Source organism: Ranitomeya imitator, chromosome 1 (assembly GCF_032444005.1).
Source record: "Ranitomeya imitator isolate aRanImi1 chromosome 1, aRanImi1.pri, whole genome shotgun sequence".
NCBI lineage: Eukaryota > Metazoa > Chordata > Amphibia > Anura > Dendrobatidae > Ranitomeya > Ranitomeya imitator.
Window position 1 is genome coordinate 211,103,121 of NC_091282.1, and position 72,089 is coordinate 211,175,209.

Sequence of the window (72,089 nt, forward strand, 5' to 3'; positions counted from 1 at the left end):
GCAGGTGAAAGCTTGCTCTTTTTATTACAGACAGGTAGTGTACTCAGTGTTCTTTAAAAAAAGACAGTGTCAGCACATAATGACTGTTCAAACCAAGTACACCTTCCAACCTTGCTGTTTTCCTTCAATCTCCATCCTGCTCGTATTTAATTGATAGCTCTGACTTAATAGAGCCAGAGAAGGGTGAAGTAGAGGGAAACCAAGCAAGCGGGAAGCTGTATTTAAATGTTTAGCTTTGCCGAGATGCACCAAGCGGCGGCACTTAGTTTGAACAGTCATTCTGTGCTAGCAGAGTCCCTTTAACCTTCAACTTGCAAACTCATTTTTTTGTGTCTGCGCAAGGCAGTGATATCATCAATTTTCTTCTTTGACTAGTCACTTACTTTGACCATATTTCTAAATGCAATCAAACGTAACAGTCATCAAACCCCTAGCCAGTCCAAATATTTGATATGTTTTTACTCAAGGTGTAAAACTTGATTTAGAAATGTATGCTTTTTATTTTATTCAGAGGGTTGAATAATTCTGAGACTGCAGTGTCCAGCAGAAGTGGCCTTTTGTGTTTAATTTAGAGAAACCACTTGTTATTAACTTTGCCGAGATACCGTATATAGTCGAGTATAAGCCGACCCGAGTATAAGCCAAGACCCCTAATTTTGCCACAAAAACTGGGAAAACTTATTGACTCGAGTATAAGCCTAGGGTGGGAAATGCAGCAGCTACTCCTAAATTTCGAAAATTAAAATAGATACCAATAAAAGTAAAATGAATTGAGACATCAGTAGGTTAAGTGTTTTTGAATTATATTGAATCAGGAGCCCCATATAATGCTCCATACAGTTCATGATGGGCCCCATAAGATGCTCCATAGACTATTATGCCCCATATAATATTGCACAAAGGTTGATGGCCCCATAAGATGCTCCATAGAATATCATGCCCCATATAATGCTGCACAAAGGTTGATGGCCCCATAAGATGCTCCATAGTATAGTATGCCTATAGTATGCTGCTCCATAAAGGTTAATGGCCCCATAAGATGCTCCATAGAATAATATTCCCCATATAATGCTCCATAAATGTTAATGGCCCCATAAGATGCTCCATATAAAAATATGTGCTGTAATATGTGCTGTATGCTGCTGCTGCTGCTGCTGCGATAAAAAAAACAGAAAAACAAAAATGACATTCTCACCTCTCATCACTGGGGGTCTGGTGCTGGGGTCCTGAGCAGGCGGGGACACCAATACGCTTTGGGGGCCAGGTGCCGGAGTTACTGCTGGCTCAGGACACCGGCACTTGCGATATTCATCTGTCCCCATTCCACTGCCTCGTGCCGCTATGTCTTCCCGGTCTCTGCAGTGACTGTTCAGGCAGAGGGCACACACTAAGCACATCATCGCGTCCTCTGACCTGAAAGTCACAGCCAGAGGATGCAGAAGACAGAGCCTGGCTATGGAACGGGGACAGGTGAATATCGCATGGCTAACCAGCCCCCTTCTTACTCACCCCCTCCTAGCGCAGTGTTTCTGTATGTCCCTGCTTCTCCGATGTCTCCAGTGCACTGGCAGCATGTTCCTGTGTTCAGTGGTCACATGGTACCACTCATTAAAGTAATGAATATGCGCTCCGCCTATGCAAGTGGAGTCGAGTCCATATTCATTACTTTAATGAGAGGTACCACTTGACCGCTGAACACAGGAAGAGCTGCAGGTGCCAAAGACCATCTGAGAAGCAGGGAAGTGCAGAGACCACACCGGGAGCAGGTGAGTATGATGTGACAGCTGCCACTCCTGCCGCTTCCCCTCCCCCGCTGACCCCCTGGGACAATGACTGGAGTATAAGCCAGGAGGGGCACTTTTAGCCTAAAAAAAGGGCTGAAAGTCTCCAGTATATACGGTATTTAAATTGTATTAAGTGGTTTACTGCAAACAGAACAGGGTTTGAAAGTTTTGTTAATCCTAAATTGGTATGAGAGTTGAATAATTTTGATGCAACAGTACATTACAACAAGTGTAAGTAAATATTTTTATTTGTGATATGCTGTTTAGAAATGTCAAAGCACCCTCACAATAGAAACGGATGGTAGGCAGCAGTAACAAAAACCCTATTTAGCAACACACCCTGATGTCAAACTTTTCATGTCTTTTTTAATGAAAAACTGTCCAAAAATTATCCCTCTTAGTCACTTATTTTCAAGCAGAACATTCTTTTACAAACACTAACTCAAGTTAATGGTGTCCCTGTAAGACGCAACATCATCCTACTGTGACGGAGACAAGTTATGTGCCATATATTCCACAATGTGCTCCACTATGCCCCCACTAGTATACTTGATGGAGTCAAAGGATTCCAATTGTGACCTGTGTTTGTTAGTACTATTGCCTGGACAGCCAGTACCAGTGATGGTGTATGTATTTCTGCTGCTGCTAGACGCTCTCACATTGTTAGCCATTCTATAAGTTATTTTTTCACTACCATATTTCCTTTTGTCATGTGTTTTGAACAAAATTATAATTAACTGTTGACAATATTTTCAACCCAAATTATTCATCTTTTGCCAAAAAGGACATGTCAAGAATAGAAGTAATAGTAAGTAGTTACACGTACATATGCAAATTGTGACAGCATGCAGCTTTGTTGGAGTAGTATGGACATTTTTGCCATCTTGGAAAGATAAAATAGGTGTTCAAAAACAGACCTACACAGTTAAATGTTTACTTTTGTAAACAATAGTAATATACTATGCTGGGGGGCTGCTTCCAGGTAATATGAGGCTTGTACATGTTCCTGACATGGGTTTCAGGCCTGACAGACTGACCACAATACAGACCCTCACTGGCATACACTGAATTAAGAATTTAATTCTACTGCTTTTGGTTTCTGGTAGAATCCAATTTACTGACATTGATCATACAGCTCCCGTAACTCCTGAATTATATTCACCTTACAGTGGTTCACCCGTTATGACTATGACAGTTATTCCATTGGGATCCGGTGGACAGAATGAACTGTGGAGCTCACAAAACTCAGGTTTCACGGCACCTGCTGGCCCTCTGAAAATGCAAAGCAAGGGCTGCGTAATGACATGACAAAAAAATTGCAGTATGCTGCGATTTCACTATGAAATAGGTAGGACAGTGCAAGAAAAAGAATCACATGCCATGTGGACCATCAGACATTTTTGCCCAATATAATGCTGCGCAAATGCTGATTATGGCCCCATAAGATGCTCCATAAAGATATTTGCCCCATATAGTGCTGCACAAACATTGATTATGGCCCCATACAGACACTTGCCCCATATAGTGCTGCACAAACGTTATGACCCCTTATAGTGCTGCACATACGTTATGGCCCCTTATAGTGCTGCACAAACATTATGGCCCCATATAATGCAGCACAAACGTTATGGCCCCATATAATGCTGCACAAACATTATGGCCCCTTATAGTGCTGCACAAACATTATGGCCTCATATAATGCAGCACAAACGTTATGGCCCCATATAATGCTGCACAAACATTATGGCCCCATATAGTGCTGCGCAAACATTATGGCCCCATATAGTGCTGCACAAACGTTATGGCCCCTTATAGTGCTGCACAAAAGTTATGGCCCCTTATAGTGCTGCACAAACGTTATGGCCCCATATAGTGCTGCGCAAACATTATGGCCCCATATAATGCTGCACAAACATTATGGCCCCATATAGTGCTGCGCAAACATTATGGCCCCATATAGTGCTGCGCAAACATTATGGCCCCATATAGTGCTGCACAAACGTTATGGCCCCTTATAGTGCTGCACAAAAGTTATGGCCCTTTATAGTGCTGCACAAACGTTATGGCCCCATATAGTGCTGCGCAAACATTATGGCCCCATATAATGCTGCACAAACACTATGGCCCCATATAGTGCTGCGCAAACATTATGGCCCCATATAGTGCTGCGCAAACATTATGGCCCCATATAGTGCTGCACAAACGTTATGGCCCCTTATAGTGCTGCACAAAAGTTATGGCCCCATAGATGCTCCATACAGACACTTGCCCCATTTGCTGTGATAAAAAAATCACATACTCACCTCTCCGTCGCTCAGGCCCCTGGCGCTTTCAATATTCACGTGCTGATCGTTCCGGCGCCACTCCATCTTCAGCACTGATGTTCAGCAGAGGGCGTGCACTAACTACGTCACCGCACCCTCTGACCTGAGCGCCACTGCTGAAGATGGAGCGGCACCGAAACGAGGAGCAAGTGAATATCGAGCAGCGCAGCACTCCCCCTCCTGTTATACTCACCTGCTCCTGGCGCTGTGCAGTCCCTGCTTCCCCGACGCTGCAGCTTCTTCCTGTAGTGAGCGGTCAGCGTTATGCTCATTACAGTAATGAATATGCGGCTTCACCCCTATGGGAGGTGGAGCCGCATATTCATTACTGTAATGAGCGGTACCATATGACTGCTCAGTACAGGAGCTGCCGGCGCCGGGAAGCCAGGGACCTGCAGGGACCGCGCCAGGAGTAGGTGAGTATAATTAGACAGCCCCCGCTCCCCCTCACCTGCCGACCCCTGGGTATGACTCGAGTATAAGCCGAGAGGGGGACTTTCAGCCCAAAAAAGTGAGCTGAAAATCTCGGCTTATACACGAGTATATACGGTACATTCATTATAGGCTCAAGTCTAGAGGGACTACTGGAGAAGAGTATAGACAATTGTCTGACTTCTATGACAACTACTTTATCACAATTATGTATATATTTAGGCCTTATTAGTTCAGCTCATTCCACAAGATTTACAGTATGTTTTCAAGAAATTAACTTTAGGTCTTAAAATCCTTAACGTATCCTTCTGATTAAAAGCCACAGTGCCCAGAATCTAGTATCCACTTTGCTTTTGATAAGTAGCAGGAATAATGTTTTTTCACATAAATGACCTGAGCGATAATACCTGTGAGCTATATTTATAAGAACCAGGAAAACTGGAATGCCATATATTGATTTCTACTGATCTCTTTGTCTTTCTCAATATTGGAAGACATGTTCCCAGTTCTGTTCATTTACATTTCAGATACTCATCTGGAAGAAGTTCTTTGATATTTTTTAATGCATTTGCTCAGTGTGTAAAGATTTGTTGTTATTATTCACAGCATTATTATGTAAATGCCTGTATTAAAACAATACATTTACTTTGTTATCGAATACATTTGTAAACAGAGTCTCTATTTCGTTAGAGAAAATTTAAAAAGGTTACTAAATAAATACATCAATAGAACATGAATGCATGACATATTTTTTCATTTGCCTAGATCAAAAGCATATTGAAATTCACTATATTACAGAGACCAGTTTCCACTGGCAACCAAAATGTTTCACTAAAACAGCATACTAATTAGGCATGCTATTCAAATTCATTACAGGAGACAGGATTTTTCTAAAGTTAATAAAGCAGAAACAAGGGCTCTTTTTATTTTTCCACCTAACACATAGCAAATTCAGAAATATTAAAATTTACACATATTTACACATTCAATGATATTAGCTTTCCTCTGTTGAAGGGGCACAGATCAGTAAATTGAAAGCGGTATGTTGGAATGTTTGGCCTTTGGGCCATGTGCACACTGTGGCACAACAGTGACCAATAGCATTCAGAGCAAAGCCGTGAATGAAAAACCTCAATAAAAAAATTGAATCTAAATAAAACACAGCGATTAATGTCAATAGGAGAATCATGAATGTGTTCAGTGCAGATGTAGGTGCAATATTTGACATTACAGAGGCCATTGACTATGTTATCTAAGTCAAGGTAAGGCTATGTGCATATGATGCTTCAAATGACTGCCATATCAGCCGATACTCCAATATACAGCAGTGCTTGATCGGATAAGTGCTCTTGTGTTGTCTATGAAAAGGCAGCTGACTGACCGCAGTTTATCCCAGGGAGAACAATCAAATCAGGTGTCCTAAATCGGACATATGCATTCAACATCTTTCCCAATTATCAGTTTACTGGTGCCTCCCATAAACACTGTGTTAGGGCTGGCGGAATGCACTGAGTAAATATAGATGCTCTTATTGGTGCGTTCGCAGCCCGGGGTCCACCATGCAGGAGGAGAACCTACTGCTAGCAAATGGCACTATATGGCGGTATAAGCTAGCTTTGTTACTTCACAGAGTTGCTGTGAAAGAAAAGCACTGTGTCATGTTAAGCTCACAGGAGTACACAGCTAACTGCTGAGCTGATAGCAGTCAGTGGTCATGCAGTCAGAGAAGCACACAAACAATTCCTCACCGGAGGTGTCGGTATTCTAGTGGCTTATTTCAGCCGGGCCCTGAATACAAGCAAACTCCTCAGCGGAGGTGCCGGTATTCTAGTGGCTTATTTCAGCCGACCACAAGCAGACATGACCACACTGGCGCAAAGCTCATAACAAAGATTGATACTTGCGCATGGCCGTGCGGCCATGTGAACCTTTTATAGTTGCAGCACCTTCAGGACCTTCCTAGAGGACCAATGGGAGTTGCTTCAGGACCTGAGCGTGTGACCCCTGACCTCCAATGAGAGGTCTTCCTTTGGGCATGCTCAGAAGGGAGAAAGCAGGAATTAGTTCCAGAAACGAGTCCTTGCCGCTGACCAGTACTAGCTATAATGGCAGAGCCTGGAAGTACAGGAGTAGCCAGATGCAGAGTATCTGCCTGAGCGAGACACTGGGACTGACGTCTCCGCTGAGCAGGCTCCATTCCAGCTGGAGAAGAATGGGAGAACACAGCAGAGATGGCTCGAGACTCCCCCTGTTCAGAGGCAGAACCTCGAGTCCTAACACACTGCTAGACCATTATTATTATTATTTATTATTATAGCGCCATTTATTCCATGGCGCTTTACATGTGAGGAAGAGTATGCATAATAAAAACAAGTACAATAATCTTGAATACGAATCACGACTGGTACAGGAGGAGAGAGGACCCTGCCCGCGAGGGATCACTGTCTACAAAAACCAATAATTATATGCAGTAAATGTGATTCTTCATGTGGAGAGAATCCATAAATGCTTGAGCATATCATGATCATCTTAAGGTGCTGAATGACAACTAAGTAATGCAACAGGCAACAAGAAGTAACATCACAAAATAGAAATATGTACCCACTATTACCCCTGAGGGTGTAAGACCCATAGATCATATAAATCAGAATCATGTGCAAAGAAATAACTAGAAATTTTAGGATATGCAGCACTCGACACATTTCCACTGAAAATAGAGGAGAACATACTTAGAAAGTTCTCAAAAAAATCAAAAAGAGTTTGAGATCACTTAGCTCGTATAAAAGTTGATGGCCTCAGTAATAAAGTGCTTTGTGCATGCTTCTAAGTATAATATTCTATTGTAAATGACAGTTGTGCCCAGTGGCAATGGAGCGCCCACTAGGGCCATGGGGTATTCGGGCCGAGTCAGGCAGTTCTTCAGGGATTGTCACGGCAGCAGTGACCCTGTCCGTGGCCCTGGGCATCCAATAAAATTGAGATAAAGAGGAAGGGAATACAGTTTATAGGGGATTAGTTCTTGACACCACCTGTGGTGTTCGGCAATGGATGGCTGACGCTGCTTAAGGGGACTGATGGGACTGATGGTGATGCAGCTGGGATGGTTCTGCTCACCACAGGTGGAGCGGGACCCCAGGGCTACCAGTACTGTTAGTAAAGGATCGTAGACATTGGGGTGCAGGACTAAGGGTGTGGGAAATGACTGGAGGACACAAGAACTGCATTTTACTTTACCTTTACTTGTTAGTTGCAGGTGCAGTCTGGGGCATGGGTAACAAGTGATGATGGGGTCTGGGCAGCCTGGAAGCAACTTAGGATCCATCAACCCAGGTGGGTTCGGAGGCCTTCCTTCTGCCCTGTTCTCTTTGCTGCTTTAAGCTCTGCTCAAGTTCCTCTCCTGCATGTTGCTTCTAACCTGTATGGCAGACAGCATCCGTCTATCAAGAGCACTGCCTTTTCAATGGCAGCCCCAGGCTCTTGGTTTTCTGTGATGACCTCCAGGTGTTTGGTGTGGTGAAGGAGCTTGCAGCTCCCTGCCCCCCGGGACACCTGTCGGGGCGTACAGCACCCACACTGTTAGGTGTCAAGTTCCCGCCTCTGCACAGGGGGAATCTCAAACCATCTCCGCGGCAGTCTCCCATTCCTCTTCAGCCGCAGTGGAGCCTGCTCAGCGGAGACGTCAGTCCCAGCATCTGACTGAGGCTGATACTGGGCGACTGGTTACTACTGTTCTTCCACGCTTTGCCTTTGTAGCCAGCGCTGATCAGCAGCGAGCAGATCTTTCTGGGACAAAGTCCTGCTTTTCCCATACTGGGCATGCCCATGGGACGACCTCCCATTGAAGGTCAGGGGTCATATGCGCAGGTCCTGAAGCTTTTCCTGTTGGACCACTATTAAGGTTCTTGAGTGCTAAAACTACAAAAGGTTCGCATGGCCGCACGGCCATGCGCTAGTATCAAACCTATGTTATGGGCTCAGCGCCAGTGTGGTCATGGTGGTATGTGGTCAGGGTTTGGCTGAAATAAGCCCCTAGAATACCGGCACCTCCGGTGAGGAGTTTTTGTGTATGTGGATTCAGGGCTGGCGTATAGCCATTAGAATTCCGGCTCTACCGGAGAGGAGTTGCTTGTGTGCTATTCTGATTGCATGACCACTGTTGACTCTATTAGGTAGCTGTGATCTCCTGTGAGGTTAAAAGGGCACGGCGTTCTCTTTTCATAGTGAATCTGTGAAGTAACAGAGATCGCTTATACCGCCATATAATACCGCCTGTTACTAGCAGGTTTTTCTCATGCACGGTGGACCCCGGGTTGCGAACGCACTTACTGTCTCATATATTCAGTGCATTCCGCCAACCCTAACAGAATACTAGTGCCAGGGTCTGGCTAGTAAATGGCGGACAAACAGCAATCCTTGCAGTACATCCAGCAGCTGGAGGTTAGGGTGGCGGCTCTCGAGCGCACAACCTCAGCTGTGGATGTTACCGCAGTTGCTGTTCAGGCTGCTAGTGTGGCTGCAGCAACCTTGTCCACTGCCAACCCTGTTCCGACTCTATCTCGCCTCCCACTGCCAGAAAAATTTTCTGGTGATAGTAAATCTTGTAGGGGTTTCGTGAGCCAGTGCTCTATACACCTCGAGCTCCTGGCCGCGCGTTTCCCCACAGAATGGGCAAAGGTGGGATTTATTGTGTCTCTCCTGTCGGATAGGGCATTGGAATGGGCTACGCCACTGTGGGAGCGTGGCGATCATGTGGTGCAGAGTGCTCCGCTCTTCCTGAGCACTCTGAAACAGGTCTTTTTAGGGCCTCAAGTCACCCATGATACGGCACTCCAACTGTTGGCATTGACTCAGGGCTCATCCTTGGTCAGCCATTTTGCCGTCCACTTCTGCACCCTAGCATCTGAGCTGGAGTGGTCGGATAAAGAGCTTATCCCTATATTTTGGAGGGGGCTGGCTGACGACGTGAAGGACGCTCTGGCCTCTAGGGAGATTCCCGCCACATTGGAGGAGTTAATAGCTGTGTGTTCTCGTATTGACCTCCGTTTTCACGAATGGAAGTTAGAGCGGGTCCAGTGTAGGCAGAGGTTTCGGCTGGCTTCCACCTTTGCCAAACTTTTGGAATCTCCAGTCCTTGTCCCTGAGTCATATGAGGCCATGGAAGTGTCACGAGCGGAATCTAAGTCCCGGACCGCTCGTGCCCTCAAGGTCTGCCATGTTTGCCAGCAGTCAGGACATCTTGCCACCAGATGTTCCCAGCGGTCAAAGAAACATCAGCATCTAGTGGTTGTAGGTGGAGGTACACTAGAAATGGCGTCGTTTGCCTCCAAATTGTCCTTTAAGTTGACAATTCCAATAGGCTTATTCACTCACTTGGTAGAGCTGTGTGTGGATTCTGGGGCGGAGAGAAATTTTATGTCCTCTGCCTTCGCCCAACATCACGCAATACCCCTGGTAATGCTAGCTTAACCAGTAACCGTACGAGTTGTGAAAGGGTCGACACTGCCCTCACACATAACACACCAGACCATCCCTTTCACTCTATCCATGTTGCCATCTCATCAGGATATTATATCTCTGCTCGTCATTCCTGAGGGAATTGATGAGCTCCAGTTAGGGATACCTTGGCTATGATACCACTCTCATCATATCGAGTGGTCCACAGGCAGAATTTTGGGATGGGGCGAATCTTGTGGGGTAGATGTCAGAGGGAAAGCATTCAGGTTGCTACTACTGAGGTACCTGCAGATCTATCCTCTCTCCCCAAGCAATATTGGCCCTATGCAGACATGTCCTCCAAAAGGGCTGCGGAGACCCTTCCGCCTCACCATCCCTATGACTGTACTATTGACCTCTTGCCTGGTGTTGAGCCTCCCCGTGGTCAAGTCTATCCGTTATCTCTCCCAGAGACAGAGGCAATGTCACAGTACATCCAGGAAAATCTGGCAAGAGGATTCATTAGAAAGTCAGTGTCACCTGCAGGGGTTGGGTTCTTCTTCATGCAGAAGAAGAACGGGGAACTACATCCATGCATAGACTATAGGGGTCTTAACACCATCACTGTTAAGAATAAGTATCCCCTGCCCCTGATATCTGAGCTTTTTGATAGGCTTCAGGGAGCCAGGGTATTTACTAAACTAGATCAGCGGGGTGCTTACAACCTGATTCGCATCTGTGAGGGGGACGAATGGAAGACAGCTTGTACCACCAGGGATGGGCACTATGAATATCTAGTGATGCCCTTTGGGCTCTGTAATGCCCCAGCCTTTTTCCAAGACTTTGAAAATGATATCTTACGGGATATGCTCTCCACCTCGGTCTTAGTATATCTGCATGATATCTACTCTCCAGATATTGACGTCCACCGGAGTGATGTTTGCAAAGTCTTTGACCTCTTACGAGCTAATTCCTTCTACGCCAAGTTAGAGAAATGTGTGTTTGAGCAGGAGTCCTTACCTTTCTTTGGCTATATCATCTCCGCCAAGGGATTGGCTATGGATCCTGCCAAACTACAGGCTGTGATGGACTGGCAAGAACCCCATTCTCTTAAAGCGGTGCAGCGCTTTATGGGGTTCATTAACTATTATCGGCAGATCATCCCTCATTTCTCAACTTTGGTAGCTCCCTTGATAGCCCTCACCAAGAAGGGAGCAAATCCCAAATTGTGGTCTAAGGAGGTCTCCAAGGCCTTCACTTCTATTAAGTCCCATTTTGCTAGCACTCCTATTCTACATCGCCCCAATGTAGATAAGCCATTTATAATGGAGGAGGATGCCTCATCCGTTGGTGCTGGAGCAGTCCTCTTCCAAAAGGATGCTCAAAGTCAGAAGCATCCTTGCTTCTTCTTTTCCAAGACCTTCACACCAGTGGAGAGGAATTATCCCATTGGGGACAGGGAGTTGCTAGCAATGAACTTGGCCTTCTCAGAGTGTGGAGACATCTTTTGGAGGGGCCTCGCTTTCCCTTCCAAGTATTCACAGACCACAAGAATTAGGTCTATTTACAGACAGCCCAGCGGTTAAATTCTCGCCAGGCCAGATAGTCCTTGTTCTTTTCCCAGTTCCATTTCACCCTCCATTTTTTTCTGGAGAGAAGAACAATTGAGCCGACGCTCTCTCTCACTCCGTTGTGTCATCTGAAGAGGAGGAGGGGAGCCTCGGCTTATTTTCCCTTCCGAGAGCCTGAAAACTGTGTCCCCGGTTTCGCTAGAGTCTGTGCATCAGGGCAAGACTTTTGTACCATCAAGATTGCGTCTGGAGGTTCTCTCTTGGGCTCACTCATCCAGGGTGGGTGGACATTTTGGGACCAAAAGGACATCTAAGCTACTGGTGAGGACATACTGGTGGCCTCCCGTGATGTCGCAGAATATGTTCGGGAGTGTGTCTCCCGCACCAAGAACAAGTCTCCTCATCAACGGCTAGCTGGGTTGCTTCACCCCTGCCGGTGGCGGACATGCCCTGGTAGATGGTCGGGATAGATTTTGTGGTGGGCTTACCTAAGTCTCGTAGTTGCACCCTTATTTGGGTGATCACCAACCATTTTTCCAAAATGGTGTACTTGGTGCCTCTTTCATGGCTACCTTCTGCATGGGCTCTGGCGTTGTTTATCAAACATATATTTCGCCTACACAGTATGCCGGACAAAATTGTCAGTGATTGGGGTCCCCAGTTTGCGTCTCGATTCTGGAGAAAGCTTTGTCATCTACTCAGCATTGAGTTGAATCTCTCCTCAGCATATCATTCCTAGACGAATGGGTTGGTAGAGAGGCCAACCAGACCCTGGTCACATATCTACGACATTTTGCTTCTGTTAGGCAGGATGACTGGGCATCCTTGCTACCGTGGGCAGGGTTTGTGCTTAACAACGCCGTAGCTGACTCCACCTGTCAGACTCCTTTCCTCCTTAACTATGGCCAGGATCCACCTATGCTCGTGTCTTCTGCCGACTCCAGGGTGGCAGACTGGGCTGGGGAGGCACAGGACATTTGGGACCTCACTCAGGATGCCATCCGGGCCTCCAAGGAGAGAGAATGCAGTCCTCCGCCAATGCACATCAGTGCCCTGCTCCGACCTTTGCTCCTAGCAGCTACTTAGTGTGGCTCTCCGCCCGTAACATTAGGCTGCGAGTTGAGTCCACTAAGTTTGCACCTCGCTACTTGGGTCCCTTCAAGGTCCTTGAATAGGTTAACCATGTGGTCTACCGTCTGGCTCTTCCTCCATGCCTAGGTATCACCGACACCTTTCATGTGTCCCTCATTAAGCCCGTACACATGTCCTGGTTTTCTGAGTAATCTGCCGGGACATTGGGTTTGTCTACGGACGATTACTAGGTGAACGCTATTTTGGGGTGCAAAAAATTTTATTTGGTGGACTGGAAGGGTTATGGCTCAGAGGACAGGTTCTGTGAGCCTGTTGAGCACATTCGAGCTCCGCAGCTCATTGCTGCCTTCGAGCGTAGCGAGGGGGGCCCTAGGAGGGGGAGTAATGTTAGGCATCGAGTTCCCATCTCTGCACAGGGGGAATCTCGCACCATCTCCACTGCAGTATTCCATTCCTTTCCAGCTGCAATGGAGCCTGCTCAGTGGAGACATCGTTCCCAGCGTCTGACCCAGGCTGATACTGGGTGACTGGTTACTACTCTTCTTCCAGGCTCTGCTTTTGTAGCCAGCGCTGATCTGCAGCGAGCAGATCTTTCTGGGACTAAGTCCTGCTTTTCCCTTACTGGGCATGTCCACGGGACGACCTCCCATTGGAGGTTGGGGGTCACATGCTCAGGTCCTGAAGGGGTTCCTGTTGGACCACTTGGAAGGTCCTTGAGTGCTAAAACTATAAAAGGTTCGCATGGCCGCACAGCCAATCGCTAGTATGAAACCTATGTTATGGGCTCAGCGCCAGTGTGGTCATGGTTGTATGTGGTCAGGGTTCGGCTGAAATAAGCCCCTAGAATACAGGCACCTATGATGAGGAGTTTTTGTGTATGTGAATTCAGGGCTGGCGTATAGCCATTAGAATTCCGGCTCCACTGGAGAGGAGTTGCTTGTGTGCTATTCTGACTGCATTACCACTGTGGGCTCTATTAGGTAACTGTGATCTCCTGTGAGGTTAACAGGGCATGATGTTCTCTTTTCGTAGTGAATCTGTGAAGTAACAGAGTTCGCTTATACTGCCATATTGTACCGCCTGTTACTAGCAGCAGGTTTCTCTCCTGCACGGTGGACCCCGGGTTGCAAACGCACTTACTGTCTCATATATGTATATTCGGTTCATTCCACCAACCCTAACACACACAGCCAAGGATTCTGGTGTCCTATTTTGTCAGCACTCCATTCTGGAGTGAGCTTGGTTACAGCTCCATTCCCCACGTTCTCCTCGACTTCTCTCTTCTCCTCTCAGACTCCTCTCTGACTAACTTTTGCTCCAGGCCAGAATTTATATGGAAGATCAACTGAAACCTGGTGTCAGAGCTCCCCCTTCTGGTCTGGAGTCAGGAAAGTGTTGAATGCTGGTGTTACCTGGTAAGGGGACCCCTCCTTGCTTCCAGGCATGACATCTCCCTGTAAGGGAGGCAATGCCACTGTGAAACCGGACTCCTGGGGTGCCATAGCAACAAAGAATGTGACCTCCATCCTGCAGCATAAATGTGCCCCTGCTATGTACTGTGTAATGGCTGTGCCTGACTTTGCAGGAACATGGTGTGAAAATACCACAGCTTCTTGCCAGGGGAGAAAACAAAAGAGACTGTGCAAACAGGACAGCATGGGGTCAAAGCTGATTGTTTCTGTGAGGTAACGTATGTTTTTAAACAATCAGAGAAATGTTTTACCTCACAGAAAGTAGCAGCTGTGATCCCATGCTGTTCTGCCTGTATTCTCTACCCCTCCCTTGCTCAGGAGCTGTGGTATCAGACCATGTCCCTGTACGGTCAGACACTGCCATTACACAGTACACAGCAGGGGCACATTTATAAGATTATTTCAGAACAGGAACGTATTGATTAAATATATCCTATTGTGGAACTTATTATGTTTCCAAAATATCTTGATTAAAAGGAATTTTGCTCATGGGAAAATCCCTTTAACTTTGCACACAATACTCCTCCATAAGTCTAACCCTAAAAGCTAACCCAAAATGTTCTCATATTATGACAATCTGAAACATCTTATACTGATATACTGTATATGTGTTTAGTGATGCGTCGACATCTACTGATTTTGGCAGATAAGTCAGCATGTTATACAAATCCATATGATGTAATTTACAATGTGGTGTAACAGAGATTATAAGGGATTATCAAATCGATCCACAGGGGAATTACTTTGTGTCTAATTTCCTGAAATTTTCCGGTTCTCTCTAATTTGAACAGTTTACAATTTGAATCCCATGAAAAAAACATTCATGCACAACTAAGGAGTCATCTAATAAGGATTATGATGTCAGACATGGCCATTTGGGCTTTCCCATAATGCCCTGCAGCTTTAATATTGCATTCACTATTGCAGTCAATCGTTGGACTAACAAAGCCAATATAATAGATGGGATCTGGCCATTCAGCACCACTTTGTGTTTTTTAAAGGTTGGGATAGGAGGTCACTCACAACACACTCCACATATGGACAGAAAAAGGCCTAAATTAGTGGTGCGGTATCTAAAATGTCCTTAATAAATATCTATTTCATACCCTAACCAGTTATGTAATTGTCCTTATTATACAATAACTTACACTTCTCCCTATCCTAAGCTCTAAATGTGATTTTTTTGTACTTAACTTCCTGTGAAGTTTCATTATAGAGGAGTCTCAAACAAATTGTCATCAATGGGCAACACTTATGTCACTTAGGCCGGCGTCACACTAGCGTATTGCATCGGATGCGATATGCTAATGACACTCGGCTCCTGCTCGCAACAGAGCAGGAGCCGAGTGTCATGCGTCTGTGCTCCGATTCTCTCGCACAGGGAGGACCGGAGCACAGCTGCGGAGGAGGCGGAGAAATGAATTTCTCCATCTCCTCCATTGCTGGGGTCCGCTTATAACGCACATCACTTGGATGATATCCGAGTGGTGTGCGCTGTCTCACTCGCACTCATAGGCTTATATGGGTGCGAGTGAGCCAAGAGTTTTCCTTGGTCCGAGACAATCACAGCATGCTGCGATTGTCTCTGACCGAGGAAAACGGCCGACAAAAAGTCGGCTGATGGGAGCGGCCCCATATGTTAACATTGGTCCGAGTGCAATGCGATTTTTTATCGCATTGCACTCAGCCGTTTTAAACGCCAGTGTGACGCCGGCCTTACACAGCTTCTATCACCACCCCCTGATAACAATTCAATTGAAGACAGTGATACAATCCCGAACAACACATTGTTTCCCAGTTAGAAGCTGCTACTGGCAGGGACAGAAGCAGAGTGCTGGCTGACCTCACCTCTTACACAGCTTCTAACCCCATGGAATCAGGACATCTTCAGAGGTCGGCAAAGCAAGAAACCCTAGTAAGTAACTGCATCACTGACCATGATGATGTCCTGTTCCAGGACAGGTATTGGTCCCTGGGGGAGTTAGTGCAGACCAAGTGACTCCTCTCAAACAAAACATCACAGGAAGTGAAGTAAAAGAAAAAAACATTTAGGGATTAGCAGCATAGGGAGAAGTGTAGGGTATTGTTGTATTATAAAGTTAATTACAAAAGTGCTTAGAATGTAAAGCTAGAAATTCATAAAGGGAATTTTAGGTATCGGTCCACCACTTTAAATTAGGTTGTGCTGTACTACTGCAATAATGTTAAAAATAATAATGCAAGCATATTGAAACCTAGGCTTGTGAGTTATAGCAGGGAAGCCATTTAATAATAATAATAATGTTTATATTTATATAGCGCTAACATATTCTCCAGCGCTTTACAGATATTATCATCGCTGTCCCTATTGGGGCTCACAATCTAAATTCCCTATTAGTATGTCTTTGGAATGTGTGAGGAAACTGGAGTACCCGGAGGAAACCCATGCAAACACGGAGAGAACATACAAACTCTTTGCAGATTTTGTCCTTGGTGGGATTTGAACCCAGGACTCCAGAGCTGCAAGGCTGCTGTGCTATCCACTGAGCCACCGTGCTGCCATTTTTTAATATAAATAAAAAATCTCCAATTTACAGAAATTTGAAATCAGCTGTCTGCCTCGCACAATTTGAATGTGGTTAAAAATGCTTCTTTGTTGTAGCAGTCCAGTATTAGACTTGTACATGCCACCCAAATACAACTCATCTTTGGGACATGGGTTATTTGTTCTGTTTTCTGTTTTGGAAAAGTATCAGGTTTACAATTTTATCAAGTAGACAGTGAAAGAACTGCACACCTAAAAGCTCTTGGAGATGCTTCAGATAGGATTTATTGTGAGTATTTCATATCCATATCGGTGTCACTTTATATGCAACTCCGATCACTTGGTTTAGTTGATCAAATGCCCTTGTGGTCTTGGTTATGTGGGTGCCACTTCAATGAGATTCATAGACAGGATCTCAAAACACAAATCCACAGTAATGGTCAATTAGAACATGCCATTCCTGCCCACTTCAGTACCATGAAACATGAATGTCATAAACTCAAATTTCATATAATCGGCTGATTACCATCTTCAAGACAGGGTGGGAATACAGTCACCATCCTTAAACAATGAGAGATGCAGTGGATTCACAGATTAGATACAATCCACCCTAGGGAACTAAATAGAGAATACTTTCCCATCATATTACTGGTTGTACTATAGAGTGCTACTAAAGGATCAGTAACATATTAACTATTGTTAACAAATTCGCCCACATCCCTAAAAGAACCCCTAGGTTATATGCAGTGACTTAGGCCATACCTTGCATGACCTGTCAAATACATTCTTACTCTCTGTCCTTTCAGGTGCAAATTATATAAAATTAGTGCATATATCCAGCCATTATGACTAATTTGGATGCATATCCTTCTCCATGTAGTCAAAGTCTTGCTGTACTACAATCTGACACAGCATGTATACTTTAGATGTCAAATAAAAAAAATGTACTGTATATAGATAGAAAGATAGATAGATAGATAGATAGATAGATAGATATGCCAAAATTCTTGTTTCCCATTAGCGCAATATTGTCCTTTATTCCATCTAATCTTTGTCTACATCCTCTGTTATCAAGCCTTTCTAATGACTTACCCTAGGTATAACTCACTTATTTCCCACCAACATTACCAAATTTCCTCTATTTCTCTCCTTCATTTCATTACTACTCACTCATACTCTCCACTCTCATTCATAAGTTTTCTTGTATCTTAAGTTTCACCCAATTTATCATGTGGTGTTCTCTCCTTTTAATTTTGGTCTTCTTGACCATGTCTCTGCCATGACTCCTTTACCCATTGGCTAACAAGCATGAGGGGGATTGCTGCACCACATCTCCTCCTCTCATTGATTAATCATCCTGGTGACACAAGCCCCCTTATCAACTGCCATCTTCCCTGGATAAACATACCTGTGGCCTTGGGGGACTCTGCCCTCCCCCCCCCCCCCCGTTACATCATCAACTGGCCCATTTTCTTGAGAGTATATAAGTATCTCTCTATCTAGACATCCACACAAACACCACACACCTTGACAGAGCTGGATCCTGGTAAGTTTGTCTTTCTTCTTCTTAAATAAATAAAGCGTAGAGCGTAGGACCTCGTATAAGAGAGATGCCTTAACGTGGCTACGAGGTACACATAAAATTGGCCATTTTTGTGCGCTAAAAGCTCTCATTTTTCATATTTCTAGTGCAGTAATGCAGTTCAAATTTCGTTTTTTCAAGTTTGCATGTTTTGGCGCTGCAGTGTGCTGCCCTATTTATTTAACTATATACGAGTTGGCGACTCTGGGTTCAGCACCTGTTCACACTCAGTCTATGTTTGGATGTGCAGGTCAGGTTTTTGAAATGTATTCTCTAGCCTTCTGATCGTGCACTCCCCGCCTCCTAGCTTCAGGTGTTTTAATTATAGTAGGTCCAATACCCCTCCACATAGAGAGAGAATTTGAGTCCAAGAAGAGGTTCCACATGTACCCATTCAGATGGAGACGTTTATTCTCAGTGAGGTAGGTCAAGCGTAGGACCTCGTATAAGAGAGATGCCTTAACGTGGCTACGAGGTACACATAAAATTGGCCATTTTTGTGCGCTAAAAGCTCTCATTTTTCATATTTCTAGTGCAGTAATGCAGTTCAAATTTAGTTTTTTCAAGTTTGCATGTTTTGGCCCTGCAGTGTGCTGCCCTATTTATTTAACTATATACGAGTTGGCGACTCTGGGTTCAGCACCTGTTCACACTCAGTCTATGTTTGGATGTGCAGGTCAGGTTTTTGAAATGTCTTTCTTCTTCTGTCCTACTCATTAGGCTATGAATAGTGTTTTTTTCTCATTAGTTGTTTGCCTGACCATATATTACCTGCATATTATGTAGTACAAACTTAGACCATGGTAAATGTATCTCCATCTTTCTCCCAGACTATACTTTTTCACCCCTTCCCTCTTCTCACCCCACTTTTCATTCTCCTCCCACCTCCTCTTTCCTTGCCCACTTCCCCTTCCCTTCCTATTTTTCTATTCATCCTATTTCTTTCTTCCCTCTTGGACTGCTTTCTGCATTTGCATAAGCACACTTGAACATTCACACATCTTATATACCAGTCTACTGAATAAGTTTCTCCTAAACTATCTAAAGTTCTCTTATGTTTCTTCCACTTTGCTTCTATAATCTATGAGTTTACATCCCAAATATTCCTCCCTCCTTTCCTTCCCTCTATCTCATCCTAACTTCATAGTCAATCTAGAGAGTTTCTTCTCACAAATAGTATTGAACCCTCCTAACTTTGTTTTAGCATGGATCTTGTATTCTAGAGGCTGGACCTCACCTATCTTGCCTATACACATTTACCTTTATATCACCTCATCTGCAATTTATTCTTGAAGGACTATTTCCCGTGACTATATATTCAGTTTCCCTAAATAGACATAATTAGATTACCTTATTCCCATTTAAGTCTTTATCTTCAGATTTGTGATAATTCATGGAGGAAAATATTGTTTCACAACCACAATATTAACCTCTTCACAAAGTGGCCAATTTCCATTTATTTGTTTTTTCCTCTCCACATAGATCTATGAGGCCTTGTTTTTTGTAGACTTTGTAGATAAGTTGTACTTTTGATTGACACCATTTATTTTACCTCATAGTGTACTGGAAAATGAGAAAAAAACGTTCCAAGTGGGGAAAAATTGTGAAAAAAAAAAAATTCAGATTTTTTTAAAATTATTTTCGTGGTGTACATTTTGTGGCAAAAATGATCTTACAATATGATTCTGCTCATCCGTATGATTATGGCAATACCACGTTTTTATTATTTTTGTGATGAAAAGATGAGAAGTTTGCAAAAATAAATATTTTGGGTTGTATTGCTATTTTCTGAGATCCATAGCATTTTCATTTTTTGGTCAATGGAGTCGGCTTATTTTTTGCAGGGAAAAGCAGCGTTTCTAGTGATATCATTTTGGGATGGATAAGACGATAACGATAGCGATCCGTGACGTTGCAGCGTCCTGGATAGCGATATCGTTGTGTTTGACACGCAGCAGCGATCAGGATCCTGCTGTGACATCGCTGGTCGGAGCTAGAAGGCCAGAACTTTATTTCGTTGCTGGATCACCCGCTGACATTGCTGAATCGGCGTGTGTGACGCCGATCCAGCGATGTGTTCACTTGTAACCAACGATGCCGAGGTCCCCGGGTAACCAGGGTAAACATCGGGTTACTAAGCGCAGGGCCGCGCTTATTAACCCGATATTTACCCTGGCTACCATTGTAAATGTAAAAAAAAAAACACTACATACTTACATTCCGGTGTCTGTCGCGTCCCCCAGCATCAGCTTCCCAGCACTGTGTTTGCTTTACGGCCGGCCCTTACACAGTGCAGGGAAGCTGACGCCGGGGGACGCGACAGACACCGGAATGTAAGTATGTAGTGTTTTTTTTTTTACATTTACAATGGTAACCAGGGTAAACATCGGGTTACTAAGCACGGCCCTGCGTTTAGTAACCCGATGTTTACCCTGGTTACCCGGGGACCTCGGCATCGTTGGTCGCTGGAGAGCTGTCTGTGTGACAGCTCTCCAGCGACCACACAATGACTTAACAGCGATGCTGCAGCAATCGGCATCGTTGTCTATATCGCTGCAGCGTCGCTTAATGTGACGGTACCTTAACTGACTGTCCTCTGTCTTCTAAACATCATTTTGCTGCCCCCAATTCTGATGGACTAGACTCAGCAAGACATCTCCCCCTGTTCAGCTTGTAGTATTATTTTTGCTCCACCCCATGTGAAAAAAACATTGTTTCTTATGTTTGCACCACCTGCGTTTAAAAACCAGCCAGGCATGCCTGTACCAAAAAGAGAAAAATGTTGAAGTGTTAATACAATTTAAGTAGCCTAACAATTCTGACACTGCAGTGTGTTATTAAATAGTCTGTTATCTACGTCCAGTTGCCATCCATTGTCACCTAGCCAGATAGGTTAAGGTAACTTGGACCTTAATGAGACAATGATTGCATGGAAGAGCTAAAAAAAGAATATAGGTACCTTCACACTGAACAACTTAACAATGATATCGCTAGTGATCCGTGACGTTGCAGCGTCCTGGATAGCGATATCGTTGTGTTTGACACGCGGCAGTGATCTGGATCCTGCTGTGACATCGTTGGTCGGAGCAGAAAGGCCAGAATTTTATTTCGTCGCTGGATCTCCCGCAGACATTGCTGAATCGGCGTGTGCGACGCCGATTCAGCGATGTCTTCACTGGTAACCAGGGTAAACATCGGGTTACTAAGCGCAGGGCCGCGCTTAGTAACCCGGTATTTGCCCTGGTTACCAGTGTAAATGTAAAAAAAACAAACACTACATACTTACATTCCAGTGTCTGTCGTGTCCTTCGGCGTTCTGCTTCCCTGCACTGTGTCAGCGCCGGCTGGCCGTAAAGCAGAGCACAGCGGTGACGGCCGGTGCTTAACAGTGCAGGGAAGCAGAATGCCGGGGGACGCGACAGACACCGGAATGTAAGTATGTAGTGTTTTTTTTTTTTTGCATTTACACTGGTAACCAGGGTAAACATCGGGTTACTAAGCGTGGCCCTGCGCTTAGTAACCCGATGTTTACCCTGGTTACCCGGGGACTTCAGCATCGTTGGTCGCTGGAGAGCTGTCTATGTGACAGCTCTCCAGTGACCACACAGTGACGCTGCAGCGATCGGCATCGTTGTCTAGATCGCTGCAGCGTTGCTAAATGTGACGGTACCTTTAATGTAGCCCTAACATACCTTCAGGTGAAATACATATATTTTAAGGAAAATTAAAGGCTTTGAATTATTAAGATTATTCAAGACTAGATGGTGGCCCGATTTAAACGCATCGGGTATTCTAGAATATGTATGTACATAGCAGCCACATAGTATATAGCACAGGCCAAGTAGTATATAGGAGCCATGTAGTATATAGCATACAAATAGTATGTGGCCTGTGCTATATAGTATGTGGCTGCTATATACATACATATTCCAGAATACCTGATGCGTTGTATATAACGCATCCCACGCAGTATCTAACACAGGCCACGTAGTATACAGCAGCCATGTAGTATATAACACTGCCCACGTAGTATATAGCAGCCATGTAGTATATAGTACTGCCCACATAGTATATAGCAGCCATGTAGTATATAGTACAGTCCACGTAGTATATAGCAGCCATGTAGTATATACTATTGCCCACGTAGAATATAGCAGCCATGTAGTATATAGTACTGTCAAGGTAAAAATATATTTTCTTTATACTCTTTTGTACTTTATGTATTCTTATGCTGTGAAACAATAAGTTTTTCCCCTTTGCTTGCTAATGCATATGTAATTGTATTTAAGATGGCTGCCAGTATTCACCTTTGCCCCACTTTCACTCGGCTGAAGAAACAAGTTACACATTCCAGAAGCCAAGTATCATTTCTCTGGAATTCGAAACTTAACAAGATGTGGACAAAGAAAGATTCATCAGATGATGTCAGAGCCAACCAGAAGGACTGAATACTAGATACATTGCTTAACCCCTGCCTATCCCCGCCCTCTGCACACCTTCCCCCAATAGATCATATAGTGTTGTGTATTAGGAAATAAAATCAGTTGCTGAGACGTTACTACACTTTGCAGACAAACGGGCAGGCACTGAGTTTGAACCAGCATTTTGTCTGACTCATTCTTCACTCCGGTACCACTGCTTTAATCTGATTTGGAATGACTGGTAGATGAAGGGTATTGTCGTGATGACCCCGACAATTTGGCGCAACCAACGTGGGGCGTGGCCCGCGATCCGAGACTCCCTGGACCCTGGGACGACACCCGTAGTGGCTGACCTCGAGGACTGATCACCCTCCAAACACGGTAAGTGGAGATCATACATTCTGTATGTGTCACACTTGCTAGTGTTTCAGCCGTTATTGGTTAGTCTGTGGTCTCCTTGGGTCTGGGGAGTGACCGGTCGAGTGGTGAGACCGAGCGCGATCCCGTGCCACGCTTCGAACCAGCAACTGAGAGACGTCGCACTCTGCGCGTCCTCGTGTACACCACACCTCCTCCACCGGTCATTGTACTCCATTCAACCACCCTCCCCTTGACTGTTGCCTAGTAGTGATAGAGTGAAAGATTGAGGAAGTTTGTGGATTGGGGGCGGCTTTGAGAAGGGATAGGAGACGCAGCCTCTGTGATATTGTCCAGATAGGTAATTAAGACGTCCCGAGAGGGGACCACCTGTTTTTCTGTGGAGGGCTCTCACTAGGAGACAGCCTCCCAACGTTTAGAATATCGTGACAGGGTAGACTGTTAATCACTGGTGTTCAGAGGTTAGGGACAGGATATCGAGCGCGAGGCTCTTTATTCATTTTGTTGGGAATACAGTGTTGTTACCGCTGTCAGCGGCCTACTGCAGAAGGGCATAGTATTCTGTGAGTCATGTTGCGTCTCTTAAAGAAGAAGTCCGTGCCCCACAAGTTAGATGAGGATGCTGTGGAAGTCAAGACAATAGTAGAGTCACGGGAGGGCAAGAAGGCAGTCAAGAATGTTGAGAGGTTGTACAAGCATGTAGGATTGCCCTCGTCAGGGAGATTGCAGCCGTCTACATGGCACCATCTCATAGAAAACAAAAAGGGCATGTTGAAAGATAAAGGACTGTTAGAACAAGCACAAGCTCATCTGCGAGTTGCGCGAGGTTTAATGAACGAGGGATGGAAAGAGGTTGATGGAGAGGGAGGCTCAGAAGATGCAGAGCCCGTGTTTGGTTATAAAATATCTCAGTCATTGGTTTTTCTAAGGTGTTTTTGTATATGAATTGTGTGAAGGTTTTGTAGAAATTAATTGAGTCTGAGAACTACTGTAATCCGTTACTCTGTGTAGATCTGTGAAAACACCCAATGGGAGGGGAAAGTCAAATAGCTGCGTTGTTGTTTTTCTTCTTTTGTGTTGAGGAATGCTGTAAATTCTTATCTCTGTGTTTATAGTCAATGGGAGGGGTGAACCCCTGCGCGAATTGTTTTTTTATTTTTCCTCTTTGTGCTGCGGGCCAGAGAAAGGGGGGCCAAAGTTTTCAGAAGAACTTAACATATTCTGTATCAGCAGCTGCAGCGATCTTTACTCGTTCTCTAGTCCCCCTCCCCCCACCACAGCTTCAAGGACACAGCTCGCAGCTCGCTTACTTATCAGTGGCCCAAGAGAAAGACTCCAGCCCCCCTCCCTTACACAAATCCAGTCTCATACTCCAATATTCATTTTAACCCTGTGTCTGGAAATCTCTCTCGCCATGTTAATTCTCAGACCAAGACAAGACAGATGGATTTGTAAATATTGCGGTCAGACAAACCCAGACTGGAGAAATACTTGTATAATCTGTGCTGCAACCCAACCTAAGTGAATTACACTGATTCCTGTCCAGATAAGATCACATGTAGTGACATAAGAAGCTGACACAGGATTGTGGGTAGTGGGGACATTAACTTTTGGGAGTAAGCTGACAGTAATCCTTTTGGGAAGGAGCTGTAGACCAGCATGTCATGTCACCCCCAACCGGTCATCTAGTCACCCCCACCACCAGAGAACCAACCACATCAGGTAGTGTAAGACAGATACAGGAGTATTATCCCTGGAAGCCCTCTGACTAGCTAGCTACGCTAAAATAATTGGCTGACCCTGAGAACAAACCTTTCCCATTAGACAGACAAAGACAATATGATGGACGTATAAGTGCACCTGAGCAGACCTAGAGAGTTGGTGAGCCAAGATGATGGTCAGATGGTCCTTACGTTATATAACCCCTATGTAGATGAGTATAATGAGATGTGTATCTTACATGTCCTTTCCCAATCAGTTTGAATAAAAAAAATATAGGGGGGATAGTGTCTCTAACCCTGGCAGTTAGAATATCCTTCTGTCACGCTGTTTCAGTATGTGGGTAATTTTTTGTTTTTTTTTGTTGTGTGCACAGACAGAGCAGGAAGCCATTGTTGCCACTGTTAGTTTTCGCAAGTATCTGGCAGATCTGAACTGTCAGGTTTCGGCCTCGAAACTTCGGTTCTGCCTTGGTCAAGTGATATTTTTGGATCACTGTCTCCTTCAGGGTGCCAGACACCTCACAGAAGAAAGGAAAATAGCCGTCAGCTCCCTTCCATTCCCAAAAGATGAGACTGAACTCCAGCGTTTTCTTGGACTATGTACTTATTGTTGTCAGTGGATACCGGACACACCCCGCATAATGCAATTTCTCTACAAGGCCCTGAAAGACTGTTCAAGATATGGTGATGATTTTGGCAGATTCCACACTGGATACGCTGTTACTACGGAAGACACTGTAGTGCACGGAGCTGCACTCCCTCCCTCCCTGTCAGCACAAGCCAAAGACAGGCGGGCTAATATACACAGACTCACAGTATGCATTTGGTATTGCTCATGATTTCGGAGCCCTATGAGCCAATCGAGGATTTGTTACTACCGCTGGGACTCAGTGAAGAATGCTGAAGCTGTTAAAGCCCTCATGGACTCAATTGAATTACCTACTCAGGTGGCCATTATCAAAGTTAAGGAGCACGGTACTATGGAACAGACCACAGACTGGTGGTAACGCCTTTGCGGATATGCAAGCAAAAGCCGCTGCTCTTCTGCCTGTTGAACTGACCATACCAGCTATGGTGACCACACGCTCTCAGCGTAAACAGTTACAAGAAACACTGACTCTACAGGAACCTGATGATCTACGACAGACTGAGGTTTTCTGCCGGACCCCGCAAGACCTCTTAATGACGATGCAGAGAATGTCCCCAAAGGAAGAAGTGAAGCAGTGGAAAGCTGATGGAGCACGTATGGACAATGGTCGCTGGAAAAAGGACCAACTTGTGTCTCCCTAAGCGGATGTACCCTGCTATTGCCACGTGGGCGCATGGGCCCACATATCGAGGTATCTGTCACATCTGCAATCCCGGTCAACTTCAACGTGTACCCCCGAAGTATCTTGCTAAGCCCGACTATCCTTTCCAAAGGCTCCAGGTGGACCTCATTATGTTGTCTAAGTGGAAGGTATGAATATTGTCTGGTGGTTGTCGACATGTTCTCCAGTTGGCCAGAAGCATTCCCCGTTACCAACGTGACTGCAAAGACCACAGCAAAGAAACTGGTGATGGAAGTTATATGCAGATATGGTGTTCCAGAAGTTGTTGAAAGTGACCAAGACCCGGCCTTTCCTTCTCATGTGTATCAGGAGGTTCTGACAATGCTTGGATCCACTGTAGCTCTCCATACTCCGTACCATCCACAATCTAGTAGGAAAGTTAAGAGGCTGAACGGCACACTGAAGGGACAATTGACCAAAATGATGCAGGAGACTACGGCTCCATGGCCAGGGCTCTTGTATATTCGTGCTACCCCTATTGCAAAACATGGCCTGTCCCCATATGAGATATTGTGTGGTGCTAGGTTCTCAGTTGTAAATTTTCAGTCTCAGTAGTTGTCAGAAGAAACTGACCGTGCTGTTCAATATGTTATTCAGTTTAGTAGAAATGTTGCTAACACCCATGTTTTAGTTTCTTCTTCCCTTCCAGATTCAGCAGAAACCGATATTGGTCACAATTTGAAGCCTGGTGGTCTTATGGTCATGAAAAGCTATGTCAGTAAAACTTGAAGGAAAGAGCACCTGAATCTACGCTGCACACTGCAAAAGAGACCGAACCAGCGCTTAGTCACAGTGATGATCGAAGGAAAATGTTGCTGTTTTTGGTCCTGAGGCTGGGGGGCCATCTTCACCCCTACCTTTCCGGCCCCTATTGTAAATAAGAATTCCGGTGCCACTATTCTCTGGGTAAATCTAACGGCCCCGGTAAATATCTGGAGATTTGATTTCTGCAATGTAGTCAAGTGCCCCGAGACTCAGCGGGTGGTAGAGGGAATTATCCAGTTTTATATATGTGTTACCAGAGATAACAATTGTACTGGGGAGGTATTTTCGTAATGTGTTTAATAGTGGATACTATGGGAATTTAGGCCATATACAGCTCCAGGATATTAGCTTCAGACCAACTAAGGCCCCCGTTACCAGTACAGCTAAAACAGGCCCAGGTAAACGTTTGCAAAATATAGTTAACGAAGTAATCCCCATTCCAGGTCTCAGTTGGCAAGAAGTTTTCTCCATAGAAACACAAACAGCCCCAAGGAAAAATTTATGGTTAGAATGGGTAAGATACAATGTAAGAGTTCAGAATATCTCTGTAGGATGTATTGCTTGTGCTGCAGCGAATACACATCTATACACACATGCATTGTTTTTTCCTGATGACAATACCACTGCCTGTGTTATGAAACTGTTGAAGGGTTTAAAGCCCACTGATTGCTCAGATTATGTCCCACTAATTCATGAAGCACCTAAACTAAAGGTCCCAGGAGGGATAACTGTATTAGCTGATAATTATACCTGCTATAATTCCCACGACACTACAGGTACACCAGTAGGGGTCTTCGAGACAGGTTTCTGCAAAGAGAACAGTTCCCTAGATACTGACTTGCTAGCTAATCATACACAGTATATGTACGACATTTATTGGTTATGTGGAGATGGTAAGCTCCATCCTAGGTTGCCTAATGCCTGGATAGGTTAATGTACCCTTGTTAAACTAGCCAAGAAGTTCAAGATTTTACCTTGGGATCCTGAGATACCTGATGAATATACCAGAAAGAGGAGAAGTCTCGATCAGCTCCACATGAGTTATGAAGAAGATCTATTGGTATATGTCGATGGCATTGGAGTGCCAAGGGGGGTGCCTGACCAATTTAAAGCCTAGAACCAGATCTATGCTAGCTTTGTTTCTTTAATCCACAAGTGCAGATTAATAAAATGTTAATGGGATCAATTACATATATTACAGTGAACAAAGGTTTGTCAATTTTACCTGTGATGCTTTCCAGGGTATAGTTGAGGAATTGGGCCCTAACACTAGAATGACCCTCCAAAACCGACTAGCCCTTGATATGATCTTAGCCGAGAAAGGAGGAGTCTGTGGGATGGTGGGAGAGGAATGTTGTACCTATATCCCTCAGAACTCTGGGGTAAATGGAAAGACCATGATAGCCCTTAAGAAGATAAATGGGTTAGCAGCAGAATTAAAAACTAATGCAGGAGTAGACACATCTTTCTTTTCCGGTTGGTTGGGTGGGCTCAAAGGATTCCTTCAACAAGCTTGTCTAGTACTGATTGCCCTTCTTGCAGTTGGATCAATAATTCTCTGTTGTGTTATTCCCCTGTATAAAAAGGTTATCACTGAGGCAACTCCGACTGGCACCTTTCTCAACCAAGAAGTAGACCCACCAGAGTATGATGGTACTGATCCAGGGGAGATCCCTAAGTACGTCCCCCTCAAGAAGATAGACAATACCCTTTACTCTCAGATGATGCTAAGAGATTTAGTTTAGGGACAACGGGAGAACTCCATGTGAAGCTAGTGAAGGGTTCAGCTGCCTGGAGGCCTCTCACAAGGGGAGAGCTTCTGAGGTGTCTGGATGAAGAAATCCATCTCCCCTTTCCCCATCACATGGACAGTCTCGAAGGATCTTTCTTTTTAGGGAAAAACTTAGTGTTTAGGGGGGATTGTCAAGGTAAAAATATATTTTCTTTATACTCTTTTGTACTTTATGTATTCTTATGCTGTGAAACAATAAGTTTTTCCCCTTCGCTTGCTAATGCATATGTAATTGTATTTAAGATGGCTGACAGTATTCACCTTTGCCCCACTTTCACTCGGCTGAAGAAACAAGTTACACATTCCAGAAGCCAAGTATCATTTCTCTGGAATTCGAAACTTAACAAGATGTGGACAAAGAAAGATTCATCAGATGATGTCAGAGCCAACCAGAAGGACTGAATACTAGATACATTGCTTAACCCCTGCCTATCCCCGCCCTCTGCACACCTTCCCCCAATAGATCATATAGTGTTGTGTATTAGGAAATAAAATCAGTTGCTGAGACGTTACTACACTTTGTAGACAAACGGGCAGGCACTGAGTTGAACCAGCATTTTGTCTGACTCATTCTTCACTCCGGTACCACTGCTTTAATCTGATTTGGAATGACTGGTGGATGAAGGGTATTGTCGTGACGACCCCGACAGTACTGCCCACGTAGTTTATAGCAGCCATGTAGTATATAATACTGTCCACGTAGTATACGGTGGCGCAGTGGTTAGCACAGCAGCCTTGCAGCGCTGGAGTCCTGGGTTCAAACCCCACCAAGGACAACATCTGCAAAGAGTTTGTATGTTCTCTCCATGTTTGCGTGGGTTTCCTCCGGGCACTCCGGTTTCCTCCCACATTCCAAAGACATACTGATAGGGAATTTAGATTGTGAGCCCCATCGGGGACAGCAATGATAATGTGTGCAAAATGTAAAGCGCTGCGGAATATGTTAGCGCTATATAAAAAATAAAGATTATAAAAAATAAAGATTATTATATATAGCAGCCATGTAGTATATAGTGTTGAGCGATACCGTCCGATACTTGAAAGTATCGGTATCGGATAGTATCGACCGATACCCGAAAAATATCGGATATCGCCGATACCGATATCCGATACCAATACAAGTCAATGGGACATCAAGTATCGGAAGGTATTCTCATGGTTCCCAGGGTCTGAAGGAGAGGAAACTCTCCTTCAGGCCCTGGGATCCATAGGGATGTGTAAAATAAAGAATGAAAATAAAAAATATTGATATGCTCACCTCTCCGGCGGCCCCTGGACATCACGCTGGTAACCGGCCGGCTTCTTTGTTTAAAATGAGCGCCTTCAGGACCTGCGAATGACGTCGCGGGTTCTGATTGGTCGCGTGCCGCCCATGTGACCGGCACAAGACCAATCAGAAGCCGCGACGTCATTCGCAGGTCCTTAATTCCGAGAATTAGGAGTTTTGTGAATGAGAATGACGTCGCGGCTTCTGATTGGTCGCGTGCCGGTCACATGGGCGGCACGCGACCAATCAGAACCCGCGACGTCATTCGCAGGTCCTGAAGTCGCTCATTTTAAACAAAGAAGCCGGCCGGTTACCAGCGTGATGTCCAGGGGCCACCGGAGAGGTAAGCATATCAATATTTTTTATTTTAATTCTTTATTTTATACATCCCTATTGATCCGATACCGATACCCGATACCACAAAAGTATCGGATCTCGGTATCGGAATTCTGATACCGCAAGTATCGGCCGATACCCGATACTTGCGGTATCGGAATGCTCAACACTAGTAGTTTATAGTACTGCTCATGTAGTATATAGCAGCCATGTAGTATATAGTACTGTCCACGTAGTATATAGCAGCCATGTAGTATATAGTACTGCCCACGTAGTATATAGCAGCCATGTAGCCCACACAGTATTTAGCAGGGCACATATCCCTGTTAAAAAAAAAGAATTAAAATAAAAAATAGTTACATATTCACCACCTGGGATCCAACGGTGCTGTGGCGATGGGCGCGTGGCTGTCGCCATCTTCCGTTCCCAGGATGCATTGTGAAACTACCCAGAAGACTTAGCAGTTTCGCAAGACCGCTAAGTCTTCTGGGTAATTTCGCAGTGCATCTCTGGGACCGGATGCTGGCGGAAGGTGCGAGCGCATCGTCGGACTACGGAGGGTGAGTATAGTAGGTTTATTTTTTTTATTATTATTTTTAACATTAGATTTTTTACTATTGACGCTGCATAGGCAGCATCAATAGTAAAACGTTGGGGACACAGGGTTAATAGCAGCGGTAACGGAGTGCGTAAGCCGTGGCATAACGTGGTCCGTCACCGCTGGCATTAACCCTGTGTGAGCGGTCCCAGAGTGCATGTTTTAAATCCCGCTTCCCTGATTGGTTGTGCTGGCAATGTCGCTGATTGGTCGCGCCGGCTGGGCGTAACCAATCAGGGAAGCGAGATTTAAATCCCGCGCCAATGTCACTGATTGGTCGCGCCAGCTGGGCACGACCAATCAGGGAAGCGGGATTTAAATCCGGCGGCAATGTCACTGATTGGTCGCGTCGGCTGGGCGTGACCAATCAGGTAAGCAGGATTTATATCCCGCGCCAATGTCACTGATTGGTCGCGCCAGCTGGGCACGACCAATCAGGGAAGCGGGATTTAAATCCCGCGCCAATGTCACTGATTGGTCGCGCCAGCTGGGCGCGACCAATCAGGGAAGCGGGATTTAAGTCCCACGGCAATGTCGCTGATTGGTCGCGCCAGCTGGGCACGACCAATCAGGGAAGCGGGATTTAAATCCCGTGCCATGTCACTGATTGGTCGCGCCAGCTGGGCACGACCAATCAGGGAAGCGGGATTTAAATCCCGCGCCAATGTCACTGATTGGTCGCGCCAGCTGGGCGCGACCAATCAGGGAAGCGGGATTTAAGTCCCACGGCAATGTCGCTGATTGGTCGCGCCGGCTGGGCGCGACCAATCAGGGAAGCAGGAATTAAATCCCGCGGCAATGTCGCTGATTGGTCGCGCCGGCTGGGCGTGACCAATCAGCGAAGCGTGATTTAAATCCCACGCTTTATGCCATGGTGTAACGCAGTCAGTTTAACGGATTGCTACAACGATATGTGGGTGGCGGGCGCTGACTGGGGGGGAGTATAGAGAAGGCACTGACTGCAGGGGAGTAGGGAGCGGCCGGACTGTGCCGGTCACTCCCAAGAGTCCATTGCGGTCTCACAAGATGATGATGTAGCAGTCTCATGAGACCGCATGTCATCATCTCGCGAGACCGCAATGCATGGACCCGAGCGTCGCGAAGAGCGGGAAAGGCCTGGGCTGCATCCGGGGGCCGACGGACAGTGAGTATATAATGATTTTTTATTTTTTTTATTATTTTTAACATTGGATCTTTTTACTACTGATGCTGCATAGGCAGCATCAATAGTAAAAAAGATGGTCACACAGGGTTAATAGCAGCGTTAATGGAGTGCGCTACACCGCGGCATAATGCGGTCCATTAGCGCTGCCATTAACCCTGTGTGAGCGCTGACTGGAGGGGAGTATGGAGCGGGCACTGACTGCGGGGAGGAAGAAGCAGCCATGTTGCCATCGGACTGCGCCCGTCGCTGATTGGTCGTGGCTGTTTTGCTGTGACCAATCAGCGACTTGGAATTTCCGTGACAGACAGAAGGACAGAAAGAGAGACAGACAGAAAGACGGAAGTAACCTTTAGACAATTTTATAGTAGATTATTTAAGATAGTAAATTTATTTGCAAAAAAACACATTTTGGGGAAAATTTACCAATGCCGGTGTCTACAAATTTAAAACGTTTCGATCATCTCTAATTACAATATGATCTAGAGAATTATTGTAAGAGAAAACATGAAATCAGAATGGTACTCTATATTGTTCACATGACAGAGCACTTTTACCTTAGTGCTCTTACCATGAATGAAAAGGAAGAAAACTAGATATCTGGAAAGCCCTTGGCTGATGTGAGAATCACTAACACAAGATTGCAATAGTTTTCAAATCTGTTATATAACTGGTTCCTGAAAATAACACAGACAAGAGAATTTTTCAGAACAATAGATGGAAACCAACCTCATGAAACATGCAAATTTTGATATAATACATGTTCACATTATAAATGAAGTATTTCACTTTTTTTTTTCAAAGCCGATTCAGCTAATGGAAGGAAGGCCAGCTTCAGAGGATATGATCACATTCCTTCAATTCCTTCCTTTGTTGCCATTTTTAAATTTGAACACATGCAGTTTGAAAGGGAATACAGGCAAGAGGCTTTGACTGATGCTGCCATAAGATACATGAGTTGTGATTCATCCAGAAGCCATTAACTATTGTTTGACTATTACATATTCTACAAGGCGCTAACCATTATATCCTGGTCTAGTGCAATAGTCAAACAACGTGCAAAAGAAAAGTAGTAAAAACAAAATTCTGTTACCTGAGTTCCGCAAAGACGCCTTTTGTATGTTTGTTTGCTGTGTGGAAAGTAACATAAAATAACAATGGCTTCAATATTATCCCTACCCTTTAGAAACACGCAGCGTTTACAAAGAATGCTTAGCGAGTTGAGGCATTTAAAAGATCAGTCTTTGGCTGCTGAATGAAAGACTGCTGTTTGCGTGACTCACATACCAAATGGAAATCTGCCTTCAAAGCTTAGTTTACTGTCTAATTATATATACACAAAACAGAGCTGACTATTACAAACAAATGTAAAAAGGAATAAGACTCCTCTTAAGATGCTATTTCCATGGTTTTGTCATAACCTTAGAATGTAGCCTGTAAAGGCTCAGAAAAAAAATATACAGCTGCAAGGTCCAGATAAGACCCATGTAATTGTTTTTCTTTTAATTATGACTTTATAAAGACATTATACCTCCTACTCAAAATGAGCAAAATTACCGTCTTTTCAATTTTTCAAATTTTCTTTACCGAAGCGATAGCTCATTTGCATTTGTTGAAATCTGCATTAATTTATCCCTTGTAGGATAGAGTCTCTGTTAGGACTCAAACTGCTGTTCCAAAGGCGCTTTCAGCTAGCAACACATTATCAGGCTGTGGTGGAGATAAAAGAAAATGCAAAATATGTTAGAATCCATAGCAGCAAAATTCTAATCAGCTGGAATACAATGACTCAGTGGGTAAAGTTAATTTGCATTAGTGTTCAGAGCTGAATGCAAATGCAAAGTGGAAGAAGAGATACATTAAACATCACGATGATTGGTTCACAGGACTAAAATTGTGGTGTTTACCATCATTATGCACTAATTGCAAGGAAGAAGCGTTAACGTTTTCATACCGAATGAAGAAAAACATTTCAAGAAAAATGTATGTAACACTCAATTGATTTCATGAAAACAGAAAAGTACCTGACACATTTCACTGATAGAAGCCTTAGCTCAAAGTCTAAACTGTAACATGCATTTTTATATATAGCTACATTACTATGTTGCAGGAAGGTGAAGGTTATAAAAATGATATGACGCAAGCGCTTTGTTGTGATTGTGTGTCTGGGAACCCAAGAAGAGGCATTTAAGCTAGCAAAGCTATTTAATTATTCAAACCTCATCCTTCTGTCATTTTGAGCTCTTGAACATGGAAATGAGTGAGTTAAAAGTTTAGCATAATGAGGACTTTACCCTAAAGACCTGCTTGGCTATTCTTTATAATGTAATTTTTTTTTCCCACAGGTTTGTTAACATTGATAAACATTAACATTTCAAGATTTGTCAGCTTAGAAGAAATAGGGCTAAGGTTAAGGACTATTTATGATTTACATAAGTAGTTATCCTAGTTTATTGGGATCACGTAAAGAATACAAGTTATCACTGTGCTTGCCAATTATATGTGTTATAATGCTCAGGGACAAGTCGATGGAGCAGGTGTTGGATTAGCATCCATACAGATGTGAGAAATATTTGTGCATTCACAGTAGTTCAAGTCCTATTCCAATGTTCATGTTGACTCATTGTCAGAGCGACAGTCATAGAACTTCTGTCTGGCTTGTCTGTACATCTCCATGGGCTTCCATCCTAAATAGGACCAATGTCATCCATTGGAACATAGGGTAAACTTTGTGATAGGGTAAACTTTATTTTTAAATGATTTTTACTATACATTGCAATTTAATGTTCTTACAACTATAAGCCCAAAACGTTTGTTTCGTTATACAATCTATTTTAACAGATTATCCCTTAATCTGCTAAAGGATTGAGGCACTTTTGGCTTAATAACCAAGCCCAAGTTTTCAAATCTGCTGCTTATTGTGATAACAATTTTGAAATGCTTAAAATACTGTACAGTTAGGGAAGTCTCTATGACACAATAAAATTATATGAGATATAGCCAAAGAAATTGGGATCATTTAAAAACTAACCTATATTTTCTTAAGGTACCGTCACATTTAGCGACGCTGCAGCGATCTAGACAACGATGCCGATCGCTGCAGCGTCGCTGTGTAAATGTAAAAAAACAAACACTACATACTTACATTCCGGTGTCCGTCGCGTCCCCCGGCTTTCTGCTTCCCTGCACTGTGTAAGCGCCAGCCGTAAAGCACAGCGGTGATGTCACCGCTGTGCTCTGCTTTACGGCCGGCCGGCGCTGACACAGGATGCAGGGGACGCGACAGGCAATGGAATGTGAGTATGTAGTGTTTTTTTTTTTTTACATTTACACTGGTAACCAGGGTAAATATCGGGTTACTAAGCGCGGCCCTGTGCTTAGTAACCCGATGTTTACCCTGGTTACCAGTGAAGACATCGCAGAATCGGCGTCACACACGCCGATTCAGCGATGTCTGTGGGAGATCCAGCAACAAAATAAAGTTCTGGCCTTTCTGCTCTGACCAACGATGTCACAGCAGGATCCAGATCGCTGCTGCGTGTCAAACACAACGATATCGCTATCCAGGACGCTGCAATGTCACGGATCGCTAGCGATATCGTTGTGAAGTTGGTCAGTGTGAAGGTACCTTTAGATTAAAAATGTGGTAATATAAAATGCGAAAATTAGTGCAGTGAGTGAAAAAAGTAGAAGGTAAATTTACTGGTACCAATCAATTCACACAATTGGTCTGGTTCTGTGTAAATCCCATACAGGGCCAAAACAAAATATAACAGGTAGTCCGATATCTTAGGTATGACTGTCTCTATTATCTCCAATTAAAAAACATGTGTCACTGTGTCACCATTACCGCACTCCAATTTAACTTCTCATACACACCGCCTTATTCCATAAACACCCAGGCCTGGAAGGTGTTGAGGAGGTGACACAACTGGCCACCCGTATATCAGGGAAACTGTGACCCACAGAACAGGAGTAAAGGCAGTAAAACATAATCTTTATCTCAGAAATTCCCCTCCCCCTTGTAAAAGACAGACATACTATATACTACATATATGATCCTGGGCATATATGAGTTGTGAAAGTGACACGGCAAAAGATTGGTGTCTGCTACATTTCCCCAAAATTTCTCTCACATGCATACTAGTAACATAGTACATAGTAACATAGTTAGTAAGGCCGAAAAAAGACATTTGTCCATCCAGTTCAGCCTATATTCCATCATAATAAATCCCCAGATCTACGTCCTTCTACAGAACCTAATAATTGTATGATACAATATTGTTCTGCTCCAGGAAGACATCCAGGCCTCTCTTGAACCCCTCGACTGAGTTCGCCATCACCACCTCCTCAGGCAAGCAATTCCAGATTCTCACTGCCCTAACAGTAAAGAATCCTCTTCTATGTTGGTGGAAAAACCTTCTCTCCTCCAGACGCAAAGAATGCCCCCTTGTGCCCGTCACCTTCCTTGGTATAAACAGATCCTTAGCGAGATATTTGTATTGTCCCCTTATATACTTATACATGGTTATTAGATCGCCCCTCAGTCGTCTTTTTTCTAGACTAAATAATCCTAATTTCGCTAATCTATCTGGGTATTGTAGTTCTCCCATCCCCTTTATTAATTTTGTTGCCCTCCTTTGTACTCTCTCTAGTTCCATTATATCCTTCCTGAGCACCGGTGCCCAAAACTGGACACAGTACTCCATGTGCGGTCTAACTAGGGATTTGTACAGAGGCAGTATAATGCTCTCATCATGTGTATCCAGACCTCTTTTAATGCACCCCATGATCCTGTTTGCCTTGGCAGCTGCTGCCTGGCACTGGCTGCTCCAGGTAAGTTTATCATTAACTAGGATCCCCAAGTCCTTCTCCCTGTCAGATTTACCCAGTGGTTTCCCGTTCAGTGTGTAATGGTGATATTGATACTATAGGAAGTAGACAACTAATCACCAAAAAGCTGGATGAGGTCTAATTAGTTAAGGAAAGCTGGATATCATTAGCATAGTATAGTTTGCTAAGGTGTTTGCTAATTCCTAGTGTTAGAACTGGAATTTTATGGAATAATAGGCATGCTTGGATAGCGGGTCTGTCCTTCCCTTTCTGCCCTGCCCTTTAGTAAGTCTAGTTTGTGAGACTGATTCAGTACTGGTTTAGAAAGGTGTGTAGTGTGTACACTTTTAGTGAGAGAACATGTTAAGAAGGAGAAAATGTCTGTCCTAGAGGTACTCTTAAGGTACCGTCACACTAGATGGTATCGCTAGCGATCCGTGACGTTGCAGCGTCCTCGCTAGCGACATCGTCCAGTGTGACAGGCAGCAGCGATCAGGCCCCTGCTGTGCTGTCGCTGGTCAGGGAAGAAAGTCCAGAACTTTATTTGGTCGCTGGACTCCCCGTAGACATCGCTGAATCGGCGTGTGTGACACCGATTCAGCGATGTCTTCGCTGGTAACCAGGGTAAACATCGGGTAACTAAGCGCAGGGCCGCGCTTAGTAACCCGATGTTTACCCTGGTTACCATCGTTAAAGTAAAAAAAACAACCGCTACATACTTGCCTACCGCTGTCTGTCCGCGGCGCTCTGCTTCTCTGGTCTGGCTGTGAGCACAGCGGCCGGAAAGCAGAGCGGTGACGTCAGAGACCAGACCAGAGAAGCAGAGCGCCGAGGACAGACAGCGGTAGGTAAGTATGTAGCGTTTGTTTTTTTACTTTTTAGGATGGTAACCAGGGTAAACATCGTAACCCGATGTTTACCCTGGTTACCGGGGACCTCGGGATCGTTGGTCGCTGGAGAGCTGTCTGTGTGACAGCTCTCCAGCGACCAAACAGCGACGCTGCAGCGATCCGGATCGTTGTCGGTGTCGCTGCAGCGTCGCTTAGTGTGACGGTACCTTTACCGAAGGCTGGTAGCCTGCATTTGGTGCTGTTAGCATGTCTCTTAAGGTAGTCACATTTAGCGACGCTCCAGCGATATAGACAACGATCCGACCTAAACTAGATCGCTGGAGCGTCGCTGTTAGGTCGCTGTAGAGACGTCAAACAGAGCAACTCCAGAACGATGCAGGAGCGATCCAGTGACGTACTTATCATTCTCGCTGGTTGTTAGCTCTGTGAAAAAACATTGCTGGCATCGTTGCTATTGCTGTCAAACATGACGATACACGCCGACCTGACGACCAAATAAAGTTCTGGACTTTCAGCTACGACCAGCGATGTCACGGTAGGATCCTGATCACTGCTGCGTGTCAAACACAATGAGATCGCTATCCAGGACGCTGCAACGTCACGGATCGTTGTCGTTCTCGTTGTAAAGTTGCTCAGTGTGAAGATACCTTTACTTCTTTTTTGGATGATTGGTAGAAGGCTACATGTTTAGTCAGGAAAACCAATATCTACAGACTGCTTATGCAAGCAAAGGTTAATTTTTTTTTGTACTTATATGCAAAGGTTTTGCATATTTTCTACACTGACCATAAAAAACAAAAGCAATCCTATTTAAGAGAACTTCGGTGTTACGGTTTCATACATAGTAACATAGTAACAAAGTTATTAAGGTTGAAGGAAGACTTTAACCCCTTAGCGACCGCCGATACGCCGGGGGTAGCCGAGACCCCAGAGAACACGATTCGTTTTTTTTTACCCACCCCGCATTTGCGATTGCCGGTAATTAACCGTTTACCGGCGATCGCAAAAACAAAAAAAAAAAAGCGATCTCTTTTTAATTTCTCTGTCCTCCGATGTGATCGCACATCGGAGGACAGAGAAAAGGGTTCCCAGGTGGCCCCCCAATACTTACCTATCTCCTCCGATGCTCCTCGTGGCTCCCGGTGGGCGCCACCATCTTAAAAATGGCGGGCGCATGCGCAGTGCGCTCGCCGGCTGGCCCCGCGAGAATCTTTGGGGTCTCGGCTGCCGGGGGTAGCCGAGACCCCAAAGAGCATGATCGAGGTCGGTTTTACCGACCCCTGTTTTGCGATCGCCGGTAATTAACTGTTTACCGGCGACCGCAAAAAAAAAAAAAAAAGTTAAGTGTAATTCTCTGTCCTCTGATGTGATCGCACATCAGAGGACAGAGAAATAGAGGGATTCGGGGACCCTAGAATACTCACCTGCGTCCCTGGATCCTCCTGCTGCTCCTCCTGGCCGCCGGCAAAAGAAAATGGCGGGCGCATGTGCAGTGCGCCCGCCATCTGTCTCCATCTGCTGGCCGGCAGGAGAACAGCAGTTGGGGCTAAAATTAGGGGTAGGGTTAGGGGTAGGGTTAGGGTTAGGGTTAGGGTTAGGGTTAGGGGTAGGGTTAGGGTTAGGGGTAGGGTTAGGGGTAGGGGTAGGGTTAGGGTTAGGGGTAGGGTTAGGGCTATGGTTAGGGGTAGGGGTAGGGTTAGGGTTAGGGCTAGGGTTAGGGCTAGGGTTAGGGTTAGGGCTAGGGTTAGGGTTAGGGCTAGGGTTAGGGCTAGGGTTAGGGTTAGGGCTAGGGTTGGGGCAAAATTTAGGGTTAGGGTTGGGGCTAAATTTAGGGTTAGGCTTCTTTCACACTTACGTCAGTAAGGGGCCGTCGCAATGCGTCGGCCTGACATACCGACGCACGTTGTGAAAATTGTGCACAACGTGGGCAGCGGCTGTAGTTTTTCAACGCATCCGCTGCCCAATCTATGTCCTGGGGAGGAGGGGGCGGAGTTACGGCCACGCATGTGCGGTCAGAAATGGTGGATGCGACGTACAAAAAAACGTTTCATTGAACTTTTTTTGTGCCGACGGTCCGCCAAAACACAACTGATCCAGTGCAATACGGACGAGACGTGTGGCCATCCGTCACGAACCGTCGGCAATACAAGTCTTTGGGCAAAAAACGCATCCTGCGGGCACATTTGCAGGATCCGTTTCTTGTCCAAAACGACAGATTGCGACGGATGCCAAACGACGCAAGTGTGAAAGTAGCCTTAGGGCTAGGGTTAGGGTTGGGGCTAAAGTTAGGGCTAGGGTTGGGGCTAAAGTTAGGGTTAGAGTTGGGATTAGGGTTAGGGTTTGGATTAGGGTTGGTATTAGGGTTAAGGTTGGCATTAGGGTTACGCTTGGGATTAGGGTTAGGTTTGGGATTAGGGTTAAGGTTAGGGTTGTGATTAGGGTTAGGGTTAGGGTTGTGATTAGGGGTGTATTGGGATTAGGGTTAGGTTTGAGGTTAGGGTTGAGATTAGGATTAGGGGTGTGTTGGATTTAGAGTTTTGATTAGGGTTATGGTTAGGGTTGACAGGGTTGTTTTGGGGTAAGGGTTGTGATTATGGTTAGGGTTAGTGATTAGGATTATGGATCAGGTTGGGATTAGGGTTAGGGGTGTGTTGGGGTTAGGGTTGGAGCTAGAATTGGGGGGTTTCCACTGTTTAGTTACATCAGGGGGTCTCCAAACACAACAGCCAATTTTGCGCTCAAAAAGTCAAATGGTGCTCCCTCCCTTCTGAGCTCTGCCATGCGCCCAAACAGTGGGTTACCCCCACATATGGGGCATCAGCGTACTCGGGATAAATTGGACAACAACTTCTGGGGTCCAATTTCTCTTGTTACCCTTGTGAAAATAAAAACTTGGGGGCTACAAAATCTTTTTGTGGAAAAATATATATAGATTTTTTTATGACTCTGCATTATAAATTTCTGTGAAGCACTTGGGTATTCAAAGTTCTCACCACACATCTATATAAGTTCCTTGGGGGGTCTAGTTTCCAAAACGGGGTCACTTGTGGGTGGTTACTACTGTTTAGGTACATCAGGAGCTCTGCAAACGCAACATAACGCCCACAGACCATTCTATCTAAGTCTGCATTCCAAAACGGCTTTCCTTCCCTTCCGAGCTCTGCCGTGCGCCCAAACAGTGGTTTACCCCCACATATGGGGCATCAGCATACGCAGGATAAATTGGACAACAACTTTAGCGGTCCAATTTCTCCTGTTACCCTTGTGAAAATAAAAACTTGGGGGCTACAATATCTTTTTTGTGGAAAAAAAAATATTTTTTATTTTCACGACTCTGCATTCTAAACTTCTGTGAAGCACTTGGGCATTCAAAGTTCTCACCACACATCTAGATAAGTTCCTTGGGGGGTCTAGTTTCCAAAATGGGGTCACTTGTGGGGGGTTACTACAGTTTAGGTACATCAGGGGCTCTGCAATCGCAACATAATGCTCACAGACCATTCTATCAAAGTCTGCATTCCAAAAAGGCGCTCCTTCCCTTCCGAGCTCTGCCGTGCGCCCAAACAGTGGTTTACCCCCACATATGGCGCATCAGCGTACTCGGGATAAATTGTACAACAACTGTTGCAGTCCAATTTCTCCTGTTACCCTTGTGAAAATAAAAACTTGGGGGCTACAATATCTTTTTTGTGGGAAAAAAAATATTTTTTATTTTCACGACTCTGCATTCTAAACTTCTGTGAAGCACTTGGGCATTCAAAGTTCTCACCACACATCTAGATAAGTTCCTTGGGGGGTCTAGTTTCCAAAATGGGGTCACTTGTGGGGGATTTCTACTGTTTAGGTACATCAGGGGCTCTCCAAACGCGACATGGCGTCCAATCTCAATTCCAGCCAATTCAACATTGAAAAAGTAAAACGGCACTCCTTCTCTTCCAAGCTCTGCGGTGCGCCCAAACAGTGGTTTTCCCCCACATATTGGGTATCAGCGTACTCAAGAGAAATTGCACAACAACTTTTGTGGTCTAATTTCTCCTGTTACCTTTGTGAAAATAAAAATTTGTGGGCAAAAAATCATTTTTGTAGAAAAAATGCGATTTTTTTTTTCACGGCTCTACATTATAAACTTCTGTGAAGCACATGGGGGTTCAAAGTGCTCACCACACATCTAGATAAGTTCCTTAAGGGGTCTAGTTTCCAAAATGGGGTCACTTGAAGGGGGTTTCCACTGTTTAGGCACATCAGGGGCTCTCCAAACGCGACATGGCGTCCAATCTCAATTCCAGCCAATTCTACATTGAAAAAGTAAAACGGCGTTCCTTTATTTCCAAGCTTTGCGGTGCGCCCAAACAGTGGTTTACCCTCACATATGGGGTATCGACGTATTCAGGAGAAATCGCACAACAACTTTTGTGGTCTAATTTCTCCTTTTACCCTTGTGAAAATAAGAATTTGTGGGCGAAAAGATCATTTTTGTGTAAACAAAAGCGATTTTTTATTTTCACGGCTCTACGTTATAAACTTCTGTGAAGCACTTGGGGGTTCAAAGTGCTCACCACACATCTAGATAAGTTCCTTAAGGGGTGTAGTTTCCAAAATGGTGTAAATTGTGGGGAGTTTCCACTGTTTAGGCACCTCAGGGGCTCTCTAAACGTGACATGGCGTCCGATCTCAATTCCAGCCAATTCTGCATTGAAAAAGTCAAACGGCGCTCCTTCACTTCTAAGTTCTGCGGTGCGCCCAAAAAGTGGTTTACCCCCACATATGGGGTATTGGCGTATTCAGGAGAAATTGCATAACACAATTTATGGTTACATTTCTGTTTTTACACTTGTGAAAATAAAAAAATGGTTCTGAATTAAGATGTTTGCAAAAAAAAGTTAAATGTTCATTTTTTCCTTCCACATTGTTTCAGTTCCTGTGAAGCACATAAAGGGTTAATAAACTTCTTGAATGTGGTTTTGAGAACCTTGAGGGGTGTAGTTTTTAGAATGGTGTCACACTTGGGTATTTTCTATCATATAGACCCCTCAAAATGACTTCAAATGTGATGCGGTCCCTAAAAAAAAATGGTGTTGTAAAAATGAGAAATTGCTGGTCAACTTTTAACCCTTATAACTCCCTAACAAAAAAAAATTTTGTTTCCAAAATTGTGCTGATGTAAAGTAGACATGTGGGAAATGTTATTTATTAACTATTTTTCGTGACTTATCTCTCTGATTTAAGGGCATAAAAATACAAAGTTTGAAAATTGCAAAATTTTAAAAATTTTCGCCATATTTCCGTTTTTTTCATAAATCATCGCAAGTAATATCGAAGAAATGTTACAACTAACATGAAGTACAATATGTCACGAAAAAACAATCTCAGAATCAGCGGGATCCGTTGAAGCGTTCCAGAGTTGTAACCTCATAAAGTCACAGTGGTCAGAATTGCAAAAATTGGCTTGGTCATTAAGTACCAAATTGGCTCTCACTAAGGGGTTAAGTCCATCTAGTTCAACCCATAGCCTAACCTAACATGCCCTAACATGTTGATCCAGAGGAAGGCAAAAAAAAGCATGTGGCAAAGAGTAAGCTCCACATTGGGGGAAAAAAATTCCAGATCAGACAATCAGACTAGTTCCCTGGATCAACACCCTATCAAGGAATCTAGTATATATAACCTGTAACATTATACTTTTCAAGAAAGGCATCCAGTCCCCTCTTAAATTTAAGTAATGAATTACTCATTGCAACATCATATGGCAGAGAGTTCCATAGTCTCACTGCTCTTACAGTAAAGAATCTGTATATGTTATTATGCTTAAACCTTCTTTCCTCCAGACGTAGAGGATGCCCCCTTGTCGCTGTCTCAGGTCTATGATTAAAAAGATCATCAGAAAGGTCTTTGTACTGTCCCCTCATATATTTATATATTAACATAAGATCACCCCTTAGCCTTCGTTTTTCCAAACTAAATAGCCCCAAGCGTAATAACCTATCTTGGTATTGCAGACCCCCCAGTCCTCTAATAACCTTGGTCGCTCTTCTCTGCACCCGCTCTAGTTCAGCTATGTCTTTCTTATACACCGGAGACCAGAACTGTGCACAGTATTCTAAGTGTGGTCGAACTACGAGGGGCGATCCAAAAGTAATGATAATCAATACTAAACACAATGAATATAGTCAAAAAATGTTTTTATTTTTTTACATAGTCTCCTGTCAAGTCTATACATTTAGTCCATCTCTTTTCTAAACTTAGAATTCCCTTAGAAAAAAATTCTTGATCTTGACCCTCAAAAAAATCCCCAACAGCGGTTATCACGTCGCTATTGTCATCAAATTTCTTGCCCCGGAGGTGTTCCTTGAGTCGAGGAAAGAAAAAGAAGTCACTGGGGGCTAGATCTGGCCAATAGGGGGGGTGTTCCACCAGTTCAAAGCCCGCTTCTTGAATGGTAGCCATGGCAACTGCAGCTTTGTGAGCCGGCGCGTTATCTTGGTGAAACAGCACTCCAGCCCGCAGTTTGCCGCGCCTTTTCTCCTTGATAGCCCCCCACAATTTTCTTATGTGTTCTGCGTAGTAGGAGCCCATAATAGTGGCTCCCTTCTCCAAAGAGTCCACCATAATAATTCCTTCATCGTCCCAAAAAACGGACGCCATAACCTTCCCTGCTGAGCTTGACACTTTGAATTTCTTCGGCGTTGGTTCGTCGGCTCGTTTCCACGTCATCGATTGTTGTTTAGTTTTGGGATCAAAGTGGTGGATCAAGGTCTCGTCCATGGTCAAAAAACGTGACAAAAAATTTTCCTTGTCTGCTTGGAACTTTTCGAGATTTGCTATTGAAATGTCAACTCGTTTCTTCTTTTGCTCGTCGGTTAACATTTTTGGCACCCAACGCGCGGAGACCTTTCTCATATGCAATTCTTTTGCAAGGATTCTTTGAATACTGCCATATGAGATCCCTGGGACCTCAGCTACATGCCTGATAGTCACTCTTCGATCTGCCAATACAACTTCTTCAACTTTTTTCACGTTTTCTTCATTGAGGGACGTGGATGGGTGTCCTTGACGATGTTCATCTTCCGTCGATGTTCTTCCCAGCTTAAATTCCTTGGCCCAGCATGCAACTGTGGAATATGGAGGAGAAGAGTCCCCCAATGTTTCCACCAAGTCGCTGTGTATGTCTTTGGTAGTCATTTTTTTCAAGCAGAGGTATTTGATGACAGCTCTGAGCTCGTTTTTTTCCAATTTGATGTTCACTCCTCGGCAGTTCATATTCAAATGAATGTAGCTCCCGGGAATCGTGGTCTAATTAAGTGATTTTTTTTTCCTGGACTAGTGGGTAGAGAGAAGAAAACAATTTATTTTAATTTCTGTGTGCAATAGAAATAACCGATTATCATTACTTTTGGATCGCCCCTCGTAGTGACTTGTATAGCGGTAAAATTATGTTCTCCTCATGCGTATCTATGCCTCTTTTAATGCATCCCATTATTTTATTTGCCTTAGTAGCAGCTGCCTGACACTGGCCACTGAATATGAGTTTGTCATCCACCCATACACCCAGGTCTTTTTCATTGACGGCTTTGCCCAGAGTTTTAGAATTAAGCACATAGTTATACATCTTATTACTTCTACCCAAGTGCATGACCTTACATTTATCCCTATTAAAGCTCATTTGCCATTTATCAGCCCAAGCTTCTAGTTTACATAAATTATCCTGTAATATAAAATTGTCCTCCTCTGTATTGATTACCCTGCAGAGTTTAGTGTCATCTGCAAATATTGAAATTCTACTCTGTATGCCCCCTACAAGATCATTAATAAATATGTTGAAAAGAAGAGGGCCCAATACTGACCCCTGTGGTACCCCACTGCTAACTGCTACCCAGTCCGAGTGTGCTCCATTAATAACCACCCTTTGTTTCCTATCCCTGAGCCAGCTCAGCCCATTTACACATATTTTCCCCTATCCCCATTATTCTAATTTTATGTATCAATCTTTTGTGTGGCACCGTATATAGAGCTTTTGAAAAATCCAAATACACTACGTCCACTGCGTTTCCATGGTCCAGTCCGGAACTTACCTTTTCATAGATATTGATCAGATTAGTCTGACAAGAACGGTCCCTAGTAAACCCATGTTGATTTTTGGTAATGAGGTTATTCCTCTTCAGATAATCCAGCATAGCATCCGTTAGAATGCCATCCAGGATTTTACCCACAGTAGAGGTTAAGCTTACTGACTGTCATACCATTGCCAAGGACAACATCTGCAAAGAGTTTGTATGTTCTCTCCGTGTTTGCGTGGGTTTCCTCCGGGCACTATGGTTTCCTCCCACATTCCAAAGACATACTGATAGGGAATTTTAGATTGTGAGCCCCAACGGGGACAGCGATGATAATGTGTGCAAACTGTAAAGCGCTGTGGAATATGTTAGCGCTATATAAAAATAAAGATTATCATTATTTACATAGTTAAAGAATATTTTGGGATTATTTTTACTCGCTCTGGCAATGAGTCTCTCTGTCTCAATCTTTGCTGTCTTGATTTGCTTTTTACAGAATGTATTTAATTTTCTGTATTTATTTAATGCCTCATCACTACCTACTTCGTTTAATTCTCTAAATGCTTTCTTTTTGTCACTTATTGTGCCCCTTACAGCTCTATTTAGCCATATTGGTTTCCTCCTATTTCTAGTATGTTTATTCCCATACAGTATATACTGTGCACAGGTCCTATCCAGGATGCTAATAAACATCTCCCATTTTCTTTGTGTATTTTTATGTCTCAGGATATCATCCCAGTTAATTGCACAAAGATCATCTCTCATCTGTTGGAAATTTGCCCTCCTGAAGTTTAGTGTCCTTGTAACCCCTATACAACTTTGAAACTCATCAAAGAGAATGAAGACTTTCTAGACAGAACAGAAGCATCTCTACTGGTCACAGAAGGTGAAAAAAGTGTCAGAGAACCTCCAAAAGCAGATGAGTGGAAGCATGTGACCAAAAGAAGCAAGAAGACCATGGAGAAATCACCAACCACACAAGTGAAGAACCGATATCAAATCTTTGTAGAGGATGAAGATGGCACACCTAAGGATGAAGCAATACCAGCAAGCAAAAAAGAAAAGGGCACACAGCAACAAGTGACAGCAAAAAGAACAGCCAAGAAGCAACGAAGAGTGGTGATGGTGGGAGACTCACTACTGAGAGGCACAGAAGCAGCCATCTGCAGACCGGACATAACTGCAAGAGAAGTATGCTGCCTTCCAGGTGCGATGATCAAGGATGTGACCGATAGGATACCAAAGCTCTTCAACTCCAAGGACGTCCACCCATTTCTTCTGATACATGTTGGCACCAATGACACGGCAAGGAAGGACCTACCGACAATCTGCAAAGACTTTGAAGAGTTGGGGAAGAAAGTAAAGGAACTGGATGCACAGGTAGTTTTTTCTTCTATCCTTCCAGTAGACGGGCATGGCACCAGGAGATGGAACAGGATCCTTGATGCAAACAACTGGCTAAGACGATGGTGCAGACAACAAGGATTCGGATTCCTGGACCACGGTGTGAATTACTTGTACGATGGACTCCTCGCCAGAGACGGACTACACCTCAACAAACCTGGGAAACACACATTCGCCAGAAGACTCGCTACACTCATCAGGAGGGCGTTAAACTAGAAGAAGAGGGGACGGGAAGAAAAACATTAGACTTGAACAAAGAAGATCCAGGAAAACATACTCAGAAGGGAGGTAAGAACATTTCTAAAACAATCCACAGCGAGGAGATTGGAACAAAACAAAATCCTCTAAACTGCATGCTCGCAAACGCCAGAAGCCTGACAAACAAGATGGAAGAACTAGAAGCAGAAATATCTACAGGTAACTTTGACATACTGGGAATAACCGAGACATGGTTAGATGAAAGCTATGACTGGGCAGTTAACTTACAGGGTTACAGTCTGTTTAGAAAGGATCGTAAAAATCAGAGAGGAGGAGGGGTTTGTCTCTATGTAAAGTCTTGTCTAAAGTCCACTTTAAGGGAGGATATTAGCGAAGGAAATGAGGATGTCGAGTCCATATGGGTCGAAATTCATGGAGGGAAAAATGGTAACAAAATTCTCATTGGGGTCTGTTACAAACCCCCAAATATAACAGAAACCATGGAAAGTCTACTTCTAAAGCAGATAGATGAAGCTGCAACCCATAATGAGGTCCTGGTTATGGGGGACTTTAACTACCCGGATATTAACTGGGAAACAGAAACCTGTGAAACCCATAAAGGCAACAGGTTTCTGCTAATAACCAAGAAAAATTATCTTTCACAATTGGTGCAGAATCCAACCAGAGGAGCAGCACTTTTAGACCTAATACTATCTAATAGACCTGACAGAATAACAAATCTGCAGGTGGTCGGGCATCTAGGAAATAGCGACCACAATATTGTACAGTTTCACCTGTCTTTCACTAGGGGGACTTGTCAGGGAGTCACAAAAACACTGAACTTTAGGAAGGCAAAGTTTGACCAGCTTAGAGATGCCCTTAATCTGGTAGACTGGGACAATATCCTCAGAAATAAGAATACAGATAATAAATGGGAAATGTTTAAGAACATCCTAAATAGGCAGTGTAAGCGGTTTATACCTTGTGGGAATAAAAGGACTAGAAATAGGAAAAACCCAATGTGGCTAAACAAAGAAGTAAGACAGGCAATTAACAGTAAAAAGAAAGCATTTGCACTACTAAAGCAGGATGGCACCATTGAAGCTCTAAAAAACTATAGGGAGAAAAATACTTTATCTAAAAAACTAATTAAAGCTGCCAAAAAGGAAACAGAGAAGCACATTGCTAAGGAGAGTAAAACTAATCCCAAACTGTTCTTCAACTATATCAATAGTAAAAGAATAAAAACTGAAAATGTAGGCCCCTTAAAAAATAGTGAGGAAAGAATGGTTGTAGATGAAAAAGAGGAAAAAGCTAACATATTAAACACCTTCTTCTCCACGGTATTCACGGTGGAAAATGAAATGCTAGGTGAAATCCCAAGAAACAATGAAAACCCTATATTAAGGGTCACCAATCTAACCCAAGAAGAGGTGCGAAACCAGCTAAATAAGATTAAAATAGATAAATCTCCGGGTCCGGATGGCATACACCCACGAGTACTAAGAGAACTAAGTAATGTAATAGATAAACCATTATTTCTTATTTTTAGGGACTCTATAGCGACAGGGTCTGTTCTGCAGGATTGGCGCATAGCAAATGTGGTGCCAATATTCAAAAAGGGCTCTAAAAGTGAACCTGGAAATTATAGGCCAGTAAGTCTAACCTCTATTGTTGGTAAAATATTTGAAGGGTTTCTGAGGGATTTTATTCTGGATTATCTCAATGAGAATAACTGTTTAACTCCATATCAGCATGGGTTTATGAGAAATCGCTCCTGTCAAACCAATCTAATCAGTTTTTATGAAGAGGTAAGCTATAGGCTGGACCACGGTGAGTCATTGGACGTGGTATATCTCGATTTTTCCAAAGCGTTTGATACCGTGCCGCACAAGAGGTTGGTACACAAAATGAGAAAGCTTGGTCTGGGGGAAATTGTGTGTAAATGGGTTAGTAACTGGCTTAGTGATAGAAAGCAGAGGGTGGTTATAAATGGTATAGTCTCTAACTGGGTCGCTGTGACCAGTGGGGTACCGCAGGGGTCAGTATTGGGACCTGTTCTCTTCAACATATTCATTAATGATCTGGTAGAAGGTTTACACAGTAAAATATCGATATTTGCAGATGATACAAAACTATGTAAAGCAGTTAATACAAGAGAAGATAGTATTCTGCTACAGATGGATCTGGATAAGTTGGAAACTTGGGCTGAAAGGTGGCAGATGAGGTTTAACAATGATAAATGTAAGGTTATACACATGGGAAGAAGGAATCAATGTCACCATTAAACACTGAATGGGAAACCACTGGGTAAATCTGACAGGGAGAAGGACTTGGGGATCCTAGTTAATGATAAACTTACCTGGAGCAGCCAGTGCCAGGCAGCAGCTGCCAAGGCAAACAGGATCATGGGGTGCATTAAAAGAGGTCTGGATATACATGATGAGAGCATTATACTGCCTCTGTACAAATCCCTAGTTAGACCGCACATGGAGTACTGTGTCCAGTTTTGGGCACCGGTGCTCAGGAAGGATATAATGGAACTAGAGAGAGTACAAAGGAGGGCAACAAAATTAATAAAGGGGATGGGAGAACTACAATACCCAGATAGATTAGCGAAATTAGGATTATTTAGTCTAGAAAAAAGACGACTGAGGGGCGATCTAATAACCATGTATAAGTATATAAGGGGACAATACAAATATCTCGCTGAGGATCTGTTTATACCAAGGAAGGTGACGGGCACAAGGGGGCATTCTTTGCGTCTGGAGGAGAGAAGGTTTTTCCACCAACATAGAAGAGGATTCTTTACTGTTAGGGCAGTGAGAATCTGGAATTGCTTGCCTGAGGAGGTGGTGATGGCGAACTCAGTCGAGGGGTTCAAGAGAGGCCTGGATGTCTTCCTGGAGCAGAACAATATTGTATCATACAATTAGGTTCTGTAGAAGGACGTAGATCTGGGGATTTATTATGATGGAATATAGGCTGAACTGGATGGACAAATGTCTTTTTTCGGCCTTACTAACTATGTTACTATGTTACTATGTTACAACACATCTGACTGTAATGGTCCAATTTCTGCCTACTGCTGCTCAGATAATTTAAGACATCTAACGTTTCGGCCATGCCTGGCCTTTTTTAAGGAATATCTATACAGAATTAAAATGGAATGTGAATATTATTGTATATATGTGCCTATGGTGTCTAACAACTCAAATAAACAATGAAAACAACAACCTTGGGGTATACTGCTACAACTTAATGAGATAAAATAAAAAAAATAATTAATCCTAGTCTCAGTGGAAGTCTCAGTCTAGAGTGCCTTCCACAGTGTTGTTAAATATGGAATTGAAAAGAAAATCCAGCTCAGAAAGTATTAAAGATAAAAAAAATTATTCCAAAAATTTTTAAAAATGGAAACACTGCATGTCAATATCAGCAAAAATCAAATTTACAGATGGACATCCATGAAAAAGCTGAACGCGTTTTGAACACTCTCGGTGTTCTAAAGGTACCTTCACACTGAGCGACTTTAGAACGATAACGATAGCGATCCGTGACGTTGCAGCATCCTGGATAGCAATATCGTTGTGTTTGACACGCAGCAGCGATCAGGATCCTGCTTTGAGATCGCTGGTCGGAGTTTGAAGGCCAGCACCTTATTTCGTCGCTGGATCACCCGCTGACATCGCTGAATCGGCATGTGTGACGCCGATCCAGCGATGTCTTCACTTGTAACCAGGGTAAACATCGGGTTACTAAGCGCAAGGCCGCGCTTAGTAACCCGATATTTACCCTGGTTACCATTGTAAATGTAAAAAAAAAACTCTACATACTTACATTCCGGTGTCTGTCGCGTCCCCCGGCGTCCGCTTCCCTGCACTCCTCCTGCATCCTGTGTCAGCGCCGGCCGGCTATAAAGCAGAGCACAGCGGTGATGTCACCGCTCTACTTTACGGCCGGCGCTTACACAGGATGCAGGAGGAGTGCAGGGAAGCGAACGCCGGGGACGTGACAGGCACCGGAATGTGAGTATGTGTTTTTTTTTTTACATTTACAATGGTAACCAGGGTAAACATCGGGTTACTAAGCGCTGCCCTGCGCTTAGTAACCCGATGTTTACCCTGGTTACCCGGGGACTTCGGCATCGTTGGTCGCTGGAGAGCTGTCTGTGTGACAGCTCTCCAGCAACCACACAGCGACGCTGCAGCGATCGGCATCGTTGTCTATATCGCTGCAGCGTCGCTTAATGTGACGGTACCTTTAGTTCAGGCTGTGGACTAAGAACACAGAGACTGTGATTCCAAATCTAGTCCTATCAGTTTAATTAAGCACAGCTGGGCTCCAATGAAGGAGTAGGACCATCTCAAGAAGGATCACAAGGAAATGGACAGCATGTGACTTAAAAATGAGTGTCTGAGCAAAGGGCCTGAAAATTTATGACCATGTGATATTATGGTTTTTCTTTTTTATTAAATTTGCACAAAATTCTACACTTCTGTTTTTCTTCAGTCAAGATGCAGATTGTACATTAATGTGAAAAAATGAACTTTTTTGAATTTACCAAATGGCTGCAATGAAACAAAGAGTGAAAAATGTAAAGGGGTCTGAATACTTTCTGAACCAACTGTATAGTCTCCCTCTTATTGGCACTCAAACTCCCACTTCAATGCAGGTCTGCAAGCAACAGGACTATAGGTCTTTTCATTCTCAAAACTTCTCCCTATATGACTGATAAGTGGAAACTACATTCCTGTGGCCACTTAACTCCTCCCATCTTGGGCTGGCCTCAATAGTTAACCCTATCTGCAGCCAACCCAATGTTGCAGAACACAAACCAGATATAGCAACATTTAAACCAAGGCAATGCATTATCTAATCATAAGATTTTCACGGGGGTCTGGGTCTTCACCATGTTGCGTCTTAGTCCTGGTCGTTGACATAAGTGCCAGTCTAGCATGAAGAAGCCCTAGATTTTAGAGTGGTGGCAGTAATAAAAGGCAGTGAGGACCATATGGGAAGAGCATGCAGTTTTGGTAAGCAGAGGGCAGGTAAGTATTAGGTTTTATTTTTAAAGCATAAAGTACTGGAGTGCGCAGGCACCGGGAAAGGTCAGAGAGGCCTGTCCCCTGCGCACTGCAGTACTTTGCTCTGCCCTCAACAGGGCAGAAAAAGTACTCCTGCGCAGGAGGCACGGCAGGAAGCAAAGAAAAGGACATCATTGTATGAAGATTGGAGGCGCCGGACCCGGATCGTGATGCCCATCGGACCGGACTGAACCGGGACCGCCCCTGGGTGAGTATATTATAACCTGTTTTTTTATCTTGCAGGTTACATCCGGGGCTTATCTACAGCATTATAGAACACTGTAGATAAGCCCCTGATGGCGGTGGCCGCATCTTATAGGCAAAAATTGGGGTGACAGATTCCCTTTAAAGGCCCCTTCACATTAAGCGACGCTGCAGCGATACCGACAACGATCCGGATCGCTGCAGCGTCGCTGTTTGGTCGCTGGAGAGCTGTCACACAGACCGCTCTCCAGCGACCAACGATGCCGGTAACCAGGGTAAACATCGGGTAACTAAGCGCAGGGCCGCGCTTAGTAACCCGATGTTTACCCTGGTTACCATCCTAAAAGTAAAAAAACCAAACACTACATACTTACCTACAGCTGTCTGTCCTCCAGCGCTGTGCTCTGCTCTCCTCCTGTACTGGCTGTGAGCACAGCGGCCGGAAAGCAGAGCGGTGACGTCACCGCTCTGCTTTCCGGCTGACCGACGCTCACAGCCAGTACAGGAGGAGAGCAGAGCACAGCGCTGGAGGACAGACGGCTGTAGGTAAGTATGTAGTGTTTGTTTTTTTTTACTTTTAGGATGGTAACCAGGGTAAACATCGGGTTACTAAGCGCAGCCCTGCGCTTAGTTACCTGATGTTTACCCTGGTTACCAGTGAAGACATCGCTGGATCGGTGTCACACACGCCGATCCAGCGATGTCTCCAGGGAGTCCAGCGACGAAATAAAGTTCTGGACTTTATTCAGCGACCAACGATCTCCCAGCAGGGGCCTGATCGTTGGTCGCTGTCACACATAACGATTTCATTAACGATATCGTTGCTACGTCACAAAAAGCAACGATATCGTTAACAATATCCTTATGTGTGAAGGTACCTTAAGCGTACAGTTTTGCTTACATTCATTTTAATCCAGCCTGAAAGACATCACTATTCCTGACCAAATCCCACTCCATTTATGGAAATACTGCCTCGAATTTGCAGGAATCCTCTACCATGCTTCACTGTTGCTTGCAAACACTCATTATTGTACTTTTATTTAGCTCTTCATTGAACAAACTGCCTTCTGTTACAGCTAGTAATAAACCAAAATTACTAGTAAAAGAAATACAACAAGCCGTTATAGTTTATAGATTCCCAAATTTAGATTTCTTCTTGTCTCAGAATCCAGGCATGTAGTACATGATTAATACCATTGTAGTAGTAGTAGTAATAATAATGAGAAAAAAAAACTAAGCTAGCACACAAAGAAAGCTGGATTTGATTACATTCATTTAAACTCTTCCCAAGACTTAACATGTATTTATTTTTAAAATATACAAACCAGATAAGCAGCAGTGGAAGGTCAACATTGTTATTATGAGAGTATGAGTGATTACATGCTTAATCTACAAAAAAATCTGAAACATTTTGTGCATAGCCTAAAATGTTATGACTTGCAAACCGCACAAATATTTAGAGAAACCTTTGGAAACTCTTTCAGTCTATTACACATAATCCACTGTGTTTTCCTTACTGTTCAACTGCAATGTTCTTAGAGATAGTAGCACAGTTTTAGCACAATAAATACAGAAATAGGATCAGACTTTTTTCTGACAAAGAAAAGTTTAGATCAAACGTTATTCGTGTCTTCTTGGCAAAATCTGGTTTCAATTCTTCAAATTATACATTCTCATACATTTTATAGCCTTGGAAGATCCATATGTCTAAACTTGCCTAGATGCAGATCAGCAATAAGCTCTATACAATGAGATTTGGTGCATATACCAGTGAAAAAAAGCCTTCAATTATTACAAGTCTATCAGCACATTTTTGAGATCAAGCTTCTGTGCAGTATTCCCACAATCACAAAATATCTTAATTGTAAGGGCCATTTAACCTGTTTTGCAAACCTATGTAGGTTGTGTGAAATTGTTAATTATGAGGTGTCTAAGGGCCTTGTGCAGGGATCAGAAGAAACCCTAACAACACATGAAGGCATTCTTTTGTTCCAACATGTTCAGCTTTTCATCCACTAGTCACTTTTGTGTCAGGGTTTGCATATAAACTGTGATTAAACACAGTGTTTTAGCACATCATTTTTACTTAGCTAAGCATGTTTTCTAGATAATAACTTGTTGTGATCAATTGCTAATACACAACTTATGATTTTAGTTACAGTAAGATAACAATTTAGTAGAATATACGACTTTGTTAAGATTTCAGCAAACTGACATCAGAACACTGTAATGCAACGGACGTTCTTATATATATAAACACAAAATGTTTTATGATTCTTCTTTTGTCTCAAGTACCTTTTTATAAATATCATTCATCATAAATCAGTTTGGATGATAACACAAAAGATGAGTAAATCGGTTTAACGGAAATAGAATTTGTCTCAAATGTTACCAACAAATCTAACTATAAAATCTGAATATTTTGTAATTTGTTTCGTGCAAATCAAGCAAAATGATGCTTACTAGGGCTCGGGAAATGAACGTTGTAAAGTCACTTTGGGAATTGTTACATCAGAGGTCTACTCGTAGAGTGAGAATTCCAGAGGAAGAAAGAAGGATATGTTGCAAATTGCTATAGGTAACAGGAGTCCAGAGGGAGCTGCTTGGAGGATCAGCTGGGAAGCTACTTATATTATGTTTGGGGTCTCAAAGATGGGAGTCAAATTTCTTGGCCAAATCTGAGTGAATTGCCAAATTTTATTTAACTTATTTGCTCACCACTAGTGCTAATAGACCTTTGATAAATAATAATTTAAGTATTCTTTCCAACTCCTCCACAGTTCAGAAATTCACATAATGAAACTTAACTTTGATCCACATTCATCAAATGTGTGAAGGAGGCTTAGGCTACAAGTCTGCAGTCAATGTATGTGACCCAGACTTGTGAATCCTGACAAGGGAAGGATCATGAGACTGCAAGTATGTAATTTGTTTGTTTCCAGCCACATTTTGACAATGTGGGCAATTTGTATGTGTCTGGCCTTGCTCAATACACTTGAATTGAGTGAGGCTGTGCCCATCTAGTCCCACACATGACCACATGAATGCAAATCATGTACTTGTGTTCACACGCCAGCCGTTCCCGGTGCCAGCACCTGAGAATCCTCACATCATGCTGTATGAGGATTCACAAGTCTACAGTCACATTTTATTAAATCCTTTAAAATTGACAAAAGAGGCAACGTTTCTAATGGCCATTTCAGCAAATATACACAATTAGAGATAAACAATTTGATTTGCGCTGCACTGGTCCTGTGTCCAAACTAGTCCTCGAAGGTTATTTGGTCTTTATTTCTCCAGCTTACTAATCATTGTGACGCATGTCATTATATTGAGTGAGGCCTAGTAACTAGGTTTCATGTGACATTATGATGCCACAATGCCTAGTAAGGATGCTTGTAAGGGGCACCACAGTTTACTGTATTGTTGGAGATTTGTGATGTAAAATATGATTTGGCCAGTAGAGATAAGCAACGAGAGGCTGAAGTTGGAGCACTGGGGGTTTTGGCAGCTGGTGGGCAGTTAGGAAGAATCAAAGGAGAGTCCAGGTGGAAGTGAAGCTGCGGATCCTTGGAGAATGTCTGGATAGGACGATGCGCCGCTAGATCTGTTGTTTGTGACTCTGGGACGCCGACTCGGTGAGGACAACCAAGTATATATTATTTTGGACTAGGCCAAGTGAGGCCGTATCTCTAAGGACTTAAGGTACCTTCACACTGAGCGACGCTGCAGCGATACCGACAACGATGTCAATCGCTGCGGCGTGGCTGTTTGGTCGCTGGAGAGCTGTCACACAGACAGCTTTCCAGCGACCAACGATCCCGAGGTCCCTGGTAACCAGGGTAAACATCGGGTTACTAAGCGCAGGGCCACGCTTAGTAACCCGATGTTTAACCTGGTTACCAGCATAAACGTTAAAAAAACAAACACTACATACTTACCTTCAGCTGTCTGTCCTCCGGCGCTCTGCTTTCCTCTGCACTGTCAGCACCGGTCAGCCGGAAAGCAGAGCGGTGACGTCACCGCTGTGCTTTCCGGCCGGCCGGCGCTGACACAGGATGCAGGAGGAGTGCAGAGAAGCAGAGCGCCGGGGACAGACAGCTGAAGGTAAGTATGTAGTGTTTGTTTTTTTAACGTTTACGCTGGTAACCAGGGTAAACATCAGGTTACTAAGCACGGCCCTGCGCTTAGTAACCCGATGTTTACCCTGGTTACCAGTGAAGACATCACTGGATCGGCGTCACACACGCCGATCCAGCGATGTCAGCGGGAGATCCAGCGACGAAATAAAGTTCTGGACTTTCCTCAGCGACCAATGATCGTTGGTCGCTGTCACACATAACGATTTCCTTAACGATATCGTTGCTACATCACAAAAAGCAACGATATCATTAACGATATCGTTATGTGTGAAGGTACCTTTAGGAAAGCCATGTGTTGGAGAGATTGTCATTCCCTAAGGCTACGTTCACATTAGCGTTGCGCCGCCGTGCGTCGGCGACGCAACGCGCGACGCACGCTAAAACGCGTGCAAACGCGCGCAAACGCGCGCAAAAATGCGCGCGTTTTGCGACGCGTGCGTCGTTTTCCGACGAAAATCGGACGCACAGAAAATGCTACATGTAGCGTTTTCTTGCGTCTGACGCTAGCGTCGGAAACGACGCACGTGGCGAAAAACGCCACCAAAACGACGCACGCGTCCCCTATGTTAAACATAGGGGCGCGTCGCCGCTGCGTCGCCGCTGCGTCGCCGGCGCAACAGCGACGCACATTGGCGGAACGCCAATGTGAACGTAGCCTAAGAGCTTCAAGATGGCATTTCTGATAATTCAAGACTCAGCCCAGCAAGGACTCTTCTACTTCAGTTTCAGGATGTACCAATACCATCTTCATGTGAATATATATGTGCATATATAAATAGCCTTATAGAGGTCCAGTTATTTAGGAGAAAAGGCCTCTTCTATAAGAGACACTTCAAAAACTGCTCCGCGTTTAGTACTGGCACCGTCGTTTTATTGATTTATGCATTAAAATGATTAATCATGTTATACTTTGCTCTCATATAACTGTTAATTCTATGTAAGTGCTCTTGAGTGTATCTACATATTGTCTTCGTCAATGTTATTAAGAGTAACTGCTGTCATTGTGTTTGTAAACGTGCCGTCACACTCAGCGACGCTGCAGCGATATAGACAATGAGCCGACCTAAACGAGATTGCTGGAGAGTTACTGTTTAGGTCGCTGTAGAGACGTCAAACACAGCAACTCCAGAACAATGCAGGAGCGATCCAGTGACGTAACAGCGACTCACTTCTTGTTCTCTCTGGTAGTTAGCTTCATGGCAAACAGCCTGAGTGTACCGATCCGACACACATCTAGGGGCCCTATGCTCGTTGCTGGCGTCGTTGCTTTTGATGTCAAACGTGACGATACACCTGGCAACGAAATAAAGTTCTGGACTTCTAGCTCTGACCAGCGATGGCACAGCGGGATCCAGATTGCTGCTGCGTGTCAAACACAACGAGATCGCTATCCAGATCGCTGCAACGTCACGGATTGTTGTTGTTCTCTTTGCAAAGTTGCTGAGTGTGACGGTACCTTTACTTATGCACTGTTTAGCTACAATCCTTTCCTTTGTTTTGCAAATTGGCTAGTAAATATACATATTATATTATCTAATATTTGTGCTTGTCTGCTGATTGTTGCTATACCCCTTGTGCTGTGCCTGTCCCTAGTCCACATTTATTCTGATCAAGATTGAAGGGTGAAGAAGTGAAGGCTGACTGTCAGGCCACATCAAGGCAAATTGAATTCTCATCTTCATGCCCATTCAACTCTCCATATATTGCTCTTTATCTTACTACCTCCTGACTTCCACCCCATTCCTTTCCCTGTTAGGTTAGCTGCAGCAAGGCATTCAAGTTAATCTTAGCTTTACATTTCCTTCATATCCAATTATACTTAAAGTCCATTTACTCTGTAAGATTATCATCATGAATGAAAGTTTTATGCATCAGGTTCAGTGATTCAAAAAATCATTGTTCATGGTAGTGTATCATCCCGCGTAAACAGGACTCATCTTGTCGAGAACTTTGGCATTTGATTGATGAGTGTGCATCCGAAGAGCAGTCTGCATGTGGCGGCATGTACAGGCTATTAAACAACTACCAATTGAAAATCATTTACTGTTCAACAGTCATTTTATGCCATAAAAATAAGTGGTGTAAGTACTGTATTTTTCTGACTAAAAGACGTACTTTTTTCTTGCAAAATTTTGGAGGAAAGTGTGGGGTGCATCTGTTAGGCATTGGGATTCTCCAGCTGTACGGCATGGATCCCAAGCCTTATCTGCCTCTGCGATCTCTCATTCAGGTTTGGCCACTGCAGGTGCTGTTGATCATGGACATTGGTCCCATCATCTTGCTCAGGCTCATGGTGTTCGCTTGGTTACTGCTGGCTCTCCAGCCAAGTTTATAGTAACCAGTGATAGGTAGCGGTGACCTGATGCTACGGAGTCTAAGTCCACATATCAAATTACTGAGCACGTCCGTGATGTGGCATCTTCCTATTGGTGGTCAGACGTTAGCTGCTCTGGTGATGTGGCAGCTCTGGACTGGCTCGCAGGCGATGTCACGGCCGGCTGGGCATGAGTGTTTGGGGTGGAGCCTGGCATTTAAAAGGTTCTCAGCGGTGCACATGAGCGTGCTAATATCATTTATGAGTGGCTATGTGAGTGGGGACTTTACCACTCTGTCTGCATGTGTTGTATGTCTGCCTAGCTTTAGGACTGTACTTGTAGGCAGGCAGCTAACGTCAGTGGGGGCAATTAGCAGCTTGGCTTAGCATCTGTTATCTACATGTGTGTGGTTAGCACAGTAGAGTTTCAGAGCAAGCTCAACCCTAGTCAGGGTGTTATGCTCAGCATCAGTTTAGTTTCTGTGTGCAATTGACACAGCTCTGTTGCAGAGCAGGTTTTTTCCTTGTGTTTTCCCTGTGACCTTTAACAGGGCTTAGCACTCAGTATACATTTGTTCAGTACCTCTCTGTGGAGTAGCAGAGTTTGTTTCTTAGTTTTCCGTTCACACTGTGTGGCGTTAACACAGTGTTTCCAGACAATCGCTCACTGTCTGTTCCGTCATTACTCACTAGCAGCAGTTTATCATCTCTGCACGGTGGACCCTGGGTTGCGATTGCACCATATTGTTTATTTTATTTAGTGCAATCTGCCAACTCTAACAGCATCTTATAGTCCAGATGTTCCGTATATATGTCCACTGTGGCTGTGGATGGGGTAAGGGGAAGTGGCAGCGGCAGTGCAGCCAGTCACAGAAGGCAGGAGGAGGCTGCTGCAGCTAATACTGTCCCCTCTGTTAAATAAAATGAATATTCACTGCTCCTCATGCCCATGGAAGTAAACAGCAGTGAATATTCATTCTCTTTAATAGCAGGAACGTGCGATCGTCAAGCCGTGCAGGAAGCTGGTTGCTGCTGCTAACAGTGTACCTGCTATTAAACAGAATGAATATTCACTGCTCTCCACGTCCCTAATCCTGGGCATGGGGAGCAGTGAATATTCCGGCAGCTGACCTCGGCGTGTGAGGTGCATCGCAGAGACATCATGCCCTGCTTACAGGCTGAAATCAGCTTCTGACATCAGCACAGGATGCGGCACTACGAGGGAGCGAAGGGAAGTTAAGGAGAAATGTTTATTTTTATTATGTGAGCACAATGTTGGAGGCCATATGTACCAAAATGGTGATGGTGGCCATGTATACCAGGATGGGGATGGTGGCCATGTATACCAGGATGGGGATGGGGCATCATGTATACCAGGATGGAGATGGTGGTTATGTATAACAGCATAAGGATGGTTGCTATGTATACCAGGATGGGGAAAGGGTGCTGTGTATTCCATGATAAGGATGGTGGCCATGTATACCAGGATAGGGATCATGGCTATGTATATCAGGATGGGGATATTGGTCATGTATAACACAATGGGGATGGTGGTCATGTATGCCAGGATTGGTTGGTGACCTTCTGTAAAAAGATGGTGATTGGATGCGATTTATAACAGGGTGGGCATGGGAGCCATCTGTACCAGGATAAGGAAGGTGGCCATGTACACCAGGATGGGGATGGGGGCCTTGTATACCAGGATGGAGATGAGGCCATGTATACTAGTATGGGAATGGTGGCCATATATACCAGAATTGAGGGACATTACCCCATATAACAGTATCAGCAGCAGATCCCCCCCATAACAGTGCATCATGACCCCATTTTTGCTTCAATTTTTTTCATTTTTCACCTCTAAAGCCTAGGTGCATCTCATGGTTCGGTGCGTCTTGTAGTCCGAAAAATATGGTATATCCTTACTTTCTGTTACATTCACTCCGTATACGGCAATTTTTAAAATAGTTGGTCAGAATGCTCATTAGGATTTCCAGAAATTGTGCTTATGAATAAAAGCAAAGAAGTTTGGGTTTGTCTACTGTGAAAAATATCCCTTTATTAGAAGTATTGCCCAACACGGAGATGACTGCAGTGTGCCTGATTTTCATGTGCAAGACATCCTTGAAACTATGGCATTTGAAAATAAATGATAATAATCTGTTGATAAATGTTACATTTCCTTGCATTTTTAGTACAAATTAAACATAACATTTCATGGGCTCTCACTAAAAACAATTAGTTTACTGTGAAGTGCCTAGGTGTAGTTTTAGATGGTTTCTAAATGCTAGAATTGGCTATTGTATTATTTTTATTGTGGCTTTGCTCAACACCTGTAATCTATACATCCATTTCATCCAGGAAATAAGTATTGGTTTGACATGACATACTTAACCAATGTGAGTATATCTTTTACATATCAAAAGACACATTTTTTTTATAAAATGTAAAAAATAAGTTAAATGTGTTTTCTCATTACCATATAGTATACTCTTGAAATAGTTTTTCAAAATATACTTTAATAATTAATCTAGTTAACTGGGTTCTAATAAAAATTATCCATTAAAAATGAAGAAGTCTCAGGCAGGAGATACAGCATGGACTTCATTTAAAAGAAAAGGTTTGGTCACAGAGATAAATCAATCCATTGGTGAGAAAAACAAAGCAACAAATAATTCTGATACGTTTTTCCACCCATAGATCTTATTAAAGTATGAAGAATTCTGGGTCAAAAATTCTAATAAATGTATCTATAATGACAATCGACAAAGGTTTTCCTGTTTAGTGCAGCACAGATATTAGTCTGGAATCATCTTTAGCACAATCTGTGATGTTGTATACAGTTGTGTTCAAAGGTTTACTGTCATGATCCAGTCCGGGGTTTGTTTCTGATTATCCTCTCCCCAGGATGGTCATGCAAGGGTTAATCTCTGCCTTGTTTTGGGATCTGTCTGGCTATTTTAGTCTGCTGTTACCTGCAGGCAGTGTCAGTTATAGTTCCTGTGTCTGGCTTGAGCAGCTGGCCCCTCTTACTCTGATTTGTCCTCTGCCCGTTTACCTAGATCCTGTTCCTGTGTTCCCCTGTGACTTTGCTCGTTGTAGTACTCGCTCTCTGTTTTGTGACCCCTTTGTATTTGACTCGGCTTGTCCTCTGACCTGTTTGATTGTCTTACATCTCTGGCTTTTCTGCTCCCAATCGGCTCTGACTTCTTTGTCTTGTTTCTGACCACATGTATTGCGTGAGTCTGGTACTTCATTCCCTCTCTGTTGCTGGCCTGGCTTTGTCTGACTACTCTTTTGCCACCTAGTGGCTCCTGTCTGCTGCTCTATGATTTCACTCTGAGTGTACCTGTTTTTCCATCACCCGTACCCTCTGTTGGTGGTTGTGTGCTACTGCGCTGCAGCAGGCATTTGATTAAAACTGACAATATATTTAGAGTGGTTTATTCATTTTTTTCCTGGCTATGGATCCGCTGCGCAATCTGGCTTACCAGGTGTCCAGTTTATGTAGATGATGTGGGAAATATCAGTGGAACATAGGGACCTGGCCACATTTCATACTCAATTACAGAAAGAGTTAATGGAGACGGTTAAAACTGTGCAGAGTGCCACCTCCCATGTTGTCAGCAGGTCTGGCGATTCTGTAGATGTCGCCATGCACTCTCCTGAACCCTTGGTCAAGCTCCCTGACACTTCTGCTGGTGACAAGGATAAGTTTCGTACGTTCAGGGAGGGTTGCACATTGTTGTTTTCACTTAGACCTTTATCCTCTGGGGATGAGAGTCAGCGGGTTGGAATATTTATTTCCTTACTCTGGGAAGGTCCTCTATCTTGGGCTTTCTCGATGTCTCCCACTGCCCATGAATGGGTGTCGGTTGATAGATTTTTTGAGGCCCTAGGAGTCTAGGACTTATCTATGACGAACCAGACCATGTTAGGATGGCAAAGGATACATATGGGTCATCTCTGTGCTGTCCTCCAAAGGTCCAGGGAGAAGTCTCTCTTTGCTAAACTGGAGAAGTGTTAATTTTTTGTGCAAGAATTGTCCTTTCTGGGGTTTATTTTGTCTGCTGAGGGGTTTCGCATGGAGCCTGGAAATGTAAGGAATATAAACCAGCTCACCCGTGATGCATAAGCTGAGTTTCGGGAGCACGTGTCCAGCTTCACCGAATCCGTGAAAAAAGTTTTCTTTATTCACAAACTTAAACAGGGAGGATACAAACTTCAGCACAAACCATATGGGTATGAATCTCAACATGTTTCTGGAGACTAAGCTCCCTTAATTATGACATCATGTTGTCATGATTAAGGGAACTTAGTCTCCAGAAATGCATTGAGATTTGTACCTATATGGTTTGTGTGGAAGTTTGTATCCTCCATGTTTAAGTTTGTGATTCACGGATTCGGTGAAGCTGGACATTTTTTTCTTTTAGGCTGGAAAGGTACAGGCTATTGTTGATTGGGTGCAACTCAAAGATCTCAAGGATCTTCAGAGATTTTTGGATTTTACCAATTACAATATAAAATTCATCAATGGGTTTTCACAGGTGGTTAAACTCTGATTAAACCCACAAGGGGGCCGATATCAAAAATTGGTCAGCTCCAGCTTTAGCGGCATTTTCTTCTTTGAAAGGATGTTTTATGTCTGCCCTTGTACTGTTTCAACCTGATCGGTCTAAGGGTACCGTCACACAGTTGCATTTTGATCGCTACGACGGCATGATTTGTGACGTTCCAGCGATATATCCATGACGTTCCAGCGATCTCGCTGTGTCTGACACGCTCCTGCGATCAGGGACCCCGCTGAGAATCGTACGTCGTAGCAGATCGTTTGAAACTTTCTTTCATCGTCTAGTGTCCCGCTGTGGCGGCATGATCGCATGGTGTAACAAAGGTGTGCACGATATTGTATACGATGTGCGCGTAGTAACCAACGGCTTCTACATCACACATACGTCATGAAATTATCGCTCCAGCGTCGTACATTGCAAAGTGTGACAGCAGTCTACGACTCTGGAGCGATATTGTTACGATGCTGGAGCATCACGGATCGTGCCGTCGTAGCGATCAAAATGCCACTGTGTGACGGTACCCTAAGCCATTCATCGTGGAAGCTGACACCTCGGAGGTGGGAGTGGGGGTGGTGTTGTCTCAAGGTCCCACCACGTTAAATAATTTAAGACCCTGTGCCTTTTTTCTAAAAAGTTTTCCTCTGCAGAAAGGAATTATGATGTGGGTAACCGGGAGTTACTAGCCATTAATTTAGCTTTTGAATATGGAGGCATTTTTTGGAGGGGGCTGTCCATTGAATCACGGTCATCACAGACCATGAGAACCTGTCTTATATTGAGTCAGCCAAATGTTTAACCCCAAAGCAGGCGAGGTGGTCACTTTTTTTCTCGAATTCAGTTTTCCATGACTTTTAGGCCTGGATCCAAGAATGTGAAGGTGGATGGCTTATCCCACAGCTTGGATCCAATATCTCCTCCTGAACCTCCTTCCTTCATTCTTCAGCTCGGGTTGGTTGTGGCTGGAGTTTCCTTGGCTTTAGAGCAGAAGACTCAGGAGGCCCAGTCTCTGGATCCTCCGTCCACGCCAGATAATCCGTTTCTTGTGCCTGTCCAGTATCGGTTAAGGGTGCTCCGGGAAAACCATGACTCGACTCTTAGTGGGCATCTGGGAATCTGGGCCACATGCAAAACCATCACTAGGCTGCTTTGGTGGTCTTCATTGGCTTCTGAAGTCACTGTATTTGTGTCTTCCTGTTGACATGTGCCCGCGCTAAAACCTCTCAGAACTGGCCAGCCGGGGAATTGATGCCATTGCCAATTACAGATAAACCTTGGACACATCTGTCCATGGATTTTATCACAAACCTTCCTCCTTCTAATGGCAAAACAGTGGTCTGGGTGTTGTGGATAGGTTCAACAAGCAAGTGCATTTTGTACCATTGGCAGGGCTGCCTAATGCGGAAACTTTGTCAAAACTTTTCATCCAGCATGTTGTGCTATTACAAGGTGTGCCTGTGAGTGTGGTGTCTGATAGAGAGGTACAATTCGTATCTAAATTCAGGAGGGCTTTTTGTAAAAGGCTGGGTATCACTTTGACCTTTTCTTCAGCCTATCTTCCTGAGACCAATGGTCAGACTGAGAGGGCCAATCAATCTTTGGAGCAGAATTTATGGTGCCTTCCCACGTTTCGTCAGGATGATTGGTGCTCTTCATTACCATTGGCAGAATTCGCTTTTAATAATCATACTAATCAGTCCACTGGTATTTCCCCGTTCTTTTGCAATTATGGTTTTCACCCCCACTTTGGTGAATTTTCTAGTCTGCATTCTGGGTGTCCTGGTGCTGATGATGTGGTTCATCGGTTGGGGGAGGTCTGGGAGGAGGTCAAAAGTAACATTGGGGAGGCTCAGGGCAAGTAAAAAATTTTTGCTGATAAATGACAGTCAGCGGGGCCGGAATTCCAGGTGGGGGATAAGGTATGGTTATCCACTAAGAATATAAGGATGAGGATTCCTTCTGCTAAGCTGGGCCCCAAATTTATTGGAACTTGTGAAATTTTGGAAGAAGTTAATCCTGTTGCCTTTCACCTGTGCTTGCCCCTATCGCTGCAGATCCCCAATGTATTCCATAAGGCTATCTTGAAACCGTGGGTATCCTTCTCAGGTGACTGGGTGGAACGGATCGTGAATTCTCGGGTGCTCCGCCATTCACTTCAGTATCTGGTCCATTGGAAAGGTTACGGTCCGAAGGAGCGGTCTTGGGTACCTGCTCACTCGGTCCATGTGGATCAGTTGGTCCGGGCCTTTCATGCTCAATATCCAGGGAATCCTGTTGCTCCGGTGGCCCCCCCATTGAGAAGGGGGTACTGTCATGATCCAGCCTGGGGTTTGTTTCTGATTATCCTCTCCCAGGATGGTCATGTGGGGGTTAATCTTCGCTCCCTCGTTTTGGGATCTGTCTGGCTATTTCAGTCCACTGCTACAATCAAGCAGTGTCAGTTTTAGTTCCTATCTCTGCCTGGAGCAGCTGACCCCATTATACCCTGATTTGTCCTCTACCCATTCACCAAGGTCCCCTGTGACTTCTCTCATTGTAGTACTTGCTCTTCATTTTGTGACCCCTTGGTATTTGACTCGGCTTGTCCTCTGACCTGTTTGACTGTCTTGTGTCTCTGGCTTTCCTGCTCCCGATCGGCTCTGACTTCTTTGGCTTGTTTATGACCACATGTATTGCTGTGACCTCGGGTACTTCATTCCCTCTGTGTTGCTGACTTGGCTTTGTCTGACTACTCTTTTGCTAGGTAGTGGCTTCTGCTTGCTGCTCTGTGATTTCACTGTGAGTGTACCTGTTTTTCCTTCACCCACACCCCCTGGTGGAGGTTGTGTGCTAATTTGCTGCAGCAGGCACTACATTTACATACAGAACATACCAAAAGTTTGGACACACCTTCTCATTTAAAGATTTTTCTGTATTTTCATGACTATGAAAATTGTACAATCACACTGAAGGCATCAAAACTTTGAATTAACCCATGTGGAATTGAATACTTAACAAAAAAGTGTGAAACAACTAAAATTATGTCTCATATATTCTAGGTTCTTCAAAGTAGCCACCTTTTGCTTTGATGACAGCTTTGCACACTCTTGGCATTCTCTTGATGTGCTGTATAACCTTTAGTACATTTTTCCTATTAGGATCACTTCTTTCAATCACCAACCAACACCCCTGTGCTGTATAGATATCCCTCTTTTGGGATAATACCCATTTTTACTCCTTCTCTTTGTGTATCATACATAGGTGCACTCTGCATCTACGTTTTTTACATGTCCCCTTACGCCTCTTCAACATATACTAGGAAGCCATTGCTTAATATCTCTGCGAGACATGGACTCCTCTGTTATGACCTGGTGGTTAGGAGCACCAGGAATGACCTGATGGTTAAACTCACAGGACAAGCTCTGGGAAGTGGGAACTTTGCTGACCGCAATCCCTAATCCTATCACACACACTAGAAATAGCCGTGGAGCGTACCTAACAGGCCTAGACGCCTCAGCACAGCCTAAGAATTAGCTAACCCTAGATATAGAAAATAAAGCCTACCTTGCCTCAGAGAAATTTCCCCAAAGGAAAAGGCAGCCCCCCACAAATATTAACTGTGAGTTAAGATGAAAGTCACAAACACAGAAATGAAACAGGTTTAGCAAAGGGAGGCCAGACTAACTAAATAGACAGAGGATAGGAAAGGTATCTTTGCGGTCAGCTCAAAAACTACAAAAGACCACGCAGAGTGTGCAAAAAGACCCCCGCACCGACTCACGGTGCGGAGGCGCCACCCTGCATCCCAGAGCTTCCAGCTAGCAAGACAAAATCATGAAAGCAAGCTGGATTAGAAAACCATGAACAGAAAATAACAAACGGGGACTTAGCTTCTTGCAGGAAGATACAGGTCTCCAGAAAGATCCAAGAGCGAACTGAACCAGCACAGGAACATTGACAGCTGGCAAGGAGTAACGATCTGAGTGGAGTTAAATAGAGCAGCCAACCAAAGGATAATCCACGTCACCTGTGTAATGAACCTCAGAAGCAGCAGCTTCACTCACAGCCACCAGAGGGAGTCCATGGACAGAACTCGCCGAAGTACCATTCACTACCACAGGAGGGAGTTCAACAACAGAATTCACAACACTCCTCCCCATATAAATCTATGCTCCATGCACACACTCTCATGTAAGGGCAGGCAGCCAAGGACTTGCAATATCCGCACATAGTGCTGTCTTAACAGCGTGCAACTCCCCACTCATGTGACCGCGATGACGCGCGGTATCACGTGATGCGCAACCTTGCTCATAAAACCCAGAAGTATACCTCAGTAAGACAGCGCAGCGCATCCCCACTGGCGCTAGAACGCCACCAACACTGCATCTTCACACTCCGGTAAGCAATCTCCTTATGCCCACAGCTGCCTTGCTTTTCTTATGTGACACACGTTGTCCATTTTTTGATATATTGTCTCTGCCTTTTTACCATCCAGAGTATGGGCCACAGCATTCCTTAGTGGATTAGTACGCCAAGAACCCTCACACCCGCATATGGGTAAGTTTTTGTGATTTCACAGGGACGCTCATTTCATAGGCTACATAGCACTCTCATTTTTTGATGTTTTGTAAAAATCCCCTCTCATTTTTTGAATTTCACAGCAGCGCCTCACAGCATTAACCCAGAAGGTGCTTCTTCCTTCTATTTATATGGTCTAAAACAGCAACCCAGGTGAACCTGCAGGAGCCTACAGCCTGCAGTGATCCTCAACCTACTGAACAGCCGCACAGCCAGCTCTTCCCTCTCCTAGTGTATCCTCACCCACCCCCTGCAGACTGTGAGCCCTCGCGGGCAGGGTCCTCCCTCCTTATGTACTCGTGTGCCTTGTTATCTGCTCATGTTTAATGTATTTGTCTATATTTGCCCCGTATTCACATGTAAAGCGCCATGGAATAAATGGCGCTATAAAAATGTATAATAATAATAATAATAATAACTTAGATATGTCGTTCTTAACACTTTGATTTTCAATGGCACACAATACTCCATAGCTTTATTCACTTTCTATAGGATATAGCACCACTACTGTGTATCATAACCTTAACTTTTATTACAGCCACAGGGTTCCGGTTGGGTACATTTCAACACCCCAAATGCTTTGTTTCCTTAGGCACATTGCACCACGTACCAGTATATCTTACCTATAAGGATAAATTCAATCGTCACTTCGATTCTGGTCTATGCAGAAGCCCTACCTCCTTCCTAGGAGCACATATATCCTTTTCCTATTGGGGTCTTTCGTATAGATTGTACAGAGCATAATATGTCTGCATACAGTATTCTCTCTATCAGTTTGTATAACGTCGAAGATAGTGCTTACACCTTGGATTTATATTGCTAGCCACCTATATCTATCTTGCATATATTTCTTTAGACAGATCTTTATTTTCTTTTATATAAATTTTTTTTTACCTAAATTGTGACACCAGGCAGAGACTAAAATATTTGTTCTATATACTTTTTCTTTTTTTGACATTTCTGTATCAGATAAAATTGGAATTGTTCTGAATAAGGTCCACTTAGGACAGAAAACGTTTAACCATTGAATCTGTGTCTGGACGTACAATAAAAACCAATAATCTTCACTTCACAAACTGATTGAGTGCCAAGTTATTGCTATAAGCTGATCAAAAGTACACATAACCCAGTTCTTCATACCGTGTATTTTCCCTTCTAACATCAATGACAGCTTGAAGTTTTTTATGGTAGTTGCGGATGAGGTTCTTTATTTTCTCAGATGGTAAAGCTCCCCTCTCTTCTTAGCAAAAAAACTCCAGTTCCTGTAAATTCCAGGGCAGCTTCTGGGCTGATAAGTGCAAATTTGCCTCCAGTATTTGCTGATAACATGCTGCATTCATCTTTCCTTCAACTTTGACCAAGTTTCCTGTGCATTTGTATCTCATAAATCCCCCAAACATCAGCAATCCACCTCTGTGCTTTACTAAAGGAATGGTGTTCCTTTCATCATAGGCCTTGTTGACCTCTCTCCAAATGAAACATTTATGGTTGTAGCCAAAAAGTTCAATTTTGGTCTCATCATTCCAAATTACCTTGTTACAGAAGTTTTGAGGCTTGCCTCTGTGCTGTTTTGCATATTGTATGTGAGATACTTTGTGGCATTTATGCAGTAATGGCTTTCTTCTGACGACTCGACCATGCAGCCTATTTTTCTTCAAGTGCCTCCTTATTGTGCATCTTGAAACAGCCACACCGCTAGTTTTCAAAGAGTCCAGTATTTCAGCTGATGTTATTTGTGGGTTTTTCTTTGCATCCCGAACAATTTTCCTGGCAGTTGTGAACAACATTTTTGTTGGTCTACCTGACCATGGTTTTATTTTTACAGAGCCCTTCATTTTCCATTTCTTAGTCACAGTTTGAACGCTGCTGACTGGCATTATCAATTCCTGGGATATCTTTTTGAATCGCTTTCCTGTTTTATATAGTTCAACTACCTACCCTTTCCCGTAGATTCCTTGACAATTCTTTTGCTTTCAACATGACTTAAGGTACCTTCACACATAACGATATTGTTAACAATATCGTTGCTATTTGTGACGTAGCAACGATATCGTTAATGAAATCGTTATGTGTGACAGCGACCAACGATCAGGCACCTGCTGGGAGATCGTTGGTCGCTGAAGAAAGTCCAGAACTTTATTTCGTCGCTGGACTCCTGCTGACATCGCTGGACCGGCGTGTGTGACACCGATCCAGCGATGTCTTCACTGGTAACCAGGGTAAACATCGGGTAACTAAGCGCAGGGCCGCGCTTAGTAACCCGATGTTTACCCTGGTTACCATGCTAAAAGTAAAAAAAAACAAACACTAGATACTTACCTACAGCCGTCTGTCCTCCAGCGCTGCGCTCTGCTTCTCTGCTCTCCTCCTGTACTGTCGGTCAGCCGGAAAGCACAGTGGTGACGTCACCGCTCTGCTTTCCGGCTCACAGCCAGTACAGGAGGAGTGCAGAGAAGCAGAGCGCAGCGCTGGAGGACAGACGGCTGTAGGTAAGTATGTAGTGTTTGTTTTTTTTTACTTTTAGCATGGTAACCAGGGTAAACATCGGGTTACTAAGCGCAGCCCTGCGCTTAGTTACCCGATGTTTACCCTGGTTACCGGCATCGTTGGTCGCTGGAGAGCGGTCTGTGTGACAGCTCTCCAGCGACCAAACAGCGACGCTGCAGCGATCCGGATCGTTGTCGGTATCGCTGCAGCGTCGCTTAATGTGAAGGGGCCTTTACAATCCAGAAACATCAATGGCTGGATGAAAGATGCAATAGTCTGTCTGGATCCCAGAAACTGACTCAGCTTTTATGCACACACACTGATTACAAGCAAACAGGTTACAGATGAGCATGTTAACTTTAGTATCCATTCAAACCCATTTTTGTCAAGTTCTGTGCATGTTATCAGGCCAAAATCACCAAGGTATGTGAACATTTGATCAGGGTCATTTAGATGTTTAGGTTTCTCATCAAGATTTAAAAAGACAAAACACAGTAGTTTGACAATAAATGGCTTCACCCAACCATTAAGCATGAGTGGAGAAAAAGTTTGGATGTTATTGATGTTATCATTCATCTTCATTGAAAAAAGGCCAAGAAACCAAAAATTCTTCCGGGGTATGTAAACTTTTGAGCATAGCTTTAGCTTGCTTAACCAAAAGCACACAGTGCCTGATCCACATGTAAAATGATTTACATATTCTGATTCCATTTACAATTTACAATTTCTGTTTTCTGACCTTTGGTTTATGAGACAAGACATTTTACTGAAGTATTTGAAAAACATGAATTATGGAAGTTAATTATAAGCACTGGCCTTTGGAAGTCTAGTTTGCATGTAAACCATATATTATAAAATTATTTTCTTATAGTAATCTTAATAAATATGTTGTACGTTATGAAAGCATCTACTCCCTTAACTCTACCCTCATTGAAAATCTATTGTAAATGTATCCTATTTTCTTTCTCTCTTATGCCTTTTGCAGGCTGCTTTGCCCTTTTAGTGTCCCATGGCAAACTGCCCCAAAGAGAGTTCATGACAACAATATATTAGCATAATTGGAAGAGACACTGCAATGAAAACACTGGCAGATCTAATATGATAAGGTTATTTGTTTTATCTCAGTATTCCTTACAGTATCATGCATAAACTAAACTGGAAATGTAAAGTCAATTTCTAAAGAGTATGCTTATAATATCTTTGCATATCTTGTCTCACCTCATTCAAACCTAATAAAACATGTTTTTTTCATTAACATTGATTAAAATAGGTTTGACAAGAAAGGCTGTCAATCTCTATTAAATATAATGTCTTCTAAATGGTATTTCTGTCCCTGAACAGCATGTAGATAGGAAATAATTCATATACACTGGTTAGAAGACAAGTGGAGCGCAAGACCCCTTTTACACCA